This window comes from Oncorhynchus masou, chromosome 30, assembly GCF_036934945.1.
Source record: "Oncorhynchus masou masou isolate Uvic2021 chromosome 30, UVic_Omas_1.1, whole genome shotgun sequence".
Taxonomy (NCBI): Eukaryota; Metazoa; Chordata; class Actinopteri; order Salmoniformes; family Salmonidae; genus Oncorhynchus; species Oncorhynchus masou.
The window spans coordinates 29,632,727-29,693,288 of NC_088241.1; the positions used below are offsets into that span (position 1 = coordinate 29,632,727).

A 60,562-nucleotide genomic window follows, 5' to 3' on the forward strand; every position below is an offset into this window, starting at 1 on the left:
TAACTGCCTGTTCAGGGGCAGAACGACAGATTTCTACCTTGTCAGCTTGGGGATTCGAACTTGCAACCTTTCGGTTACTAGTCCAACACTCTAACCACTAGGCTACCCTAGTGCAAATACACATGCAGAATGCATTTGCGCATGTGCGTGCGAGGGCTCTTAAGCCTGTACAGTACTTTGAGCCAGTCTGATGTTCTGTGTAATAGAATGAGTATGAGGAGATTTAGGGGAGGGTGTGTATGCATGCCAATCCTTCACACATGCCAGGGGCCATGAGAAATATGTGTGTGTGTGTGTGTGTGTGTGTGTGTGTGTGTGTGTGTGTGTGTGTGTGTGTGTGTGTGTGTGTGTGTGTGTGTGTGTGTGTGTGTGTGTGTGTGTGTGTGTGTGTGTGTGTGTGTGTGTGTGTGAGAAGTGGTTGAGAACGATCCTGTTGTTTTCCATGTCTGAAACCTCACACCAGTAATGTCTGCTATTACCTACCCTGTCTGAGCGTGCTCTTGTCACACACACACACACACACACACACACACACACACACACACACACACACACACACACACACACACACACACATCACAACTATAAACAATGGACTGCAACCATATACTACATGGGTTTGGGAGAGTACCTGTACCACACATTCTGACAATAATCCATGCTGAGTACACACAAACACATGCATGGGGGAGTTTATGATACTACAACTCACATCCTTATCCTCTCTTGAGAGAACTGAAACTAACTTAAAACGTGTGTTTTGTTCTGTTGTATATTTTCACTGCGCCTAGTCTGAAGATTTTCTGACGTTCAGACATCTAAAGTACAGGCTTGCTGAAGGTTGTAATACCATCCTTCAAATGAGAGGTATCTTTAGGGCCCTTTTGATATGACTGCTCAGGTAAATATCTGGGAGCTGTACGCTATGAGAGAGAAAAACAACATAAATGATGTTTAATCATGGCCATAATCATCAGAAAACAAAGAAGAAGAGCACGGAGATATCTGGACAGCGAACTGGAAGTGTTGTCTTGGATCTCCCCAGTGACAGTCAATTCATCAAATAAAATCCAAAACAGGAAGGTGAATATTCTGCCACTGAAAAAGCAATGAGGAAAACTAGAATTTGGAAATGCCACTTCCTGAATGAATTTATATCGAATTGACTACAATAATGTCTGCTATGCTGTATGATACAGTATTGAAGAGTGCGCCCAGAAAGTAAAGAGACCTATAGTGCATTGTTGTAAAATGTATCATGTCAAAAATGCTGTCTCTGTTTTTACCTTTTTGCTTTCTTTTTATTCCTTCCCAGTCGAAATGAATATGTCAAGCCAGCACAATACAATACACAGAAACCTGATGACGTTCTCCTAGGTGCGCTACTAAATCAAAGAGACCACCAATATGTTGAGTGCTAGCATCAGTAGACATTTGATTCCCATTCCGTTCATACGATATTACCACTGGAATGCCAGAAGCAGATCTCATAATCCTCCAAAGCCCGCCGTGCTGTCAAACTTTTCATTTCACTTCAATGTTTTCAAAAATATCACAGTCAACTGTGAAGTGCCCGTCTTGATATACAATGTCGTATGCATGCAATGAGCAAATCACCGGTGACACAATTAAATTGGATTTGACTTAACAAAGGGATTTAATGGCATTGACATTTAGCATCAGCCTGTGGCGACAGGTAAAACAGGCCAGTCAGCAGATTGGAGGAGCTACAGGAACCTGACATGGTTGGCTTGGCGTTCCTCTTCTGCTGAGACCAAAGTTGCTGAGACTATACTATACACAAAAAGAGAGAGAAAGAGAGAGAGTGAGGTGATTCGAGACCGATCCCACTCTCATTAATACCTGAGAAGAGATGCTACATTTACACGTGTGTCTGTGTGTCTCTGTGTGTGTGCATGTATGCTTGTGTGAGTGTGAGTGTGAGTGTGAGTGTGTGTGTGTGTGTGTGTGTGTGTGTGTGTGTGTGTGTGTGTGTGTGTGTGTGTGTGTGTGTGTGTGTGTGTGTGTGTGTGTGTGTGTGTGTATGAGTTCAAGATGGAGGGGCACTGTCCAATAACTCCTGATGAAAGTCAACTCAATGTATTATTCATGGCCCGGGCTACGGTTGCAAAGGGTTGGAAAGTTTCCGGTAAATTTTCAGGAATTTTTCCATGGGAAGTCAAGCCTGGGAATTTGGGGAATTTAGCATAAATTAGTTAGCTTAAAACAGTGACCCTTTTTTGTGGGACACATAAGGCAATTCTATTTTGGTTAAACTGTCCCCAATTCAATGGAATTGCAACCCTCTGCATGCACAGTGCATTCTTACTTCACATGTGCAGTGCACTCTTCCATCACATGTACAGCTGATTCTCAAGATCTTGCACAATAATGAGATGCTATTGAGCCCCTACTTCTACACTGCCTGAGCCAAGGACTACATGCTTTCTGGTAAGTTTTGATTACAATACTGGTGGGGGAATATATTTTATATGACATACATGACTTTTTGATAACTAGTAAATAGTAGCCTACAGCAAAGTGTGTTAAATAATTTCTAACTTGTTAACACTTTCTGCTAGTTAGTTACCGTGTGGCTTTTAGCTTTGAGCTTGCTAACTGAGGAGTATTAATTCACCTGTTTCCATACATGCTTCATTTAAAAATGTATAACTTACAAAGGAGTTGTTTAATCTAACTGCTTAACTATTTATCTGTACATGGAATTGTATTTGTTTTTTTTAACATTTTTTTTCTAATCTTTGTAGGAAAATGCCACGGGCACTATGATGTGTGGAGACATTTCACTGCAACTAATGTAGACGGAAAAGCAGTGTACATTTGCAAATATTATGCCAAATCATATGTGATGAATGCAACAAAGATGCAGAATCATCTGGCCAAGTGCATAAAGTTCCCTCAGCGCTCACAACAAGCAACCTCTGACAAAAGTCCCTCTACTTCTAATCAATGTGAAAATGATGAATCAGACACCTTATCGATAGCAACAGCTCATGGTCCTCCTAGAATCAGAGGTTTTTGTTGACGCAATAGAGGAACGTAGTCAGAAAAATGCTGATGAATGTTTTGCTCGAGCTGTGTATGCAACTGGTTCACCGCTGATGCTCACAGGCAATGTGTATTGGAAGAGATTTCTGAATGTTCTTCGCCCAGCATACACCCCTCCAACCAGACATACTTGATCTACTAATTTGCTGGATGCAGAGTTCAACAGAGTTCAAGTGAAGGTCAAGAAAATCATAGAGAGAGCAGACTGTATTGCAATCAGCTCTGATGGGTGGTCGAATGTTTGTGGGCAAGGAATAATTAACTACATCATCTTCACCCCTCAACCAGTATTCTGCAAGAGTACAGACACAAGGGACAACAGACACACCAGTCTCTGCACTGCAGATGACTTGAAGGCAGTCATCAATGACCTTGGACCACAGATGGTATTTGCACTGGTGACAGACAATGCTGCGAACATGAAGGCTGCATGGTCTAAAGTGGAGGAGTTCTACCCTCACATCAAACCCATTGGCTGTGCTACTCATGCACTGAATGTGCTCCTCAAGGACATCATGGCACTGAAAACAATGGATACACTCTTCAAGAGAGCCAAGGAAATGGTTAGGTATGTGAAGGGTAATCAAGTTATAGCAGTAATCTACCTCACCAAGCAAAGTGAGAAGAATAAGAGCACCACAAAGAAGCTGCCCAGCAACACCCGTTAGGGTGGTGTTGTCATCATGTTTGACAGTCTCCTTGAGCGGATCTAGTATCTCCAATAAATGGCCATATCACAATCTGTCGATATGTACAGCCCCATCAAGAAGATCCTCCTGGATGATGTATTTTGAGAGAGAGTGGTAAGCAGCCTGAAACTCCTGAAACCAATAGCAGTAGCCATTGCTCAGATTGAGGGAGACAATGCCACCCTGTCTGATGTTCAGACTCTGCTGCAGATGTACGAGAAGAAAGCCTTACTGTCCTGCCCACTTCACTGCTGCTCCTAGCAGAGGAAACTTCAGTTCTGAAATACATCAAAAAGCGTGAAGACTTCTGCCTGAAGCCCATACACGCCGCAGTGTACACGTTGGACCCCAAGTATGTTGGCAGAGCATCCTGTCTGGTGCAGAGATCAGCAAGGCCTATGGGGTCATCACTACGGTGTCTCGCCACCTTGCCCAGGATGAGGGCAAGATTCTTGGCAGTCTGGCGAAGTACACTTCCAAGCAAGGGCTTTGGGATGGAGATGTAATATGGCAGTTGAGCCAACATATCTCATCAGACACCTGGTGGAAGGGACTTTGTGGCTCTGAGGCTCTTTACCCTGTTGCCTCCATCATCCTCCGAATCCCAGCAACATCAGCCGCCTCAGAGCGCAACTGGTCCTTGTTTGGGAACACACACCAAAGCATGCAACAGGCTGACCAATACAAGGGTTGAAACACTGGTGGACATCAGGGCAAATTTGAGGCGTTTTGAGTCTGACAAGGAGCCATCCTTAACAAGGTTGGAAAGTGACAGTGAAGATGAGGCCTCAGAGTCTGATGTTCAAGAGGTGGACATTGAGAAGACATGGAAGCCTGAGAGGAAGTTTATAGACTATCATTTTACAGATATTTGTTGAAAATGTTGGGGATCATTCAATATTCCCCTTCTTGTGTTGTTCAGTGAAATCATCCCATGTGAAGAGTCAACTCATTTAATTAAAGTTAAATTCGTAACTAAATTGTTTGTTTTTTTATATTGGAAGGATTTAATAATTTGCAATTATGTCTGCTAATGATAAGGTAAAAGTTTCATGTTTCTGTCTCTATATATGGTAAATATATCCAATGCAAAAAAATATACATTTAAATGGTATTAATATTAATTTGCATATATTTCCGTTAATTCCCATATATTCCCGTTAATTCCCACGGAAAGTTTCCACCTCTGAATATTCCCCAAAATGTGCAACCCTAGTCCAGGCAGCAGCGGGCAGAGCCAAGGCTGAAATGTGCTTACGTCCTCAGGGTGAACATTAGGGAGTCGACCACCAGGGCAAAGGACACATCCCTGATCACTTATCAATAACCTCACACTCGCTCACCCTCTCCTTCAATAGTTTGACCAGGCAAAACAGGAACTGGGAAACACAATATACCGCATGACACTAACACTGTTCCTCGAACTACAAAAAACGGAATATCTTGGCGCAATTGACATACAGAACCTACTATGCCACACAATTACAAACCTTGACTCAAACTCATGTCCCCTAAACATCGATTACATCAGCTACACAAACACCCTGAATAGGCCTAGTCGCTTTACAAAAGACTGTACTGATATGGTACGAATCAGCCATACAGACAGATGGACAGACGAGAAGACAATAGATAAAATGGAAGCCAATAGGCCTAATGATTTCTAAAGACAACTAGATTTCTTATATCAAATTTTAGTATAGGATTCCAAGGTTGGCCAGTGACGATAGGTAAGAGTGAAAGTGAGTGTGTGTGTGTGTGCGCGTGTGTGTGTGGGTGAGAGGGGGACTTTGATCAGATATGAAATATTCAGAAAGCCCGCTGTAATTTGATGAAAGCCAGATATCCTCAAATGGAAATGGAAGTCAGCACTTTCACACATCTCCCGACAAAAAGCCCCTCAGTAAAACTGATTTAAAGAATGAAAATTGCGGGTCCATAAGATGAAGTAATAAAGGCAGGTTTTAAATATGCACTGACCTGTGATATGAACTGTAGTCCGTGCTGCTCGGCCAGGGCTCGTGCATCTGTGGCGCCTCTGTCAATCTCCACAGCATAGAAGAAGTGGGGCTTGGTGCCGGGCTGCCCCCCTGTGGTCGCTAGAGGCCACTGCAGCAGGCAGCATACAGTCAGCAGCACAACCACCGCCCTGTCCTTCCAAGGCCCTGAAACACAGAAATATGGTTTAACTCATGCCAAGTTAAAGCCTGAGGCTAGTTACTGTGAGGGAGCGACAACAGAATTTTAACTTACATTTCTAAATCCTCAATTACAAATCAATTGTGTTTACAAGTTACACTTCATTATGGTTTGTTAACCAGCACCATGCATTACCATTTTAACTAGCTTTGAAACTGCATAGCCAAAGAATAACAAAATGTTGTTACAAAATCAAAAGGTCAAAGGGTACAACAGTAGGTAAAGTTTGACAGGAAAAATGTCTAGGTCAATTCCAAATTACATGATCATTTATGTATCAAAATTCAACAATCACTTTCGAGCATCATGAAATAGATGAATATGGGAACCACTGCATGATAATGCCCGCTTTCAGAGTGTGTGACTGGAGAAATGCAGGCCTGAGGGCCATCCAGCTACAGACAAGCAAAAGAAGGTGCCCGCCTGAGCCTGACCTGCTCATCTAAATGAGTTATGAGGTGAGAATAACATTTTAATGCATTGAAAGACTTCCCATGAGCAAGACCCCTTTATAATGTCTTATAATCATCTCGGGCTAAAGAACAGCCCATTTGAGACCGTTAAAAATGTTATGCATAGAGAGACCTAACACATAAGTGTTGTTATAAGACATAATCATGTAGATTTAAATATTCCACCAGCCAAATTATTGCTGTAAATGTACTGAAACAACCCAATCTAATTCAAGCATGAGCATATAGTGTAGATGTTAGTTCCCCTTCAGCAGAGTACCACAGGGCACAAGTTGTCATATCATATGACAATAACTATGGCTTTGTAACAATGCTAGAGCACAGTTAGTAACAGGATCCAGCAACCTCTCCCTAGGCCTATAACATTATACTGGAACATTTAATAATAGCAAACCTTCAGCATAGACCCTAATACTTCCCATGTGAGCCACTGTATCAAATTCACATGCAAAGAGTGGATGTAGCCTATAGCGTACAGTATATATACCACCCACCCACCTGCAGCAGCAGAATGTGTCCGAGTCTGATCCTTCACTGGTCTCTCCCTGTATGCTGCAACTGGGTTAGAACTCTGGCATAAGAGCCCAGAGCATGAAAACACACACTTTCACACACACACACTTCCCACACATTTAATCTATTGGCCTTAATGCGAATGTATCGAATGCAGAAACACAGCACTCTCCTTCTGTGGACTTTCATCTTCATGCAAAACCATCTCTTTATATCTGCCTTTATTTATGCCATCCCTCTATCTATCCTGTTTTATTTGCGCCACCATTTGTGCGGGGCTCATGTTATTACATTGAGTTACTGCTATAACCTACTCATACCTGTTTGCCCCGAGCCTAAAAGTTCCAATGGAGTCATTTGTATTTCAATATCGCATCCTTCAAAAATGAACAAAACTAGCTTTTTAGCAAAGAGAAATTTCTCAAGCAAGAATTTCACTAGGACTGTCTGAGAGTGGTATGAGTGAGAGGAAAACTGAAAACTAGCTTTTATTGGCAGAGAGGTTAAGAACTCTCTTTGTTATCGGTCTGTTTACTAATTTGTCACCAGACAGGCCAAAACTCCATCCCACCAAAACAGGTTGAAATTTCAGGTGGTCTTTTCAAACAGCTCTTACTAGAAGGGCATTATAATAATTTTCACAATTTCACAGTATTATTCCAACCTCATAGAGTGGAAATGTATATAAAACATGGGAAAATCACGTTTTTTAACTGCACTAGGCCTTTAAAGGAGACTTTAGATATATCAACTGCAGGGAAGCCATAATGTTTTCCCAGGGAATAATGATAAATTATATACAGTAGTATGTGGACACCCCTTCAAATGAGTGGATTCGGCTATTTCAGCCACACCTATGGCTTACAGGTGTATAAAATCAAGCACACAGCCATGCAATCTCCATAGACAACCATTGGCAGTAGAATGGCCTTACTGAAGATCTCAGTGACTTTCAACGTGGCTCACTCATAGGATGCCACCTTTCCAACAAGTCAATTCGTCAAATGTCTGCCCTGCTAGAGCTGCCCAGTTCCAGTATAAGTGCCGTTATTGTGGAAACGTCTAAGAGCAATAATGGCTCAGCCACGAGGTTGTAGGCCACACAAGCTCACAGAATGGGACCGCCAATTGCTGAAGTGCGCAAAAATTGTCTGTCCTTGGTTGCAACACACACTACCAAGTTCCAAACTGCCTCTGGAAGCAACGTCACCACAATAACTGTTCGTCGGGAGATTCATGAAATGGGCTTCAATGGCCGAAGCCTAAGATAACCATGCGCAATGCCAAGATTCAGCTGGAGTGGTGTAAAGCTCGCCGCCATTGGACTCTGGAGTAGTGGAAATGCCTTCTAAGAATCACGCTTCAGCATCTGGCAGTTCAACAGACAAATCCCCAATGCATAGCCCCAATGCATAGTGTGGTGCCAACTGTAAAGTTTGGTGGAGGACGAATAATGGTCTGGGGCTTTTTTTCATGGTTCGGGCTAGACCCCTTAGTTCCAGAAAAGGGAAATCTTAACGCTACAGCATACAATGACATTCTTCTGACGTTGTGACAACAGTTTGGGGAAGGCCCTTTCCTGTTTCAGCATGACAATTCCCCCGTGCACAAAACGAGGTCTATACAGAAATGGTTTGTCGAGAGCCCTGACCTCAACCCCACCGAACACCTTCGGGATGAATTTGAAAGCTGACTGTGAGCCAAGCCTAATCGCCCAAACATCAGTGCCCGACCACACGAATGCTCTTATTGCTAAATGGAAGCAAGTCCCTGCAGCAATATTCTAACATCTAGTGGAAAGCCTTTAAAAAATGACATGATCAGTTATGTATCGAAATTCAACAATCACTTTCTAGTATCATGAAATAGATAAATAGGGGAACCACTGCATGATAACACCCACTTTCAGAGTGTGTGAAAAGTGGGGGGGACCAACTCCATATTAATATGTGATTTTGTGATGAGATGACCACATACTTTTGGTCATGTAGTGTATCTATGAAGGACTGAATATGATATACGGACAGCAAAACAGCTGTTACATTTTTTGAGGAAACGATACTTCCAAGTTACAAAATTACATATTGGTTTCCTTACACTGTAAGCAGTCTAAGGAGACGGTACAGATGTAGGATCTTAATTTGATCAATCTTTTTTGGCTGACAATTGTATTTACTTGCACAGCCGTAACTGCATACTTGTAGTGTATTCAACGTTTTAAAAGGCTTCTAAAGTAAGTCATTTGTCCCCTACAAAATCCTACAAAAAAAATAATTATTAATTATAAATCACATGATAATTCACATTTCCTGTTGCTGCAGGATTATTTTCCTGCTGTTGAAAACTGGCTGAAATTAAGATTCTACGTCTTCTATGTCTGTTTACCTGGCTACTGTTTCCAAATGCTAAATTTTTAGCACTTGTGGAAAAAATCTAAGTCAAGCCACATCACACATTTCCCTCTATTTCTCCCCACACAAACGGGATGATTGTTTGATTAATAATAACACATGTTTAATGATGCAGTTGTTTTCAACAGGTTTACTATTGGTCAGAGTAATGTGAATTTCGCAATCAAATTGCCATTAAAGTGTATTAGCCCTATCCCTGTTCATTGAGAATTTACCTGGAAAGGCATGAATGGTTTATGCCAGGTTAGATAGGTCCTTTTAGGATACCCATTCTCCTCATTTTGGAAGAGCTGCTTGTCAGGTAAAATGCTGTTATGAACTCAGCAAAAAAATAAACATCCTTTTTTCAGGACCCTGTCTTTCAATGATAATTCGTAGAAATCCAAATAACTTCACAGATCTTCATTGTAAAGGGTTTAAACACTGTGTCCCATGCTTGATCAATTAACCATAAACAATTAATGAACATGCACCTGTGGAACGGTCGTTAAGACACTAACAGCTTACAGACGGTAGGCAATTAAGGTCACAGTTAAAATTAGGACACTAAAGAGGGCTTTCTACTGACTCTGAAAAACACCAAAAGAAAGATGCCCAGGGTCCCTGAGGCATGAGGACTGCAGATGTGGCCAGGGCAATAAATTGCAATTGCCGTACTGTGAGACGTCTAAGACAGTGCTATAGGGAGACAGGACGGACATCCTCGCAGTGGCAGACCACGTGTAATAACACCTGCACAGCATCGGTACATTCGAACATCACACCCGTGCGAAGGTACAGGAGGGCAAGAACAACTGCCCGAGTGACACCAGGAATGCACAATCCCTCCATCAGTGCTCAGACTGTCCACAATAGGTTGAGAGAGGCTGGGCTGAGGGCTTGTAGGCATGTTGTAAGGCAGGTCCTCACCAGACATCACCGGCAAAAACGATGCCTATGTGCACAAACCCACCGTCGCTGGACCAGACAGGACTGAGAAAAAGTGCTCTTCACTGACGAGTCACAGTTCTGTCTCACCTGTGGTGATGTTCGGATTCGCATTTATCGTCAAAGGAATGAGCGTTACACTGAGGCCTGTACTCTGTAGCGGGATCAATTTGAAGGTGGAGGATCCGTCATGGTCTGGGGCGGTGTGTCACAGCATCATCAGACTGAGCTTGTTGTCATTGCAGGCAATCGCAACACTGTGCGTTACAGCGAAGACATCCTCCTCCCTCATGTGGTACCCTTCCTGCAGGCTCATCCTGACATGACCCTCCAGCATGACAATGCCTCCAGCCATACTGCTCATTCTGTGGGTGATTTTCTGCAAGACAGGAATGTCAGTGTTCTGCCATGGCCACATCAACAAAAAAATCTTTGAAAAAAAATTGTTACCTAAATTAATAATTTAGCTTTACATTTCCTTAAAAAGTAGCTTAACATAGACTATATTTTTTTTCATGTTTGTTCTTTATCGCTGCCATTTCAATTTATCCCTCTACATTCACTGAACAATGATGAACACATCGCTCGGGTTATGCTCTTTCTCCTTCACTTCCTCTTTCACATCACCTCCCTTCAAAACACTCAACAGTCAGCCATATGAAAACGGCTACCCACACTGCTCCCCAAACTACCCCATCAATAGGATCATCGTGGTTCAAATCTACACCATCACTCAGGCCCAATCTACAGTAGGAATACCCTTGCTGAAATCAATAACATCGCCAGGGGACTTAGCCCTAGTCAATCCCTGTGTGGAGCTGGAGGAGCCGGGTCTGCAGGGCAGGGCTGTACAGTACGCCCCCTATGTAAGCAGGCCCCAGGCAAAGGCAGGCTGAACAAGGGGCCAGATGGGTCGTGGAGCGAATGGCGTAACGGCAGCAGCAAACTGAATGCAGAGTCGGCCTGGGGGCCTACCGTGACGCTGATAAAGCACCTGTACATTTTTATAGACAAACTACTTATTTCCGTCTTGCATATCAGCTTGGAAAGACTGATAACTTTCTATTCCTCCCATGCGGAAGGATGAAAGGGCCAGGGGAGAGACCTTTCAGGAGTTTAATTGATCAAGCAGAGGCCACAGGGCTTTACCGGAGATAAAAGTGACTACCACTATGCTCAGCACAATGAGGAGATCTATTTTGGAGGAGACCCAATGAAGAAGGAGAATGTAGCTCATTATGCAAAGTCATTATGAGGCACTAACTATATGGGACTCATTTTTTAAAAGAGTTTTTAAAGAGAGTTTGTGGTAGAATTGAACATGAGTTCCAGAGGTCAGGCTATAGGTCACGCAACACTGCCAGGGTGTTAACTTGTAGACCAGACTTGTTACTGTACTCAGTACAATTAAAATATATATATTTTTTAAATGCTGCTCATTCCTTGAAAAAAAAAACGGACATATCTGTCGATCCCCTGTTTAGCATGTTTACAATTTATTTCCTAAATTATCTCTTAAATGGATTGTGTTGCTCAACGACTTAGTATACAATTATTTTGAGATGATAGGGCATGACGTTTAAAACATGGTAAACGGGCGAGAATTCTTACATTGTTTATTGCTCTGAAAATACTAGCATGGAGCCTATGCATTAACAAAACATTAGCATTTTTTGTACCGTTTCAGAACCAGTGGGTATGTTTAAAAACACTGAATCCTACATACTTAATGGTAAATAGGGTTGGAGAACCTTAACTCATGGAACTGTGGTTTGATTAATACCGAAAGTGCCACATTCAGTTCTTCAATCCATGGAAGGGTTGCCCACATATTCCTTAAAATAATTTTCATAGTAAAATGTTGAGTTCCGTAAACCTCTAAGGAGTGCCATTTGTTCCTTATTTTCCTTGTAACATGATCAGCAAGCTTCTGCAATTACGAATAGCGAACGTTCAGAAATATTACTAGGTTGTTACCCCGTATGACATATCTGGGTTTCACTTTACTGAGAGCCAGTCGACCGGTCAGCTTGCCTTACTGCAAGAAATGGAACAACTTAACCCCTCCACCTCTAATGCCACCTTCTGGGGTCTGGCTCCTGGCATGGCCTTGTCTCTGTACTGCCTGCTTGGTATTCCTGGTAACATTGCAGTTATAGTCGTCCTCCGTCAGAACCAAGATCTATCCAGTTTGAGCAGGAGACTGATGTTGAACTTGGCTGCATCGGACCTACTCTGCATCCTTACCCTACCTTTGCGTATCTACAACCTAGTCTTCAGCTGGAGCCTGGGTCTAGTGCTCTGTCAGCTCAACATGTACTTTTTCTACTGCAGTATCTGTACCGGTCTGCTGACTGTCACACTTCTGAGCATCCAGCGCTACCTCCAGGTGGTGCATTCTCACAGCTGGGCCAGACCGGGAGTGGCAAAGGAGAGGGTGCTACTGGTTGTCCTGTGGGGGGTAGCTGGGGTCCTGTCCATTCCTTATGGGGTGACGGTGCGGGATGTGGATGAGAATGGATGGGTCCGGTGCCAGTATGATTTTGCATCAGATGCTGAGCTGGTGGCTGTGTTGCTCCTGCAGACTCTCCTGTCGTTTGTAGTTCCTTTCTTCATCATGGCCACAGCCTATATGCGCCTCCAGCGAAGGGTGAACCAAACAGCTTTCTTCAGGAGCCACAGGACGACCAGTTTAGTGAGCCTTATCGTTGGGACCTTCATCGTTCTATGGACTCCTCACCATGTCATGAATGTGCTGGGAGTGACGGCCATCTTGGCAAAGAATAAGGCTCTGAGAGTGTTCTGGAAGGACAATTGGAGGATTGCTGGATCTCTGGTCTTCATCAACAGCAGCTTGGATCCATTCCTCTATGCCTTTGCCTCCAGAAACACCCAGAGAGCACAGAGCAGCGACGGTCAGGTAGTGACCACGAGTAGTCACAATCTGTAAGATTTAAAGTCACTTATTGGTAATTGGTAATATTCCCCTTGATACAGGCAAGTACGACATACAAATACCGTATTGAGATTAGAACACCTGTCCTAACTTATAATAACCACCCCGAAAAACAAAGGACCTGTATGCATTGTTTAAATTTATTGTAAACCTTTAAATTATGTTTAAATAAAGTAATATTCTTTTCATGATCAAAAATATGTTTGAGAGGATTTAGGCATGATATTTCCCTTGCAAACACTTCCTTCTCCAATAAAAGTAGAAGAGAGTGTATTTGGCAGGGTGTTGTGTTGTTTGACATAACTGTTTGGTAAGATGAGGAGTAAAGCCAATATTATGGTGGGTGGATTTTCTCTTTTATGCTTATCACATAAATGACTGTGGATATTGGGATTCACATTCACACCCACACAGTTCTAGCTATAGCATGAGGTTATTTTGGTAGCCTGTATAACGTGTGTCACCCAGACAAACAGGGTTATATTAGGACGTACTCATCAGTTGCCCCAACTCATTTCTCCATCAACATGCATTTTCGTCCACGTCTCCCATGCTGATTACAGGAGGACATCTTTTCATTAACAAGTGAAAACGTACTTTATTTCCAAGAAACTGTTACTGTTTCCCTTAAACATGATACATTTCCAGGTTAATTGATCAAGCAGAGTCCACAGGGCCTTACCAGAGATAAAAGTGACTACCACTATGCTCAGCACAATGAGGAGATATTCTTATGGAGGCCCAATGAAAGAGAATGTAGCTCATTATGCTAAATCAATATGAGGTACTAACTATATGGCTCTTGTTTGTAAAGAATGTTTAAAAAAGAAGAGAGTTCGTGGTAGAATTGGACATGATTTCCAGAGGTCAGGCTATAGGTCGCACAGCACTGCCACGGTGTTAACTTGTAGACCAGACTTGTTACTGTAAAAAACAATGACGCTCATGGAGCATGACAAACAGTATCTGTAGATCCCACGAGCCCAGTATGGGGCAGTCGGACAACGGCGGTTGCTATGCTTTTAGCAGCCCGCTGAACCCCGTTACGGTGGCCCGGATCGACAGTTGGCCTCAGCTCAACGGTCGGGGTTTATCGCCGTCTAGCGAGTTTAGAAGGGGTGAGTGTAACGGAGTTAAGAACGTACCGTAAAGCTCCCTCCACAGCTATCTTGAAATGTCGCCAATGAAGCCACGCAAGAGGTCCCTTTTGTATGTCTCAATCGGTTTGCACAGTGTCAAGGAGGGCGGTCACGTGTGTTGTGAAACAGGATAATTGGTTTGAGCCCAGCATAGGGCAGTCGGACAGTGGAGCAGCATGCTGAGCCCTGTTAAAGCGCTGTAACGGGAGACAGCGTGCTGCTAACAGCTTAGATTCCTCCACTCAGGACACACTCTTATCAGTTGCCCCAACTCATTTCCCCTTCAACATGCATTTTCAAGAGTTTGGGACTAGTGTATAAGGTTCCATCTGCATTTTTGTCAAAATGTTGTTATTGTTCAATGTTCTCTACCTATATAGTACCTCAAAGTACCCCAATTAATGTTGTTAAGTTCAAAAGAATACTTGAAAGAAACAATTTGCTGACACCATTCAAACTAATGAGGGTTCGGTAAAGCCAATTATTTCAGAATGATCTTTTTTTTGCGGATAAAACCTTATAGTCCCAAACTCTCGGCATGTCTGACATGCTGATTACACATGCGGCTTATATTCACAAGTAAAAACTAATACTGAAACAGTTGCTGTTTCACTGCAACATACATTACACAATTCTGGGTTACACCAATGGGGAAAAACTGTAGCCCAATATAATAAATTGCACTAAATGATGCAATAATAATAATAAAATATGTGCCGTTTCCAGGCCAATATGGGTTAATAAGAGGCAGCTAGGGAGAAGTTATGTCAGTCACTGTCGCTCAATTAGTACATGTCAGCTAACATTTGATCGATTGCTAGGTAAATTAATCTAGCCAGCTATCTAAACTTTGTAGTAATCATGACAGAATTACAGGCTGGGCACGCATGTGCCCAGGGGCCCTGACCTCGAGGAGGCCCCCCATTGGTTGTGTTAGTTATTCTCACTCAGATGTCATATGAACATGGCATAAGTCATGGCAAAATATGTCAAAACTGCAGGAAATTAGCTTTAAAACGGCAACATCTTTTCTCCATCCCATGGAACAATGTGTAGAATTGCAGGAAATTAGTTTTAAAACTGCAACATTTTCTCTCTGCCCCATGTCAAAAAAAGAGGTCGAATTGCATACATTTACTTTAAAACTGTAAAATGTTCCTTAAGCTGCCAAATGTTTTTCCGGGAAAAGTCTCGCTTTTCGGTACCCCCAAAAGCTAGAAACGCCCCCGAATAAAACGTCAGAATTGATCTCACAATTGAGCATCTCACAGCACAATGGACCATTTGGGAAAGAGTTAAATTACACACTAAGTTACACACTCGCTTGTAGGAAGGAGATGTATTAATAGACACAGGTTGAAATTGCCCTCCCCTCTCTCAAAAGAAAGGTTAGCAGAAATGATGGAACCTACCATTTTATATCCAAGACGACTCGTGCTTGCTTTGGGTCTGGATCTCTTGATGTTATGAAAAACATATACGTTGCCTCGCAAAACAAACGAATCCAATTCAATGTCTCTCGGTCCTCTTTATTGTCTCTATCGGTGGTGTGTAGGGGGATATTCATAAACATTCGCCCAGTGGTATAAACACGCGGTTGTAGGTGGACTTATCTAGCCTATATATTCCCTAGTTCTCGAGCATGTATGCAAAGGAAAGCGAATTAAATCCCGTCATAAACTACTCCAGCAAACGACAACATTCTGATGCTGTCGAAAATGATTTAGGAAAATATGTGAATATGCATTTGAATGCAAGCATGGTGAGATGGCGAGATACTGTTCTGCAGAGACAGATCTGCATATGGAAATTAGGGTTAGCATGTGTCCAATTTTACTTCACTGTTGTACTGTTTTTAATGAGACGAGAACACCAATGAGACGAGAACACCAAGAGACCGACTGTCGGGGAAGAGCATAAGGACGTTACTTTCATACAAGGCTACAAATTACATACAAATATAATGCATTTCATCTACTATACCAGGGATGGCCAACTTTGACGGAGGTGGGGGCCAGAAATTGTTTTACTTTTAATGAGGGGCCGCAGTTGCTCTCGGGTGTGCGTATCCACGTGTGTATAACCCCGACCTCACCACACCACACCACATTGAGAGCAAAAAAAAAATAGCATCCCCTGTTGTTTTTTAAGTCTTAGCTAATTTCGTGCAATTCTACACATTTTGCGATGGGGCATATACGTTTTTGAAATTTTACAGTCATCTCTGCAATTCTACACATTTTGCCAAAGGGTGGAGAGAAATGTTTGCTGTTTTTAATATGATATCTGAGTGAGATTGACTAACAAAATAAATGGGGGTCCGGATGTCATGTAAACATACATGTACACAGTGCCTTGCGAAAGTATTCGGCCCCCTTGAACTTTGCGACCTTTTGCCACATTTCAGTCTTCAAACACAAAGATATAAAACTGTATTTTTTTGTGAAGAATCAACAACAAGTGGGACACAATCATGAAGTGGAATGACATTTATTGGATATTTCAAACTTTTTTAACAAATCAAAAACTGAAAAATTGGGCGTGCAAAATTATTCAGCCCCCTTAAGTTAATACTTTGTAGCGCCACCTTTTGCTGCGATTACAGCTGTAAGTCACTTGGGGTATGTCTCTATCAGTTTTGCACATCGAGAGACTGAATTTTTTTCCCATTCCTCCTTGCAAAACAGCTCGAGCTCAGTGAGGTTGGATGGAGAGCATTTGTGAACAGCAGTTTTCAGTTCTTTCCACAGATTCTCGATTGGAATCAGGTCTGGACTTTGACTTGGCCATTCTAACACCTGGATATGTTTATTTTTGAACCATTCCATTGTAGATTTTGCTTTTTGTTTTGGATCATTGTCTTGTTGGAAGACAAATCTCCGTCCCAGTCTCAGGTCTTTTGCAGACTCCATCATTCTTCCAGAATGGTCCTGTATTTGGCTCCATCCATCTTCCCATCAATTTTAACCATCTTCCCTGTCCCTGCTGAAGAAAAGCAGGCCCAAACCATGATGCTGCCACCACCATGTTTGACAGTGGGTATGGTGTGTTCAGGGTGATGAGCTGTGTTGTTTTTACACCAAACATAACATTTTGCATTGTTGCCAAAAAGTTCAATTTTGGTTTCATCTGACCAGAGCACCTTCTTCCACATGTTTGGTGTGTCTCCCAGGTGGCTTGTGGCAAACTTTAAATGACACTTTTTATGGATATCTTTAAGAAATGGCTTTCTTCTTGCCACTCTTCCATAAAGGCCAGATTTGTGCAATATACGACTGATTGTTGTCCTATGGACAGAGTCTCCCACCTCAGCTGTAGATCTCTGCAGTTCATCCAGAGTGATCATGGGCCTCTTGGCTGCATCTCTGATCAGTCTTCTCCTTGTATGAGCTGAAAGTTTAGAGGGACGGCCAGGTCTTGGTAGATTTGCAGTGGTCTGATACTCCTTCCATTTCAATATTATCGCTTGCACAGTGCTCCTTGGGATGTTTAAAGCTTGGGAAATCTTTTTGTATCCAAATCAGGCTTTAAACTTCTTCACAACAGTATCTCGGACCTGCCTGGTGTGTTCCTTGTCCTTCATGATGCTCTCTGCGCTTTTAACGGACCTCTGAGACTATCACAGTGCAGGTGCATTTATACGTAGACTTGATTACACACAGGTGGATTGTATTTATCATCATTAGTCATTTAGGTCAACATTGCATCATTCAGAGATCCTCACTAAACTTCTGGAGTAAAGGGGCTGAATAATTTTGCACGCCCAATTTTTCAGTTTTTGATTTCTTAAAAAAGTTTGAAATATCCAATAAATGTCGTTCCACTTCATGATTGTGTCCCACTTGTTGTTGATTCTTCACAAAAAAATACAGTTTTATATCTTTATGTTTGAAGCCTGAAATGTGGCAAAAGGTCGCAAAGTTCAAGGGGGCCGCATACTTTCGCAAGGCACTGTAGTTAGCCAAGTTAGCCTAACTATGAATTTGACACTTCCACCAGCCCCATGCCTCATCTTCCCAACCAAAGTGCCATGGCCAGACTGTTGAAATGACAGATTGTGTCTTTAATGTCGCTTCTCTAAAGTGAACACAGTGGAAGAGGATGCTGGTGTCACCCTTCGCAGGGGAAAGCCAGTGTGAGCTGACCCCATCCCTGCCACCCTGTTTCTCCTGTGCATCTGACTCGGGTCGGGAAGACACCCGGCCACTGTCATCTGACAGCTATATTGGCAGGGGCTCCCTGAAACAGTAACGTCTCTATGAGCACACAGCTGAGGCATATCTTAGCAGGCTAATATTAAACTGAACAAAAATATGAACACAACATGCAACAATATCAAAGATTATACTGAGTACCAGTTCATATAAGGAAATCAGTCAATTTAAATAAATTATTACTGACAGAAATACTCCTCAGTACTCCTTTGATCAGTGTATAATCTTCTGTTTAAGAGTACAAAGACATTACATTAGGCATTTGCCATGACACATGACAAAACAACTCTCCTCATGGTAAATACAGTATGAAAGTCCCGCCTTCTTCATGGATCATGTCCCACAGTGTTTATGAATGGCCTTCAAGAATATATAATCAAATTAATAAAAAAGCAATCATTTATGATTTTTAAGATTATATTTGTATTTGTGGATTAATTTACTCAGACAATCAGAAATCTTCATAAAATACATCAGGTAGAAGTCAATTAATCCATGAATACTAATATATTTTACATATCTTAATTGACTGTGTTTTCACGAATTTGACAATAAAATCTTGAAGGCCATTCAATAACAGCGTGGGACATGATCCAGGAAGTAGGTGGGACTTTCATATCGTATGTAACTAAAAAAAAAACTCAAAAGATTGTTAGATTGGACAGCTGACAAAAGTGGACAGAAATAATACACATTATGTTGACCTTGTTACAATACAACAGAATCATTACTGACAATATTGTTTGAGGAAAACTCCCTGCCTTCAGTGTCTTTTAGGCTGCAGCAGATCTAAGTTGCTATTCTCTTCCAAAGGCTGCTGTTGCGTCTGGCCCCAGCCCCATGCAAACTCTGAGGAGGACATGGTGGATATCTTTGGCTTCCCATGAGTGACAGAGACTTCTCTGGTGGAATCTACCAAGCTTTTGTTCGGCCTGTTCAGGTGGGAATACAGACAGATCATGTGAAGCTTCAGAGATGGCCTGCCACTCCTGGCAGGCACACACACACACACAGACACGTCAAGATCAAGGCTAATCAAGATAATGTCCTTCATTTTTTCCCAGACTGTGTATAGGTCAGTAAATGTCACAATTTGTTGTCACCTTTCAGGCAAAAGATTCTTAAACTAGAGACCCTGGTGCAGTCCAGCTCTCATGACTTTGGTAAGCTAACTTAATGTATAGCTTCCTGCTCATGGTTTTGTGAGAGGTTTTGTGAGAGTTCATAAGTTGACATTTGATTAAGGTTTGTGGTAATAACCAAGTGTGAAGTGATTTGGTATGGTGGTGGTTAGATCTTTTTGTAGGTTGTTGTGATGGGGAAATATTGTACAGTTTTTGATGTACTGAATGTACTTGACAATGTTATGTTTCAGGCCAAGCCAGCAGCCTCCATTATGAGGCAGAAGACCTTAGGCAACAATATGTCAAAGTCAATATGTTTCTCCAATATGTCAAAGTCTTCCTATACAGGTAATGCCTGCTGGTCAGTTATTACTGATTCTCACTGACTGTGTTCCTGGCCTAGGCCATAGGCTATCTTTACTAGGCATATACAGTTGAAGTCGGAAGTTAACATACACCTTAGCCAAATACATGTCTTGAGATGTTTCTTCAAAATATCCACATATTTTCCTTCCTCATGATGCCATCTATTTTGTGAAGTGCACCAGACCCTCCTGCAGCAAAGCACCCCCACAACATGATGCTACCACCCCCGTGCTTCATGGTTGGGATTGTGTTCTTCAGCTTGCAAGCCTCCCCCTTTTTCTTCTCAACATAATGATAATCATTATGACCAAACAGTTATATTTTTGTTTCATCAGACCAGAGGACATTTCTCCAAAAAAAGTATAATCTTTGTCCCCATGTGTAGTTGCAAACTGTAGTCTGGCTTTTTATGGCGGTTTTGGAGCAGTGGCTTCTTCCTTGCTGAGCGGCCTATGGGTTATGTCGATATAGGACTCGTTTGACTGTGGATATAGATAATTTTGTACCTTTCCTCCAGCATCTTCACAAGGTCCTTTGCTCTTGTTCTGGGATTGATTTGAACTTTCGCACCAGAGTACGTTCATCTCTAGGAGACAGAACGCGTCTCCTTCCTTAGCGGTATGACGGCTGTGTGGTCCCATGGTGTTAATACTTGCGTGCTATTGTTTGTACAGATGAACGTGGTACCTTCAGGCATTTGGAAACTATAGTTTGTTAACAAGAAATTTGTGGAGTGGTTGAAAAATGAGTTTTAATGACTCCAACCTAAGTGTATGTAAAATTCCGACTTCAACTGTTAGCTAGTTCCAGTAAAACACTGTAAGGATTTGTTTTTGTTTAAAAGGTCAAAGGATCAGCATTCAGGTCTGACACCTGACTTTTTTGTGATTCCCTGTTTGACCTCTGCACCCTGCAGGTACCTGGAGCCCACCTCTCCCTTGGAGGAGAGCCCCTGTCAACCATATGAGGAGCTGGAGGCTCAGCTACCCTATGCTCTGCGAGAGGAGCTATTTGGGGTCACTCTCCTCATAGTGCGCCTCAAAGACCTGCCGGCCAACATCCAGAGTGCCCTCACCATACAGCGCCAGGGCAAGGTAGCCCCACTCCACACACACACAAAGTATGAATATTGTGAGTGAATACCAGACCTGGGTTCAAATATATGTGTATTTGAGTATCTGGTATTTAATATACTTTTGCCCAAAACAAGTATTTTTATTTGAGTATTTGAATGATAAACCAAATTGTATTTGACAGTATGCTCAAATACTTATTTCAAATGCTATTTTCAAATACCTGGGTTAAATGCATGGAAGTGTATTTGAGTCAGTGGATTTAAATTGATCAAATACTTTGCAAGTGTATTTGCAAATACATCAAAATATTAAACTACTTGTCTTTTCAAAGAAAATATATCTTAGTACTTACTTCTGTTGTGGAATTTCTATGCAGGGACACTCTAAGTCAATCTTAAATGAATCATTCTTTATTATCAGCATGCTGGAGAGGTTCCAACCAACTCAATGCACCAAGTACACATGTCGATCAGGAGCTCTACCCGTTAGTTAGTCCCGTTAGTTCTCTTATATACTGCAGACAAGTTACATTTGCAAGATTTAGCTTAATCATCATTCATCATTAACGTTAACTTCATGTGAATGACCAATACTGGGTCATGAATGTGACAGACCAATACCTCACAAGGCTTCTTCTCTAAGCTGAGACCTTGGAACTGAGATGTCTTTCTGTCACGCCTTGGTCTTAGTATTTTGTGTTTTTAGTTAATTAGTTGGTCAGGCCAGGGTGTGACATGGGTTTATGTTATTGTGTTGTTGTATTGTTTTTTTTGTAGGCATTGGGATTGTGGTTGATTAGGGGTGTGTTTAGTTTAGGTTTGGCTGCCTGAGGCTGTTCTCAATCAGAGTCAGGTGATTCTTGTTGTCTCTGATGGGGAACCGTATTTAGGTAGCCTGGGTTTCACTGTGTATTTCGTGGGTGATTGTTCCTGTCTCTGTGTAGTTTCACCAGATAGGCTGTAGTTAGGTTTCACATTCCGTTTTGTTGTTTTGTATTTGTCTCAGTTATTTTCATGTATTCGTCATTTGTTTCATTAAAAAACATGAGTAACCAACATGCTGCATTTCGGTCCGACTCTTTCGACAAACGATGAACGTCGTTAAAGAATCACCCACCACACACGGACCGAGCTGCGTGTAAACAGGCAGGAGCCACAGGAGAGGCAACAGAAGCAGCTTCAGTGGGAGAGGCTGCACCACTTGGAGAATTGGACATGGGAGGAAGAACTGGACGGAAAAGGACCCTGGGCTCAGCCTGGTGAATATCGCCGCCCCAAGGAAGAACTAGAGGCGGCTAAAGCGGAGAGGCGCTGGTATGAGGAGGCAGCACGGCGACGTGGATGGAAGCCCGGGAATCAGCCCCAAAAGTTTCTGGGGGGTGGGCTTTCAGGGAGTATGGCTACGCCAGGTAGGAGACCTGCGCAAACTCCCTGTGCTTACCGGGGGGCTAGAGAGACCGGGCAGGCACCGTGTTATGCAGTGGTGCGCACGGTGTCCCCAGTGCGGGTGCATAGCCCGGTGCGGTATATTTCAGCTCCGCGTATCGGCCGGGCTAGATTGAGCGTCGAGCCAAATGCCATGAAGCCGGCTCTACGCATCTGGTCCCCAGTGCGTCTCCTTGGGCCGGCTTACATGGCACCAGCCTTGCGCTCGGTGTCTCCGGTTCGCCTACATAGCCCAGTGCGGGCTATTCCACCTCGCCGCACTGGCAGGGCGACCGAGTATTCAACCGGGTAAGGTTGGGAAGGCTCGGTGCTCAAGAGCTCCAGTGCGCATGCACGGTCCGGTCTATCCAGTACCACCTCCACACCCCAGCCCTCCGGTAGCAGCTCCCCGCACCAGGCTTCCTGTGCGTGTCTTCAGCCCAATACCACCAGTGCCAGCACCACGCATCAGGCGTACAGTGCGCCTCGCCTCTCCTGCGCTGTCGGAGCCTTTCTTCTCTCCTGCGCTGTCGGAGTCTCCCGCCTGTTCAGCGCTTCTAGAGCCTTCCTCCTCTACAGCGCTGCTGGAGTCTCCTGTCTGTTCAGCGCTATCAGAGCCTTTCTCCTCTCCAGCGCTGCCGGAGCCTCCTGCCTGTTCGGAGCAGCCTGAGCTGCCAGTCTGCATGGAGCAGCCAGAGCTGCCAATCTGCATGGAGCAGCTAGAGCTGCCAGTCTGCATGGAGCAGCTAGAGCTGCTAGACTGCATGGAGCAGCTAGAGCTGCCAGTCTGCAAGGAGCTGCCAGTCTGCAAGGAGCTGCCAGTCTGCATGGAGCTGCCAGTCTGCAAGGAGCTGCCAGTCTGCAAGGAGCTGCCAGTCTGCATGGAGCAGCTAGAGCTGCTAGTCTGCATGGAGCAGCTAGAGCTGCCAGTCTGCATGGAGCAGCTAGAGCTGCCAGTATGCATGGAGCAGCCAGAGCTGTCAGTCTGCTTGGAGCAGCCAGAGTTGCCAGTCTGCAAGGAGCTGCCAGTCTGCAAGGAGCTGCCAGTCTGCATGGAGTTGCCAGTCTGCATGGAGTTGCCAGTCTGCATGGAGTTGCCAGTCTGCAAGGAGCTGCCAGTCTGCAAGGAGCTGCCAGTCTGCAAGGAGCTGCCAGTCGGCAAGGAGCTGCCAAAGCTGTTAGTCTGCATGGAACAGTCAGAGCTGTCAGTCAGCATGGAGCAGCCAGAGCCGTCAGTCAGCATGAAGCAGCCAGAGCCGTCAGTCTGCCAGGATCCGCCAGTCAGCCAGACTCTTCCAGATCTGCCAGTCAGCCAGACTCTTCCAGATCTGCCAGTCAGCCAGACTCTTCCAGATCTGCCAGTCAGCCAGACTCTTCCAGATCTGCCAGTCAGCCAGACTCTTCCAGATCTGCTAGTCGACCAGACTCTTCCAGATCTGCTAGTCAACCAGATCAGACTCTTCCAGATCCGCGAGTCAACCAGACTCTTCCAGATCCGCCAGTCAGCCAGGATCTGCCAGAACTGCCAGCCAGCCAGGATCTGCCGGATTCAACTGCCTGGCTGGGCTTCCTCTCAGTGCTGGGCTTCCTTTCAGTGCTGGGCTTCCTCTCAGTGCTGGGCCTCCTCTGTTCCAAGCTGCCCCTCTGTCCCGAGCTGCCCCTCTGTCCCGAGCTGCCCCTCTGTCTCGAGCTGCCCTTCTGTCCCGAGCCGCCCCTCTGTCTCAAGCTACCCCTCAGTCCAGTGGGGTTCTGGGTGAGGACTACTAGGCCATGGTCGGTGGCGAGGGTGGATTATCCCAGGACGGGTAGGGGAGGAACTATGACATTAATGGAGTGGGGTCCACGTCCCGAGCCGGAACCGCCATCATGGACAGATGCCCACCCGAACCCTCCCTATGGTTTTGAGGTGCGTCCGGGAGTCCGCACCTTAGGGGGGGGGGTTCTGTCACGCCTTGGTCTTAGTATTTTGTGTTTTTAGTTAATTAGTTGGTCAGGCCAGGGTGTGACATGGGTTTATGTTATTGTGTTGTCGTATTGTTTTTTTTGTAGGCATTGGGATTGTGGTTGATTAGGGGTGTGTTTAGTTTAGGTTTGGCTGCCTGAGGCTGTTCTCAATCAGAGTCAGGTGATTCTTGTTGTCTCTGATGGGGAACCGTATTTAGGTAGCCTGGGTTTCACTGTGTATTTCGTGGGTGATTGTTCCTGTCTCTGTGTAGTTTCACCAGATAGGCTGTAATTAGGTTTCACGTTCCGTTTTGTTGTTTTGTATTTGTCTCAGTTATTTTCATGTATTCGTCATTTGTTTCATTAAAAAACATGAGTAACCAACATGCTGCATTTCGGTCCGACTCTTTCGACAAACGATGAACGTCGTTAAAGAATCACCCACCACACACGGACCGAGCTGCGTGTAAACAGGCAGGAGCCACAGGAGAGGCAACAGAAGCAGCTTCAGTGGGAGAGGCTGCACCACTTGGAGAATTGGACATGGGAGGAAGAACTGGACGGAAAAGGACCCTGGGCTCAGCCTGGTGAATATCGCCGCCCCAAGGAAGAACTAGAGGCGGCTAAAGCGGAGAGGCGCTGGTATGAGGAGGCAGCACGGCGACGTGGATGGAAGCCCGGGAATCAGCCCCAAAAGTTTCTGGGGGGTGGGCTTTCAGGGAGTATGGCTACGCCAGGTAGGAGACCTGCGCAAACTCCCTGTGCTTACCGGGGGGCTAGAGAGACCGGGCAGGCACCGTGTTATGCAGTGGTGCGCACGGTGTCCCCAGTGCGGGTGCATAGCCCGGTGCGGTATATTTCAGCTCCGCGTATCGGCCGGGCTAGATTGAGCGTCGAGCCAAATGCCATGAAGCCGGCTCTACGCATCTGGTCCCCAGTGCGTCTCCTTGGGCCGGCTTACATGGCACCAGCCTTGCGCTCGGTGTCTCCGGTTCGCCTACATAGCCCAGTGCGGGCTATTCCACCTCGCCGCACTGGCAGGGCGACCGAGAGTATTCAACCGGGTAAGGTTGGGAAGGCTCGGTGCTCAAGAGCTCCAGTGCGCATGCACGGTCCGGTCTATCCAGTACCACCTCCACACCCCAGCCCTCCGGTAGCAGCTCCCCGCACCAGGCTTCCTGTGCGTGTCTTCAGCCCAATACCACCAGTGCCAGCACCACGCATCAGGCGTACAGTGCGCCTCGCCTCTCCTGCGCTGTCGGAGCCTTTCTTCTCTCCTGCGCTGTCGGAGTCTCCCGCCTGTTCAGCGCTTCTAGAGCCTTCCTCCTCTACAGCGCTGCTGGAGTCTCCTGTCTGTTCAGCGCTATCAGAGCCTTTCTCCTCTCCAGCGCTGCCGGAGCCTCCTGCCTATTCGGAGCAGCCTGAGCTGCCAGTCTGCATGGAGCAGCCAGAGCTGCCAATCTGCATGGAGCAGCTAGAGCTGCCAGTCTGCATGGAGCAGCTAGAGCTGCTAGACTGCATGGAGCAGCTAGAGCTGCCAGTCTGCAAGGAGCTGCCAGTCTGCAAGGAGCTGCCAGTCTGCATGGAGCTGCCAGTCTGCAAGGAGCTGCCAGTCTGCAAGGAGCTGCCAGTCTGCATGGAGCAGCCAGAGCTGCCAGTCTGCATGGAGCAGCTAGAGCTGCCAGTCTGCATGGAGCAGCTAGAGCTGCCAGTATGCATGGAGCAGCCAGAGCTGTCAGTCTGCTTGGAGCAGCCAGAGCTGCCAGTCTGCAAGGAGCTGCCAGTCTGCAAGGAGCTGCCAGTCTGCAAGGAGTTGCCAGTCTGCATGGAGTTGCCAGTCTGCATGGAGTTGCCAGTCTGCAAGGAGCTGCCAGTCTGCAAGGAGCTGCCAGTCTGCAAGGAGCTGCCAGTCGGCAAGGAGCTGCCAAAGCTGTTAGTCTGCATGGAACAGTCAGAGCTGTCAGTCAGCATGGAGCAGCCAGAGCCGTCAGTCAGCATGAAGCAGCCAGAGCCGTCAGTCTGCCAGGATCCGCCAGTCAGCCAGACTCTTCCAGATCTGCCAGTCAGCCAGACTCTTCCAGATCTGCCAGTCAGCCAGACTCTTCCAGATCTGCCAGTCAGCCAGACTCTTCCAGATCTGCCAGTCAGCCAGACTCTTCCAGATCTGCTAGTCGACCAGACTCTTCCAGATCTGCTAGTCAACCAGATCAGACTCTTCCAGATCCGCGAGTCAACCAGACTCTTCCAGATCCGCCAGTCAGCCAGGATCTGCCAGAACTGCCAGCCAGCCAGGATCTGCCGGATTCAACTGCCTGGCTGGGCTTCCTCTCAGTGCTGGGCTTCCTTTCAGTGCTGGGCTTCCTCTCAGTGCTGGGCCTCCTCTGTTCCAAGCTGCCCCTCTGTCCCGAGCTGCCCCTCTGTCCCGAGCTGCCCCTCTGTCTCGAGCTGCCCTTCTGTCCCGAGCCGCCCCTCTGTCTCAAGCTACCCCTCAGTCCAGTGGGGTTCTGGGTGAGGACTACTAGGCCATGGTCGGTGGCGAGGGTGGATTATCCCAGGACGGGTAGGGGAGGAACTATGACATTAATGGAGTGGGGTCCACGTCCCGAGCCGGAACCGCCATCATGGACAGATGCCCACCCGAACCCTCCCTATGGTTTTGAGGTGCGTCCGGGAGTCCGCACCTTAGGGGGGTTCTGTCACGCCTTGGTCTTAGTATTTTGTGTTTTTAGTTAATTAGTTGGTCAGGCCAGGGTGTGACATGGGTTTATGTTATTGTGTTGTCGTATTGTTTTTTTTGTAGGCATTGGGATTGTGGTTGATTAGGGGTGTGTTTAGTTTAGGTTTGGCTGCCTGAGGCTGTTCTCAATCAGAGTCAGGTGATTCTTGTTGTCTCTGATGGGGAACCGTATTTAGGTAGCCTGGGTTTCACTGTGTATTTCGTGGGTGATTGTTCCTGTCTCTGTGTAGTTTCACCAGATAGGCTGTAATTAGGTTTCACGTTCCGTTTTGTTGTTTTGTATTTGTCTCAGTTATTTTCATGTATTCGTCATTTGTTTCATTAAAAAACATGAGTAACCAACACGCTGCATTTCAGTCCGACTCTCTTTCGACAAACGAAGAACGTTGTTACACTTTCATTCTCAAAACAAGGGTCTGGGCGTACTGCCAAATTGCAGCTACTGATAGTGAGGATTCCTTCAATCAGTCACATTATTAGAAAAGCACAAACATAAAATGTTCCATCACATTTCGTAAGTATGTGAAAGTATTTTATTAGGATCTAAATTGATCAAATACTAGGATACTGATTACAGTACACAGATTATTAGGATACTAATTACAGTACTCTGCCTGGGGTCCACACAGAATATGAAACATTACATAATACAGAACAGTAATAGACAATAACAGAACTACATACATTTTTTATAAAGGCACACGTAGCCAACATATCAATGCATACACACAAACTATCTAGGTAAAATAGGGGAGAGGCGTTGTGCCGTGAGGTGTTGCTTCATCTGTTTTTTGAAACCAGGTTTGCTGTTTAATTGATCAATATGAGATGAAACGGAGTCCCATGCAATAATGGCTCTATATAATACTGTACACCTTTTAAATTTGTTCTGGATTTGGGACTGTGAAAAGACCCCAGGTGGCATGTCTGGTGGGGTAAGTGTGTGTGTCAGAGCTGTGTATAAGTTAACCTTGCAAACAATTTGGGATTTTCTACATATTAATGTTACTTATAAATGGAAGAAGTGATATAGCCAGTCTCTCCTAAACTCTTAGCTAAGAGAAAGTATTTATGTTAGCCCTCTGATTACAATAAAGAGCAATACGTGCTGCTCTGTTCTGGGCCAGCTGCAGCTTAACTATGTCTTTCCTTGGACCACATGACTGGACCACATGACTGGACAATAAATCAAGATTAGACAAAACTAGAGCCTGCAGAACTTGCTTTTTGGAGTGTGGTGTTAAAAAAGCAGACCTCTCTGTCACGCGGGACTAGGTGGGTGAAGGAATCAGGCGCAGAGAGTTCCACTGGGGAAAAGTGCTCTTTAATACGGCACACAAAAATGACAAGCCCAACAACACAGGGCGCGGACATCAAGTGACTACCCAAAAACACAGGGTGCCAAGTCCAGAAAATATAACCACCTCTACCTAAAACACACACACGTAACATAAAGACAATCCAACACAAAACAAGGGCGGGTACACGTACTTAAAATAGGGAAGCTCACTAAACCATACAACAGAACACAAGTGAAACTAATAAGACAAAACAAACAGACAAACGAAAAAGGGATCGGTGGTGGCTAGTAGGACGGTGACGACGACCGCCGAGCACCGCCCGAACAGGCAGGGGAGCCAACTTCGGCGGAAGTCATGACACTCTCCCCATCTTTACAACCATTTAATCTATATGTTTTGACCATGACAGTTTACAATCTAAGGTAACGCCAAGTAATTTAGTCTCCTCAACTTGTTCAACAACCACACCATTCATTACCAGATTCAGCTGAGGTCTAGAACTTAGGGAATTATTTTTTACCAAATACAATGCTCTTAATTTTAGAGATGTTCAGGACCAGTTTATTACGAGCCACCTATTCCAAAACAGACTGCAACTCTTTGTTAATGGTTTCAGTGACTTCATTAGCTGGGGTTGCTGATGCATATATGGTTGAATCATCAGCATACATGGACACACCTGCTTTGTTTAATGCCAGTGGCCGGTCATTGGTAAAAATAGAAAAGAGTAGAGGGCCTAGAGAGCTGCCCTGTGGTACATCACACTTTACATGTTTGACATTACAGAAGCTTCCATTTGAGTTCTATTAGATAGATAGCTCTGAATCCACAATATAACAGAGGTTGAAAAGCCATAGCACAAGTGTTTTTCACCAACTGGTTATGGTCAATAATATCAAAGGCTGCAATGAAATCTAACAGTACAGCTCCCACAAGCTTCTTATTATCATTTCTTTCAACCAATCATCAGTCATTTGTGTCAGTGCAGTACATGTTGTGTTCCCTTCTCTATAAGCATGCTGAAAGTCTGTTGTTAATTTGTTAAAAGAGAAATAGCATTGTATTTGGTCAAACAATTTTTTCCAACAGTTTGCTAAGAGCTGGCAACAAGCGTATAGGTCTGCTGTTAGAACCAGTAAAGGCCGCTTGGGTAGCGGAATTACTTTGGCATGCAGCCACGCCTGAGGACAAAGACTTTCCTCTAGGCTCAGATTAAAGATATGACATAAAGGAGTGGCCATAGAGTCAGCTACGATCCTCAGTAGCTTTCCAAGCTGTCAATGCCAGGAGGTTTGTCATTATTAACTTTACAAAATTAAAACTTGCAATGCTTTTCTTTCATTATTTATTTGTTTGTTTGGCTCCCTGTTCGTTGGTGTAATTTCCTGCCTAAGTTTGTCCACTTTGCCAATGAAGTAGGGTTAGAGTACTGTACAGCCAGAAATGTAATGTACAGCCAGACTTATTAGCCACTCCTTTTGACAGTTCTAACAGTTCTAACAGTCAGTTTTTTAACATGTGCATGTTTATCAATAACTGGAAGAAGCAATTTCATACATTCATCAAGTGCAGGGTCTGGATGTTCCTTATTAATCACATTGGACCAACAAATATTTTTAACATCATCCACATAAGGGTCACAGCAAAATCTTTTGTATGATCTCTTATACACTGTTTTAGGCCCAGCTGTTGGAACTTTGGCTTTCCTGGACACAGCTACTATATTGTGATCACTGCATCGAACTGATACAGATACAGCTTTAGAACAAAGTTCTACAGTATTAGTAAAAATGTGATCGATACATGTGGATGATCTTGTTCCTGTAGTGTTTGTAAACACCCTGGTAGGTTGATTAATAACCTGAACCAGATTACATGCGCTAGTTACAGTAAGAAGCTTCCTCTTGAGCTGACAACTTGATGAAAACCAGTCAATATTCAGGTCCCCAAGAAAGTAGACTTCTCTGTTTACATCACATACACTATCAAGCATTTCACACATATTATTTAGATATTGACTGTTCGCACTTGGTGGACTCTAGCAACACCCCAAAAGAAAAGGCTTTAGATGTGCCAAGTGAACCTGCAACCACAACACTTCAATAACACTTGACATAAGATCTTCTCTAAGCATTACAGGGATATGGCTCTGAATATATATATATACAGCCCACATAAGCATTTCTGTCTCTTCTATAGATTTTGTATCCTTGAACTGCTACTGCCGTATCATCAAATGAATTATCCAAGTGACTCTCAGATATGGCTAATATACGAATGTTATCTGATGTGAGCAAGTTATTGATTTCATGAACCTTATTTCTAAGGCTACATATATTTGGGCTAATTTAGCCTTTTCCTGGGTAGCTTATCAGAGATAGACATAATACTGAAAAGAGCAAACAAGCAAGATAAAAAAATATATACATTCAGCAGTCCATTAATCAATTGGTGTGTGTGTGTGTGTGTGTGTGTGTGTGTGTGTGTGTGTGTGTGTGTGTGTGTGTGTGTGTGTGTGTGTGTGTGTGTGTGTGTGTGTGTGTGTGTTGCGGGGTTGAAGCTACGAACCCATAGGCTTGGTTCACTCATCCTCATCCCTTCCAGGCTTCTGGGAAGTAGGGTGGACAATGAGCCTGTCATGGCAGATGTAAGCAATGTGGTTGTGTCTAAGAGTTGGGGGAGAAGAACAACAAAAAATGAATTCCTAATAACCTTTTTGTATGGTTATAATACTGCCTGGAACGGGTGTAATCGATAGGTAATTTCAAACCTACACGCAACATTTACAACTCCATAAGAGTTAGTAGCCTCTTCCGAGGCTGAGGCTTTGGGGGTAAAGGGTATTCCTAACTCTGTCCTCTGTTCTAGGTAAGGCCTACTGAGGCCCTGACCAGCCATCACTACCACGGCACCTGCACCAAAGAGCTGTGGATACTACTTATACACTTACTGGAACACAGGAGCAAAGTGTTACACACATAGGTGAACACACACACACATTCACACTTGATGTAACTATGATTTGGTGACCATTGGATTTGTATCTGTAATTAATCAAATTTGACATAGTGTTTGTATTTACAACTGTGTGTGTGTGTGTGTGTGTGTGTGTGTGTGTGTGTGTGTGTGTGTGTGTGTGTGTGTGTGTGTGTGTGTGTGTGTGTGTGTGTGTGTGTGTGTGTGTGTGTGTGTGTGTGTGTGTGTGCGCACTTGTGTGTGATTCCCCGTAGTCTTTCTGGAACTACATGGACACACTGCTGTGGTCTCTGATCAGTGGCCAGCCTGTAGCAGAGGAGTATGGTGTGCTCCCTACACACTGTAAAGACCCTCTGGGCTTCACCTGATGGCTTGTCACTCACTTGGCTGAGCTGGGACAATACTGTAGAAACGGGGCCTTCCAAAACGAGGTAATCTACCTGAGATTAGGGGGTATAAGGAGGGATATAAGGGTGTGATCTTTCCTGATTAATCAGATATGGCTGAATTTGTGAAATGTGTCCTCCATTTATAGTTTAAACAGTCAAAATCCTGTTTTGTCCCGATTGCATCCCCTGTTAAGATGAAAGTCACAGGCTGCAATTTTGACTTCTTGCCAAGCTTATTAGACTGTATGTTTTGTTGGTAATATAAGGTATGCTCTGGTCTCACAGGAACCGCTGGAGGACAACTGGAGTTTTGTGGGTGAGCTGCTCAAGTCCACCTGTAACCCTAAGGTAGGCTCTCGCTCAAAGAGGATATGGGTTATGGATGGGAGCATGGTTTCCGTGTACAGTTAAAATTAGTTTGTTAATTGATCTGTGTGTGTTGCAGAGAACGCTACAGGAGGATTAGATCAGAATGCACATGCTCTGCTGCCTGAATCTGTCTCTGCTATGGAAACCTAACCATAGCACTGTCACCACACTCTGGGAGTATTACAGCAAAAACCTGGTAAGGAACACCTCTAACACACCACTCTAAAACATGGACAATATGTAATTTATCCCTCGAAATATCCCACTTACATTCTCCCCACACTCCAAAGCGGTTCGTTCACAGTGCCCTGGTTAGGGATGTCAGGGCTCTGCAGCGTGAGCAGAACCCCCCTGGCCCTGTTGGACCAGGCCCGGATCTACTGCTCCCCTTCCCCCCTCCTTTCTCCCAGCCGCACCCAGCTGTACCGCTCAGCCAACTCCTTTCACATCTTCCTCAGAGTGCTGGCTCTCTACCTGGCCCAGGAGAACGCAGGCGGCGCCCCCTGGAGGAAGATCAAGGGCACGTGAGGTGTGTGTGTGTGTATGTAGGGATGGGTAACATGGAGGGGTACATAAAAGGAGGCCAGTTAAACCCCTAAGGTACTCTTTAAATGGAGCTAAATTAGTTTTGTTCAATATTATGTTGATATGAAATACTGACCCAAGGGGGACAGGTGAGTCCACACTCACAGACACGACTCTCTGTGCCTTTGTCTTGATGTGTCTGTGCGTGTGTGTGTGTGCCTGCCAGGTGTGGCACAGCCCCTCTCTGAGGCTTTGCTATTTGCTTAGACTCCCAGGGAGAGCAGGTGTCTCAGGAGGAACCTCCACCTGCCTCTCCACTCCTCCCAGAGGAGACCAGCCGAGTCCCACTGAGCCCCACATCAAACCCACAGCTGCTTCCCAAACTCCCCCAGCCATGGCTCCTCTTTCTGGGGGAGACCAAAGACGATAAGCCCATGGATCCCAACATCAGAACGTGGCCTGGGACGGGCCCGGCTGGGCGCCAGCGAGAAGGATAAATCCGCCTAATGACTTCCCTCTGTCTGGAACGTGCTCAGCCGCTCCACAGACATGAAGGCTAATTAGCTAACGAGCATGGCGGTTAATTCCCCTTAACGAAGCCGTGTTGGTTTCCAGCACGGATGGGGGTGGGCAGCGGTAGGGAGGTTGCTGGCAGGGACGGGGCTGGGCTGGGCCAGGTCCAGATTAGAACACCCCCTCTCCCTCTGTCTCTGCTCCAGTTCCCTTGAGAAGAGCAGGGCGTGCTTATGGCGTTCCGGCAACGTTCCGGCAGCGTTCTCGCTGGCTGGACCGGTTCCATGGGAGGCCTGTGGTGGCTGCATTAATGGGATCGACTGGGAGAGCGCTGATCTCTTATGCCGGGAGTCGTGAGCATCTGCTTGCCTCCGGAAAAAGCTGCCCAGGATAAACAAACACACTGTCTGTCTGACAGACAGAAAACACGGGAAAAAGCCTCCCAACCTGTTACAGACAAACTGTAAATCCATTTCCCACTGCTGTTTTTCTCTAAATGGATCCCCTATCTACCTTCTCTCTTTTTCTCATCTTTCCCTTCTTCTAACTCTCTCTTCCTGCCTTAGGTTATTTTTCTACATGCATACCATCCATACACCTTGTCTCTTTTTCTCACCCTTTCACCTTCTCCTCCTCTCACTCTCTCTCCCTGTAACATGTAGCAGTCATGGTTAGGGCTGTTACAGTGACCATATTACCGCAACACCGCAGTCATGAGTCATGACCGCAGTCAAATTCCACGTGACCGCTTAGTCACGGTAACTAAGCTTTCTCCAAACTTTCTCCAAGCTCTGATGGTCATTAGTAGCATATTAAACTTGCTAACTGCCTGGTACTCAGCACTTTATTGTCCCTCTAATCACTCTGGCATAAATGCAAATGAGATTGAAAATCAAATCGAACACTTAATGAGAGCTCATGTTGCGCAACATTTCTATAGGCTATACAATTGTGCGAGTAAAAGAGGATCCCATCAGCTTTCTATAGGCTAGGCCTCTATTTATTTCTCAATTTATCCTAATTTTTAGCATATTGCTTCGCTTTACAACAGGAATATAGCCTATCTGGCTGGCATGAAAATGAACCATGGGAAAAGCATCCTCCATTCACTATTTAAGTGCATAGATTACATGTATTTTTTCCCCCTGACCCTGTTCCGAGACAGGTGCATGATAAGGGTCCATTCTAAATCAAAACTAATGTCACACACAAATCATACACAGTACCAGTCAAAAGCTTGGACACACCTACTCATTCAAGGGTTTTCTTTAATTTATTAAAATTATTTTCTACATTGTAGAATAATAGTGAAGACATCAAAACTATAGAATAACACATATGGAGTCATGTAGTAACTAAAAAAGTGTTTAAACAAATGATTTTTTTTGTTGTTGATATTTTTCAAAGTAGCCACCAGTACCAGTCAAAATAGTTCAAATACAGAAAAACCCTGGAATGAGTAAGTGTGTCCAAACTTTTGACTGGTACTGTATATGATTTAATATATGTAAAGACAAGATTAAATTAAGAATGGTCTGATGGGTGACAATATCAGCCTTTCACTTGTGAATTATGTATTATCAATTGCTTGTGAATGATGCCTAGTGTGTGCAGTAAGGCAAGAAAACAGCGCATGTCTTCTTTTTGCGACTTTTTCAAATCATAGTCACACACCTCATGTAGCCTGTTGATAAGGTTTGTATCACAACTAAAGTGGCCAAATATCTTCTTAAAATTAAGCACATTAATCTGCTTTACAATCAGTGTAAAGCCTAACTGCCAAAGGTGGGACCAAGTCGTTGTTTTACAAGTCACAAGTAAGTCTCAAGTCTTAACACTCAAGTCCCAAGGCAAGTCCCAAGTCAAGACAGGCAAGTCCGAGTCAAGTCTCAAGTCAGATCATCAAGTATCAAGTCAAGTCTCAAGTCCTAAACTTTGAGTTTTGAGTTCTAAACAACTCATAATGTGCTATTCACCAAATGTTTAAAGGTATTACACGAGTAATAGTATATTACATTTACGCAAATTATGAATGCTTTTAAAAATATCTGTATATTTATTACTTTCCAAATAAACATTATATTTCCATGGAGAAAGACACACCCCCCCAATAGTGATCGACTATCGAGGATTGCTATGGGGTGCAATCGGGCGATGTAGGCTTGTACACAAATCGCCCAACCTTAACACACACTCTCTCACTGTGTGGTTACAGTAGGCTAACGTATGTCAATGGTTTTAGGAACAGCAGTAACATTAGGCAGGATTTAGGCAACCAACTGCCTAGCCAGTTGTAGCTCAATCGTGGGTGCAATGATCACGTTCCCGCACTGACTGACTGTGTGGAGGCTCATTGATTTAACGTTACATTAGCCTACATGATACATCAGTAAAGTAATAAAATATATAGCTGTCGGCTGTATTAGGCACGACTTACCGTTCTTCGTACAGCTTCAAATGTCGAACAAAGTTGTAAATTGTTGCGCCTCCGTCTGTAATTTTTCTCCGTGCGTGTTTTGCAATTTGTTTTTTGTTGATACAGCGGCGTTTTTATTTCCGAAAAATAATAATTTGGGGTATCATCTTTCCAATGGCTCCATCTGAATTTCACCCGCCAATGTTCCTCTGCACTGCCACACACACATTTTTCTCAGCTGGCACATTTTGATTGGCTCCTGCCTGAATCAAACTGTAATCTGTTAAATGAAAGTTTGATGCGCTGCACACTTTTTTTAATAGCATAATTTTTCATATTTGGGCTTGGGCAGGGTATCAAGTCAGATCGAGTCATAAGGCTCAAGTCCAAGTCAAGTCACGAGTCATTTGTGTTGAAGTCGGGGCGGCAGGGTAGCCTAGTGGTTAGAGCGTTGGACTAGTAACCGAAAGGTTGCAAGTTCAAATCTGACAAGGTACAAATCTGTCATTCTGCCCCTGAACAGGCAGTTTAACCTAGGCCATCATTTAAAATAAGAAGTTGTTCTTAACTGACTTGCCTAGTAAAATAAAGGTAAAAAAAAAATCAAAGTTGAGTTGCAAGTAATCATATTTGTCATGACTTGAGTCCACACCTCTGCTAACTGCCATACATAGGCAGCATGTAAGTTTGAGGAAGATATTTTTCACCATGAAAATGCACCTTTATAATAATGCATATTCGCATTTGTGGTGTCATGACTCTCGCTCCTGGGTGAGGATCAGAGAGGAGGGGGGGTTGGGCTTAAGTATAAAAATACTTTTGTGAAGATGAAATGTGATTAAAGTATAATTATTTTTCATATAAACTTTTGCCAAGTCAGTAACCACGCCCACATAAGCACTGATATTGTGTCAACATGGTGGAACCAGCCTCCAAGGCGAGTGCCTTAAAGAACTTGCTGAAGAATTAACATATTAGACCAAAACATGCTGGGTTGCTGCCATTAAGACCAGTCTACGAGCAGCGCAAGCTGAATAGGTGACAAATGGTTTAAAACTACAATACCAGAAAATAGTGGGACCCTATGGAACTCTTTAGTGAAGAAGATAGGGACTATACCGGAGCATTCAGTCTGCAGCTTTTTAAATACCGGTAGCCTAGTACACTCGACTGAGGACCACCTCGTGTTTACCTCTGAAGGATCAAGTCTAATGAACACTACAACTACTAAGTACATTGTGACCTCTGGTGGACAACCAGAGACTTGCATCAAACTACTTGCCATAGACGGATCGAGTGGTTTCAACAGAGAGCGACGACAAAGATATACAAACATAAATATAGACATTGCACTTCTTTTCGAATGTGCTGTTGTTCATGTGCTATGTATTCACATCCCATGGGCATAGTTTTTCAACTGAATGTACGATGGGTCCCCTCTCTGTCTTTCCCGCTCTTTATCTGTCCCCACCCCCTCTCCATTGTGTAACAAGCCATCATATCGAGTTAGACCACTAGGTACTTTTCATTGCATTATGTTAGTAATCAATTCAACCTATACTGTGTGTGTTTAAGTATTTCTGTGTGATCATTTAGTTAGTTAGTAAATAAATAATTAAGAACATTTGTGTAGGCTGAGTCATCATGTAGACTAGGGTTCGTGCAGATTTAAAGAATATTACGATGTTCAGAATGAGACTGATATGAGGAAATGATTGATGGGTAGGATATGATGGGTAGGATATGGAGATATGCTGATATATTCTTGAGTTAATTAGGGAAACGGTAACTCATTAAATAAACTTTTCCTGTGGTTCCCCAGATTACTAATTCATTAATTTTTGCATGGTTAATTTAATTGCGTAATAATTAAACGTGGTATGTTATTTTTCGATGAATAGTCAACATCACATAAATGATAGTCACATCACTTTTGAGAATGATGTTATCCCGCTAATTGATATCATTTTGGTACATTTGCGCTTATGGCCTACTGCCGTGTGCGCATTGCTGCGCTTATAAGTAAAGAAATAGCCTAATAGTTTGCTATTTTACATTTTTGTATTTTACCCCCTTTTTCTCCCCAATTTCGTGATATCCAATTGCGAACTTGTCTCGTCACTGCAACTCCCCAACAGGCTCAGAAGAGGCAAAGGTCGAGTCATGCGTCCTCCGAAACATGACCTGCCAAACCATGATTCTTAACACCCGTACGCTTAACCTGGAAACCAGCTGCACCAATGTGTCAGAGGAAACACCATTCAACTGACAACCATTGTCAGCCTGCAGGCGACAGGCCTACCACAAGGATTCGCTAGAGCGTAATGAGCCAAGTTAAGCTCCCCAACCAAACCTTCCTCTTACACGGACAACGCTGGGCCAATTGTGTGCCACCCTATGGGACTCCCAGTCACGGCCGGTTGTGCGATGCAGTGCCTTAGACCGCCGCACCACTCGGGAGGCCCAGCCTCATTGTTTTTAAAAGTTTTTTTGATGTGAATGGTTGTATTAATTTGGGATCTATCACATCCAACAACTGTCCCAGAGTATGTTTGGAATATTTAGTTCTCGCATAAAAGGACTAGTTGCCCAATAGAATAGGTTAACTTTTGTACTATGGGCGATAGTAGATTGACATAGGCTAGTGCTTTTGTTGTTCGTTAGGCATGCTCATCTTGTTGGCTGACGAAAAGTAAATGTGACAGTTCTTCTAACATCTTCAATATGCGCCTTGGAATTCGATAAGGACACGCGCCGTTGTGTCCCTGATGTGTCAGTCTTCACTTGTAGCCTACTTTGGAGCTGAGATGCCTGTGAGAAGGACCCAATCATGTGATGGGCATTGGCTAATAAGAATTGATTGGCAGCCAGGAGAAGGGAATTATGATTATTATATTCATCCCACAACGGCCACTTTGGCTGCAAAAGGCATGGCATTTCTTAGGGGCTATGGCGGCCACACAAGAGGGATGCCGCACAGAAATTCGAGGCCTGGTGAGAATATTATCAAGTGCTTGTCAAATCATGAATGAGAGACTGATGAAATGTGTACAGCCTGCAGAAATAAACAAAGCAGAGCTCATGTGACCTTTTTCAAATCATCATTAGAATCGCATCATGCAGCCTTAGAATGTTTTAAAAATCTAAACACAGTGCATCCGGAAAGTTTTCACACCTGTCTATATAAGGTCCCACAGTTGACAGTGCATGTCAGAGGAAAAACAAACATTAGGTCAAAGGAATTGTCCATAGAGCTCAGAGGCAGGATTGTGTTGAGGTTCAGTTCTGGGGAAGGGTACCAAAACATCCTTCTTAAATGGAAGAAGTTTGGAACCACCAAGACTCTTCCTAGAGGTGGCCGGCCAGCCAAACTGAGCAATCGGGAGTAGAAGGGCCTTGGTCAGGGTGGTGACCAAGAACCCAATGGTCACTGGGACAAAGCTCCAGAGTTCCTCTGTGGAGATGGGAGAACCTTCGAGAAGGACAACCATCTCTGCAGCACTCCACCAATCAGGCCTTTATGGTAGTTTGGCCAGGCGGAAGCCACTCCTCAGTAAAAGGCACATGACAGCCCACTTGGAGTTTGCCAAAAGGCACCTAAAGCACTCTCAGACCACGAGAAAGAAGATTATCTGGTCTGATGAAGCCAAGATTGAACTCTTTGGCCTGCATGTACAAAAACCTGTTTTGCTTTGTCATTATGGAGTATTGTGTTTAGATTGATGAGGGGGAAAACTATTTAGTCCATTTTAGAATAAGGCTGTAACATAACAAAAGGAGGAAAAAGTCAAGGGGTCTGAATACCTTCCGAATGCACTTCATAGCCCAACATTTTTATCACAAATAAAGTTGCATAATTAACTCTAAATTAAGCATATAGGAAGACATTTTTCTTTGTTAACCGATCAACACAGAATATATCCTTTCTATTTCATTCAGCTATGTTACATTTTATTCTTCATACTATAAAATAATATAAAATAATGCCACGGAATACAAAACAAATCTTGTCTGCTAAATAACCTAGTGTAGCCCACAGCAATATTAGGGTCTAACATAAGGACAACTCAGAGTATGCTATTCTGTTCTGAAATAGACTACATTTTCTTCATAGCATGTTTCTTCAGACCTGTCTAAAATAAATAATGGATTTATTGTGATGGTGTATGCTATATTAAATGGATTTATTTGACTTTTTTTAATGTACAGTACCAATCAAAAGTTTGGACACACCTACTCATTCAAGCGTTTTTCTTTATTTTTTACTATTTTATACATTGTAGAATAATAGTGAAGACATCAAAACTATGAAATAACACATGGAATCATGTAGTTACCAAAAAGTGTTAAACAAATCAACATATATTTGAGATTCTTCAACATATATTTGAGATTCTTCAAAGTAGCCACCCTTTGTCTTGATGACAGCTTTGCACACTCTTGGCATTCTCTCAACCAACTTCATGAGGAATGCTTTTCCAACAGTCTTGAAGGAGTTCCCACATATGCTGAGCATTTGTTGGCTGCTTTTCCTTCACTCTGCGGTTCAACTCATCCCAAACAATCTCAATTGGGTTGAGGTCGGGTGATTGTGGAGGCCAGGTCATCTGATGCAGCACTCCATCACTCTCCTTCTTGGTCAAATAGCCCTTACACAGCCTGGAGGTGTGTTGGGTCATTGTCCTGTTGAAAAACAAATGATAGTTCCACTGAGCGTAAACCAGATGGGATAGCCATGCTGGTTAAGTGTGCTTTGAATTCTACATAAATCACAACAGTGTCACCAGCAAAGCGCCATCACACCACCTCCTCCATGCTTTGCGGTAGGAACTACACATGCGGAGCCAGTTTATTCGTAGTGCTTGATGGTTTTTGTGACTGCACTTGAAGAAACTTTCTTTATAAAGTAATTATGGACTGTCGTTTCTCTTTGCTTATTTGAGCAATTCTTGCCATAATATAGACTTGGTCTTTTACCAAATAGGGCTATTTTCTGTATACCATACCTACCTTGTCAGAACAGAACTGATTGGCTCAAACACATTTAGAAGGAAAGAAATTCCACAAATGAACTTTTAACAAGACACCTGGTAATTGAAATGCATTCCAGGTGACTACCTCATGAAGCTGGTTGAGAGAATGCCAAAAGTGTGCAGAGCTGTCATCAAGGCAAAGGGTGGCTACTTTGAAACATCTAAAATTTAAAATACATTTTGATTTGTTTAACTCTTTTTTGGTTACTACATGATTCCATATGTGTTATTTCATAGTTTTGATGTTTTCATAATTATTCTACTATGTAGAAATGAATGAGTAGGTGTGTCCAAACTTTTGACTGGTACTGTAGATGTTCCAAAGGTCTGCATCAGTGGCTTGTAGGCTATGCATGAAAGCCAGGAGATGCTAAATGTGTTTATTTTAATTAATGGTCAATTACCGTGAGACCGGCAGTTATTTGCTTGACAATCACCGGCTGCAAAAAATGAATGACCACCACAGCCCTAGTCATGGTAATGCTCATAATTTGTAAGTTTCAGTCCCTGTTCCTCAATATGTGCTGTGGGAACTATGGAGCCCTCTGTGGCTGTGTGTGTGTGTGTGTGTGTGTGTGTGTGTGTGTGTGTGTGTGTGTGTGTGTGTGTGTGTGTGTGTGTGTGTGTGTGTGTGTGTGTGTGTGTGTGTGTGTGTGTGTGTGTGTGTTGTAGTAGTTATTGATCTCTAACTGGTGTTGCAGTAGATTGGTTTGACTGCAGAGAGGGCGACTGTGTGCCTACCGCTGTGTGGCTGAGTGTCTGACATTTAACATGATCTCTAAAGGCATTTGTTCACGGTACCCGCAGGATCTTACAGCGTTGCGCTGGGTGTTTTTCTCATACACACAGACACATCACGCATGCCTGGCATGCCTCTCATCAGCACCATAGAAGGAGTGATGGAGCGTTGTGATGGAGGAAGGTGCGGGTGGGGAGATCTACCAATACATATGCACTCTGATCTTGACTAGAGCAATGCAAAGTCTCAGTGAAAGATGAGTAATATGAATGTCACACACTCAACTTGAACTGTGACACTACTATCTCTTCATCTTACTATGGCCAATGGAAACTCATGTCCCTTATTTCTCATCCATCTCTCTCTCTCTCTCGCTCTCTCCTCTCCAGGGCGTACTACGAGTTCCACCAGCGGCGGGGCTGATGAACTTCTGCTGTTGTTCGTTGTGGTGGCCCTGAAGGCCTAGCTGGAGGACATGGCCGGCCAGGCCTGTGAGCTGCTGGGCCTGCTCCCTCTGGACACCACCCAACAGATGTCAGGATTTGGCCAGGGTTGTTCCGGGTTTTGGTCACTAGATGCCCCCATTGTGCTTTTTGACCTTATGTTTTTTCCCTTGTTCCCCATTATTATTTGCACCTGTACCTCGTTTCCCCTGATTGTATTTAAACCCTTAGTTTCCCTCAGTTCTGTGCTCTGTGTTTGTATGTTAGCACCCAGCCCTAGTGTTCTGTGGTTTCTTGTCGATTCCGGTGGATGCTCTTGTGGAATTCTGTTTTTGTTTTTGATTTTGAGTATCTCTTGAGGCTTTTTTGTGCTATTCCTACCACCTTTTGGATTTGCCATTTTTGTATTTAAGGACTTCTCCTTTTTACTTAATTAAATACACGGTCTTAAGTACTGCTGTGTCTGCCTCATCTTCTGGGTTCTGCTGACTATTCGTGGCTCAGTTGGTTAAGTGACTGTTTCTCACTCCGGAGACCCAGGTTCGTAACCGGGTCCTGACAACAGAGCCTGGTGTAGAGGGGCCTGCTGGCTCTCTTACTACTCTTCCAGGAGAGGGGCCTTGATGTGGGGGCCCAAGCTAGCTGGCTGGTCTCCTCCTTCTCTCAGACTGCCAGGGAGTTCTACCCGAAGATCACAGGACCGTCTCGCCTCCTGGCCCTCTGGGGCCCTACCTAGAGGGTGTGGCTGAGGTGTTTGAGACGAGTGTGTGCTAGTGTCTCGGTCTGTCAGAGGAGAAGCTACTCAATGAGGGGTTCGGTCTGCTGCTGCCCGCCTGCCGCCAGTCGGAGCTGAGCTCTGCCCTGGGCTTTCTGCAGATCGTGCTGAGGGTGCTATGGTGAGGGAGGGGGGACAAACACTCAGCAACTCACTGAGACACAGTTAATACAAATGCCCACACACACACACTCTACACATTAATGGACAGAGAGACATGCTTTCAGGCATTGGCCTTAGACCCTACAACTAGATCCTCGAGTTTTTGCTGTCATGATCACGTGAAAAAAACTCCTGGCCCTACCTAAAATGCTGGGATCTAGAAGCCGTAAAGGGGTCAGTCAGGCCCCAGTACTGACATCTACAAAGGCAGGATTGTGCTGTCCTCTGTCCCCCCTCCATCCCTTCGATAAATCCAGCCCATCCATTGTGTCCGGAGGCCCCTCTCTGCCTCTTGGGGCCCCGTGGCCCCCAGGTCCCCTTCAGCAGGTGCTGGCAGAGGCCTGAGTATAGATACGGCCTCTAGAGGCCCCAGTGCGGTCACCATGGGTATAGCGGCTGGTCGTGAGTATGTGGAGTGACTGTGTGGTGGAGACGGCGTCAGGGTGAGTTCACCGGCAGGCCACGAGTGTGTGTTACACGGACGACCCGATCAGAGGTCAAGGGTTTAGAGAGAAAGGCACAGGTGAAACAGGTGTCTGTTTTGGTGAGAGAAGAAGTAAAAGGGTAGGACAGAGGTGTCAGGAGGGAGAGGATGTCTGGTTGTTCAGTTTGGATTACCCTGAGTTAGCGCTAATGAAGCAGTAAGCTGCCAGCCTGCAACAATCCTCACTCACGACTTATATGAGCGTGTGCTTGCTTTGGCTCTCCTGTGTATACATGCCAACACTCCCACATACACACATATCTCCAAGGTGAAACACTAAGTGTGCTAGTGCTGGGAATTCCCAGGGACCTCACAATACGATATCACAATACTTAAGTGCCGATACAATATAAAAATATTGCGATATTGTCAATACAATATATCGCTAAAAAAAATCCTGATATGTAACTGTAGATTATTCCACCATCACTAAAGTGTGCTCTTCTCTTATTTCAGTCCAGGCTCTCGTAACGCGGCATATCTCGTTAGCTTCGCTAATTCTAAAAAAGTCCCCATCTCATATCTCGGGGTTGGAGGGCACTCATTTGCACAAACTCCCAAAGGGGACAGTGTTATGGCCGAGATCACGCTGACCCATTTAATTAAATAAAAAAAGCGCTCTCTCAAATTCGTCCCGCCAAATTATGCTTAATTCTCCATCCTGGCAGTACTTGGTATCTCTGTGATTAATGCGTTTTCAGTGACACAATTAACAGGTAATTATGTAGTCCTGCAAATTGTGCCTCGCCGTCATTATGTTTATTAAGAGCAGAGAGGAATCTGCACACATCAAGAGAATTATCCCACCAGAGGCTGCGACCAAGAGGTGTGTGTGCGTGTGTGACAACCACTGACTCGTATGGTCGTCGCCAAGGCCGGCCGCCCGCCTAACAGCCAACCAGTAGACTAATTCCTCACATTGCATTCCTTCCCATGATCCTGTGCATGAGGGCTTGAGACCCCTGTGTCGCCAGAGGGTGTATGTTAGGTCTCAGTATTATATTGGGGGACGGGTGGTGGACAATTAGCTGAGATCTTAATTAAGTGCTCTCCTCCGTATCTAGACCCTACGCCCCTACACCTTGGCCCTCCATTGGACCCTGAGTCTCTCTCTAAAGAGCAGTGGATGGACATTATAGAGGTGGAGGAACGCAATAGTTGTCCCCCTGTCATTATTTAAGGCACAGTGCAATTATAAACATCATTTTCCACACTGAGGTTGGATAATACTGTGTAATTGTGAAAATTATGATGATACCCGTTTTGTGTAAGCGCTGTTTGAAAATACCGCCTGAAATTTCAGCCTGTTTTAGTGGGATGGAGTTTTGGCCTGCCTGGTTACATTAGTTAATAGACCATTAAGAAAGAGAGTTCCAAACCTTTCAGGCAATAGCTGCTAGTTTTCAGTTTCTCTCTCTTCACTCCCAGACAGTCCAAGCAAAAGTGTTGCTTGAGAAATTGCTCTTTGCTGAGACGTTATTTTTGTTTATTTTTATGATTGGCTATTTTAAATATGTTTCACTATTAGAATAATATCATGACATTTTATCAGTTGTCCGGAAAGTCGAAATACATGTGTTAAAAAACTTGGGAACGGGGCCTCCCGAGTGGTGCAGTGGTCTAAGGCACTGTGCCACTAGAGATCCTGGTTCGAGTCCAGACTCTGTCGCAGCTGGCCGTGACCGGGAGACCCATGGGGCGGTGCACAATTGGCCCAGCGCCGTCCGGGTTAGGGGAGGGTTTGGCCGGCAGGGATGTTCTTGTCCCACCGCGCACTAGCGACTCCTGTGGCGGACTGGTAGCAATGCAATTTGACACGGTTGCCCAGTGTAAGGTGTTTCCTCCGACACATTTGTGCGACTGGCTTCCTGGTTAAGCGGGCATTGTGTCACAAAGCATGGCTGGGTTGTGTTTCGGAGAACACACAGCTATCGACCTCCGCCTCTTCCGAGTCCGTACGGGAGTTGACTGGGACAAGACTGTAACTACCAACTGGATACCACGAAATTGGGGAGAAAAAGGGTAAAAAATAAATAAAACCAACTTGGGAACTGGCTTGCTGCGCATCCTGCACGACTAAAGGAGAGAGGTGCTACTCTGCTTGCTTGAGTTTGACCCGGGAAGGAGAAAAAGAGAGAGAGTAGTGCCTGTCTTGACCGTATCAAATCAATGTAAAGAAGCGAGCTACTTAGGCTAATTGAGGCTATTTTGCTGTGCTTCCCGTCCTTGTCTACAACTAATTTTAGATTAAACAACAGCCTACCTGATGGTTGGTCGTTGTAGCCTACTCCTTATCATTTAAATAACTTAATTCCGTAATTTTAATTCAACTTTGCATTGATTTAAAGATCTACGTTGTTTGCTTCACATGGAGCCACTGTAGACAGTGCCACTTTGATTAGCCGACAATAACAACAAACGCATTAAGCCGGTGTAGGCTACAGTATGTCTTAACTACACTGAACAAAATATAAAAACATAAACATGCAACAATTTAAAAAGATTTTACTGAGTTACAGTTCATATAAGGAAATCAGTCAATTTCAATAAATTCATTAGACCCTAATCTAGCGATTTCACATGACTGGGAATACAGATATGCATCTGTTTCTCACAGATAGCTTTAAAAAAAAGAAGAAGGTAGGGTGTGGATCAGAAAACCAGTCACTATCTGGTGTGACCCCCATTTGCCTCATGCAGTGCAACACATCCTCTTAAAGTTGATCAGGCTGTAAAATGGTGTCCTACTCTTCTTCAATGGCTGTGCAAAATTGCTGGATATTGTCGGGAACTGGAATACGCTGTCATACACATTGATCCAGAGCATCCCAAACATGTTCAATGGGTGATATGTCTGGCGAGTATGCAGACCATGGAAGAACTGGGACATTTACAGCTTCCAGGAATTGTGTACAGATCCTTGCAATATGGGGTATGCCTGCATTTATCATGCTGAAATATGAGGGATTGGCAGGAGGATATATGGCACAACAATGGGCCTCAGGATCTCGACATGGTATCTCTGGGCATTCAAATTGCCATTGATAAAATGCAATTGTATTCGTTGTCCATAGCTTATGCCTGTCCATACCATAACCCCATCATGGGGCACTCCGTTTACAACGTTGACATCAGCAAACCGCTTGCCCGCACGACGCCCTACAAGCTGTCTGCCATTTGCCCGGGTACAGTTGAAACCGGGATTCATCCATGAAGAGCACACATCTCCAGCGTGCCAGGGGCCATCGAAGGTGAGCAGTTGCCCACTGAAGTTGGTTACGACGCCAAAATGCAGTCAAGTCAAGACCCTGGTGAGGACGACGAGCATGCAGATGAGCTTCCATGAGACTGTTTCTGTCAGTTTGTGCAGAAATTCATCGGTTGTGCAAACCCACAGTTTCCTCAGCTGTCTCGGCTGTAAGTCGGTCTGTGTGTGTGTGTTAGTGGCTGCATTTGGGGGAGGGGTTAAGTGGGGTCTCTAATGGTGTGTGTGTGTACAGCTATAAGAACCGGCAGTGGGGAGGATTAAGTGGGGTCTCTGACTATGTCTTGTACAATGAGCCTTGATGGGTGTGAAAGGCCCATTCCGCTGTAGTAACGAGGCTAATGAATTCAGACTCTAATCGATTGTCTCAGCTCTCTCTGGATTAGATGCAACCTTGCTGGAAGGCGCAGGCAGAGGTGTAGGTGTGTGTGTGTGTGTGTGTGTGTGTGTGTGTGTGTGTGTGTGTGTGTGTGTGTGTGTGTGTGTGTGTGTGTGTGTGTGTGTGTGTGTGTGTGTGTGTGTGTGTGTGTGTGTGTGTGTGTGTGAGACACGAGTTGGGAGTGCAAGGGGAGCTGAGGGTGCCAGTACTCACCCCTGCCTCCCTCCCCTCCATCCCTTTCTCCCTCGCTCCATCCGGGCGAATGAGGGGACAGGAGGATCATCTCCAGTCTAAATGAGATTACAGCTCCTTCAGCTGCTTATCTGGGCTAATGCCAGCCTCCGTGGGGCCAGGCAGACCCAGCAGCCAGAGCCCAGTCTGTGTACAGGGGATCAGCCCCGCGCTACCCTCTCCTGCTCCTCTCTACCCTGCACCGCACCGCATGACCTAATCCCCCCAGAGATGGGAAGAGTGAGAGAGCGCTGAAGAAGGATGGAGAGAATGTGAAAGAGAGGAATGAAGCGGAATATAAGAAAGGGACGGAGGTGGAGAGGCGGTGTAAAGGAGAGGGAGAAACTGTGTCTCTGTTGAATACGGATGTTATTGGTGTGTGTGTGTCTCCTACAGGAGGGTACATCAGTGCAATGTCCAGCCTGGCCACTCAGCATGCACCCCCCCCCCCCTGGTGCCTGGCTGCCCCCTCCCAATGTCAGCGTGGGTAAAGACCGCCACCTGGCGGTTGCAGCAGCTCTCTGGGCTAACTTTTTCCCCTTCCTCCGCAGCCTGTGTCTTTCCAACACCCCTCCTGCCCAGCTGGCTGATGCTGCCGCAGGTCAGAGGCACACACAGAGGGAGAGAGGGAGAGAGTAGGAGGAATGGGGGAGGAGGATAAATGTTTACTGTATACAACAATTTCACACTGTGGGTTGCACAAACTAACAATTGTCTTTCTCATAAGATTATATGCACTGTCTGCCTTTGTCTCACTGTTTCTCTCTTTCTCGCTCTATTTTTTCTCTCTCGTCAGTTCTTTTACTCTCAACATCTTGCATCTGTGCTTTGTGTTGAGCATGCAGTAATACATCTTTCCATTATAGAATGACTCTCTCAAACTTATTTTCCATGGTAGTTACCGTAAGGTAACACGGTATGAATGTTGACTCTCATTTCCAGGATTTACTCTGCTGGCCTTTGACCTTCCCAGCTCTGCCCCCCAAGACCTCCACCCAAACCCCATCCAGTCCATCATGCAGTGCTTCAGCTGGGATGACATGCTGCACCCTCTGCTAGTGACTCACTCCCTACCCCACCTGCTCCAGAACAGGTAACATTACTCAAGTACATTACCCTAGTAAGCAGGGTCTGAACTTGTCCAATAAGAAACGGTTGTTTTTGGTTTTTATTGCAAAACACTGCTACAGAGTGCACTAATGAATACAAACCATGTGTGGTGGCAGACATCCGAAAGGATCATTCTAAGCAAGGTACTGCACAAAATCACTGATCTACAAATCACCTTTGCATTCTAAACTACTATCCATCATGTGAGCCTCCCTTATGCAGATTAGCACATCTGTGCAGCGCCTTGCTCCGGTGGAACATAGAGATTGAGATCCACTACATTGCGGTCAGACCGCACAGAATCACGGATCTACAAATCACCTCGCATCCCAAACAATAACTAATTGATTGATCAAGATGATCAATTCTGCACCTCACCTTACTCTAACTTGTGATTCCCTTAAGCACATTTGTTGTCTGTTCTATGTCAAACTGACCTCTCAGCGAGCTGGTGTATTCAGTGAGCTCCGGCTGTGGAGGTTCCGTGTCGGGCTCAGCCCAGAACCTTTCTGTGAGAGCCTGGTTCCACTGTGTTCTGCAGCAGCACATCCACAAGAACCCAGATGGCATCGACAGCAGAGCAGGTACAGAACCTCAACCTAGAACCCTGGACATGCGACCATTTAGCAAACGCTTTTATCCAAAGGTACTTACAGTCTTGCGTGTACACACTGGCCAAGCCTCACTGGTCTCCGTTCAGCAATGGAACGACATCCTCAGACAGCTATTTAAAACACTTGCAACCTGCACTTCTTGTCTATTACAATATTGGATGATTTCCCATTAGTTTCTGTTTTTAAGTATGTGTATTGCTGTATGTTTATTTCAGTGTTTTGTTGTGGAGATGTAAGTGTGTATGTGTGTGACTCAGTTTGGAAAGAGTGTGGCACTAGAAACACTTAAGGTCGTGGGTTCAGGTCCCATAAGGAGCTAATACACATCCTAAACATGGCCAGCATTTACACAGGCAGCCCAATTTTGAAATTTTGCCCAATTATTGGTCTTTTGACCAATCAGATCAGATATTTTGCCAATAATTGGGCAAAAGATCAGAATTGGGATACATGTGTAAATGCAGTCTTTGGATAAAAGTGTCTGCTAAGTGGCATATATGATTATTTATGATGCGTTACTGACTTTTTCCCAGGCAGGGCTCTGGAGGAGCAGTTGTCAGAGCTCACTGGGCTCGTATTAAGGCTCCCTGAGGTGGACTCCCTAATGCAGAGGGCCGGGCTGCAGCCTAGAGCCGGCAGCAAGCTAGTGCCCAGGTCTGCTCTGGAGATGTTCATCAAGGTACTACACACACACACTGTAATAGGGTAGCACCTTGTCACACACACGGTGTAACAGGGTAGCTTGTCATCTCACACACGCATGTGAGCAAGGATATTTGCAGCATGCAAGACACATACAGGTAACCGCCAAAAGAAAGGAAACACTTGAGTAAATGAGGGATACAAAGTATATTGAAAGCAGGTGCTTCCACACAGGTGTGATTCCTGAGTTATTTAAGCAATTCATCCCATCATGCTTAGGGGTGCCCAGTTGTCTATTATTTTGGCTACCATGTCTAGAAGAAAAGATCTCAGTGACTTTGAAAGAAGGCTCTCAAAGTAGTATAGGGGGTTTTGAGGGTGTGTGTGTGTGTCTCAAACAACATATCTCAACCCAATTAAAAACCCTTATGGGAGATTCATGGAGCGACGCATGACACAGCGTTTTCCAAAATGTCATTTCTCGTGAAAGAATGGTGTTGCATCCTTGCAATAGAGTTCCAGACACTTGTAGAATCTATGCCAAGAATTATTGAAGCTGTTCTGGCGTCTCATGGTGACCCGACGCCCTATTAAGACACTTTATGTTGGTGTTTCCTTTATTTTGGCATTAACAAGTATATCAACAGCATACGCTGAAAGGCAAGTCTGCATTTCCATACCAATGCAGCTTAAATGCATTATGTTGCTTTTGTGGGGTGTGTGTACAGTGGGCTGCCGGTGTTGTCTGAGCTGGTCGCCCGTACTCTGGACTACACAGGGGGGACATCATGAAGTATATCAAACAATACCTGGTCAATACGAGTCCTCAGGAGGGGCTGCTGCTGGCCTACTGGGCTGTGGGTGGGTGTATGCATCACGGAGGTCTGCCCCTATCCCCGTAGGCTGTTGTGTGAATCTCTAAGGACTGGACAGGTGTAAGGTGGAGCTATAACCTTATTGCTTATACCTATCCAATCATTTCAGATCTCTACAAGTGCATAGATAAGATATTGGCTAGAGGTCAATTTGGTGTTGGGCGAAAACGAATCGGTGTGTGTGAGAGGATCAGGATATGATCAGGATTAGCATTTCTGCCCAGCGATTTGCTTCGAGCCTATCTCCTCAAACACGTTGAATGTGTCTCATCCAAATCAAATCAAATCAAATTTTATTTGTCACATACACATGGTTAGCAGATGTTAATGCGAGTGTAGCGAAATGCTTGTGCTTCTAGTTCCGACAATGCAGTAATAACCAACAAGTAATCTAACTAACAATTCCTAAACACAGTGTAAGGGGATAAAGAATATGTAGATAAGGATATATGAATGAGTGATGGTACAGAGCAGCATAGGCAAGATACAGTAGATGGTATCGAGTACAGTATATACATATGAGATGAGTATGTAAACAAAGTGGCATAGTTAAAGTGGCTAGTGATACATGTATTACATAAGGATGCAGTCGATGATATAGAGTACAGTATATACGTATGCATATGAGATGAATAATGTAGGGTAAGTAACATTATATAAGGTAGCATTGTTTAAAGTGGCTAGTGATATATTTACATCATTTCCCATCAATTCCCATTATTAAAGTGGCTGGAGTTGAGTCAGTGTCAGTGTGTTGGCAGCAGCCACTCAATGTTAGTGGTGGCTGTTTAACAGTCTGATGGCCTTGAGATAGAAGCTGTTTTTCAGTCTCTCGGTCCCAGCTTTGATGCACCTGTACTGACCTCGCCTTCTGGATGATAGCGGGGTGAACAGGCAGTGGCTCGGGTGGTTGATGTCCTTGATGATCTTTATGTCCTTCCTGTAACATCGGGTGGTGTAGGTGTCCTGGAGGGCAGGTAGTTTGCCCCCGATGATGCGTTGTGCAGACCTCACTACCCTCTGGAGAGCCTTACGGTTGAGGGCGGAGCAGTTGCCGTACCAGGCGGTGATACAGCCCGCCAGGATGCTCTCGATTGTGCATCTGTAGAAGTTTGTGAGTGCTTTTGGTGACAAGCCGAATTTCTTCAGCCTCCTGAGGTTGAAGAGGCGCTGCTGTGCCTTCTTCACGATGCTGTCTGTGTGAGTGGACCAATTCAGTTTGTCTGTGATGTGTATGCCGAGGAACTTAAAACTTGCTACTCTCTCCACTACTGTTCCATCAATGTGGATAGGGGGGTGTTCCCTCTGCTGTTTCCTGAAGTCCACAATCATCTCCTTAGTTTTGTTGACGTTGAGTGTGAGGTTATTTTCCTGACACCACACCGTGAGGGCCCTCACCTCCTCCCTGTAGGCCGTCTCGTCGTTGTTGGTAATCAAGCCTACCACTGTTGTGTCGTCCGCAAACTTGATGATTGAGTTGGAGGCGTGCGTGGCCACGCAGTCGTCGGTGAACAGGGAGTAGAGGAGAGGGCTCAGAACGCACCCTTGTGGGGCCCCAGTGTTGAGGATCAGCGGGGAGGAGATGTTGTTACCTACCCTCACCACCTGGGGGCGGCCCGTCAGGAAGTCCAGTACCCAGTTGCACAGGGCGGGGTCGAGACCCAGGGTCTCGAGCTTGATGACGAGCTTGGAGGGTACTATGGTGTTGAATGCCGAGCTGTAGTCGATGAACAGCATTCTCACATAGGTATTCCTCTTGTCCAGATGGGTTAGGGCAGTGTGCAGTGTGGTTGAGATTGCATCGTCTGTGGACCTATTTGAGCGGTAAGCAAATTGGAGTTGGTCTAGGGTGTCGGGTAGGGTGGAGGTGATATGGTCCTTGACTAGTCTCTCAAAGCACTTCATGATGACGGAAGTAAGTGCTACGGGGCGGTAGTCGTTTAGCTCAGTTACCTTAGCTTTCTTGGGAACAGGAACGATGGTGGCCCTCTTGAAGCATGTGGGAACAGCAGACTGGTATAGGGATTGATTGAATATGTCCGTAAACACACCAGCCAGCTGGTCTGCGCATGCTCTGAGGGCGCGGCTGGGGATGCCGTCTGGGCCTGCAGCCTTGCGAGGGTTAACACGTTTAAATGTTTTACTCACCTCGGCTGCAGTGAAGGAGAGACCGCATTTTTCCGTTGCAGGCAGTGTCAGTGGCACTGTATTGTCCTCAAAGCGGGCAAAAAAGTTATTTAGTCTGCCTGGGAGCAAGACATCCTGGTCCGTGACTGGGCTGGATTTCTTCCTGTAGTCCGTGATTGACTGTAGACCCTGCCACATGCCTCTTGTGTCTGAGCCATTGAATTGGGATTCTACTTTGTCTCTGTACTGACGCTTAGCTTGTTTGATAGCCTTACGGAGGGAATAGCTGCATTGTTTGTATTCAGTCATGTTATCAGACACCTTGCCCTGATTGAAAGCAGTGGTTCGCGCTTTCAGTTTCACGCGAATGCTGCCATCAATCCAAGGTTACTGGTAAGGGAATGTTTTAATCGTTGCTATGGGAACGACATCTTCAACGCACGTTCTAATGAACTCGCACACCGAATCAGCGTATTCGTCAATGTTGTTATTTGACGCAATACGAAACATGTCCCAGTCCACGTGATGGAAGCAGTCTTGGAGTGTGGAGTCAGCTTGGTCGGACCAGCGTTGGACAGACCTCAGCGTGGGAGCTTCTTTTTTTAGCTTTTGTCTGTAGGCAGGTATCAGCAAAATGGAGTCGTGGTCAGCTTTTCCGAAAGGGGGGCGGGGCAGGGCCTTATATGCGTCGCGGAAGTTAGAGTAACAGTGATCCAAGGTTTTTCCGCCCCTGGTTGCGCAATCGATATGCTGATAAAATTTAGGGAGTCTTGTTTTCAGATTAGCCTTGTTAAAATCCCCAACAACGATGAATGCAGCCTCCAGATAAATGGTTTCCAAAGAGTTAAATAAAGTTCGTTCAGAGCCATCGATGTGTCTGCTTGGGGGGGGATATATACGGCTGTGATTATAATCGAAGAGAATTCTCTTGGTAGATAATGCGGTCTACATTTGATTGTGAGGAATTCTAAATCGGGTGAACAGAAGGATTTGAGTTCCTGTATGTTTCTTTCATCGCACCATGCCTCGTTAGCCATAAGGCATACACCCCCACCCCTCTTCTTACCAGAAAGGTGTTTGTTTCTGTCGGCACGATGCGTGGAGAAACCCGTTGGCTGCACCGCTTCGGATAGCGTCTCTCCAGTGAGCCATGTTTCCGTGAAGCACAGAACATTACAGTCTCTGATGTCCCTCTGGAATGCTACCCTGGCTCGGATTTCATCAACCTTGTTGTCAAGAGACTGGACATTGGCAAGAAGAATGCTAGGAAGTGGGGCACGATGTGCCCGTCTCCGTAGTCTGACCAGAAGACCGCTACGTTTCCCTCTTTTTCAGAGTCGTTTTTGGGGTCGCTGCATGCGATCCATTCCGTTGTCCTGTTTGTAAGGCAGAACACAGGATCCGCGTCGCGAAAAACATATTCTTGGTCGTACTGATGGTGAGTTGACGCTGATCTTATATACAGTAGTTCTTCTCGGCTGTATGTAATGAAACCTAGGATGACCTGGGGTACTAATGTAAGAAATAACACGTAAAAAACAAAAAACTGCATAGTTTCCTAGGAACGCGAAGCGAGGCGGCCATCTCTGTCGGCGCCGGAACCTGGTGTTGACTGTGTGTGTGTGTGTTCAGGGTGCGTGGTGAAGCACTGGAGTCCCCTGCTGGCCACCTCCAAGGCCCAGCAGCTGCTGTTCAATGTTGTCAACGGGCTGCACCTCCCTAACTCTCTGTCTGGGTTGGACAAGACCTTGAGGGACTCCTCTACCTGCAGGTGGGACGCATGAACAGACACACGCACGCACACACACTCCCTATACCTAAACATTATGTTACTTACTACCCCAGTTTGGATACTTTCAGGGGAACAAAGCACTGAGGAGGAGCGTCCTGCAGGTGATCAGGTAGGATTCTGACACTCTGGGTAGAGAATGCTCTTAGGCACAGATCCAGGATGAGTAAACCCTGCCCAAATCCTCACCTTAATAATTAGGTAAGAGAAAGCGAAGCCAAACTGACCTTTGGAGCAGCGTCTCAGGACAACTTCATCCTAATCCACCTTGACAGCCTCCTAAGAGAATCTACTAAATGTCCAGACATTACTAGCTCTGTGTCATACTTCTTCTGTGTCTGTCTCCATAGTGAGAACTTCCTGCATTTCAAAGGCAACGCCCCTCCTCCCCGCCTGGTCACGGTCCTGGCCTCCCTATTGGAGCTGCTGAGACGGAACAATGACTGTGACCCCACCCTGCTCCCCATGCCCCTTCCCTTCTCTGCTCCGCTGCCTGAAGCTGGCCACCGAGCTTCACGGTGAGAGTACACACACATAAAGACACAGTCATCATATTTGTGAACAATGTGTCGAACAAGCTTGCTTTTATGGGTAGGTGTTTCTCTAGGTTTTTGTTGTGTGCAATGTGCGTCCGCGTGTGGTAACTAGTCTGAAAGCAGCTGTGCGTTCACAGTGAGGAGGACCAATACAGAGGCCCTGCAGCTGGTGGAGGAGAGACGTTCAGCCGCCGCAGGGGATGCGCCAGACTGTGACCAGACTGCCCCTGTTCTACAGTGAGTGACACCAACTGCTATAACCTTTACTCTTCCTCTCTCTGCACTCAGCACTTGGGTCGTGTCAATTATTGTACACCGCAGCAAAATGTTTTCAAATGTTGGACATAACCTAATCTAGTAGTCATAAAACCATAAAGCCAGTGTGTGACATGCCAGATATCAAACCACATCACTAATAAAAACACACAACCCCAAATACAGACAGACAGACAGACAGACAGACAGACAGACAGACAGACAGACAGACAGACAGACAGACAGACAGACAGACAGACAGACCCCTCCCTTTTTCCACATTTTAGAATATGCCTCATTCTAAAATGTATTAAATAATTTTTTTCCCCCTCATCAATCTACAATCTATCAATCTTGCCCCATAATGACAAAGCAAAAACAGGTTTTTATAAATGGTTTCAAATGTATTCAAAAATACTAAAACAGATACCTTATTTACTCCTGAGTGGCGCAGCGGTCTAAGGCACTGCATCTCAGTGTCATTTCAGACACCCTGGTTCGATTCCAGGCTGTAGCACAACCAGCCGTGATTGGGAGTTCCATAGGGCGTCCGGGTTTGGCCAGTGTAGGCCGTCATTGTAAATAATAATTTGTTCTTAACTGAATTACCTAGTTAAAGAAAGGTGAAATAAAAAGTATTCAGACCCTTTGCTATGAGACTCGAAATTACGGTGTGGGTCATGTTTCCATTGATCATCCTTGAGATGTTTCTACAACTTGATTGGAGTCCACCTGTGGTAAATTCTATTGATTGGACATGATTTGGAAAAGCACACAAGTTTGAAACCAACAAGACTCTTCCTAGAGCTGGCCGGCCAAACTGAGCGAAAGGGAGAGAAGGGCCTTGGTCAGGGAGGTGGCCAAGAACCCGATGGTCACTTTGACAGAGTTCCTTTGTGGAGATGGGAGAACCTTCCAAAAGGACAACCATCTCTGCAGCACTCCACCAATCAGGTCTTTATGGTAAAGTGGCCAGACGGAAGGCACCAAAAGGTACCCAAAGGACTCTCAGACCATGAGAAACAAGATTCTCTAGTCTGATGAAACCAAAATTGAACTGAATGCCAAGCGTCACATCTGGAGGACACCTGGCAGCATCCTTACAGTAATGCGTGGTGGCAGCATCATGCTGTGGCAATGTTTTTCAGCAGCAGTAACTGGGAGACTAGTCAGGATCGAGGGAAAGATGAACAGAGCAAAGTACAGTGCTCCAGAGCGCTTAGGACCTCAGACGGGGGCGAAGGTTCACCTTCCAACCGGACAACGACCCTAAGCATACAGCCAAGACAACGCAGGAGTGGCTTTGGGACAAGTCTCGGAATGTCCTTGAGTGGCCCAGCCAGAGCCCGGACTTGAATCCAATCTCTGGAGAGACCTGAAAATAGTTGTGCAGCGACGCTCCCCGTCCAACCTGACAGAGCTTGAGAGGATCTGATGAGAAGAATGGGAGAAACTCCCCAAGTACAGGTGTGCCAAGCTTGTAGCGTCATACCCAACAAGACTCAAGGCTGTAATAGCTGAGAGAGAGAGAGAGCGAGTGCAAGACAGAGAGAGAGAGAGAGAGAGCGCGTGCGAGACAGAGAGAGAGAGAGAAAGCATGTGTGAGACAGAGAGAGAGCGTGCAAGAGAGAGAGAGCGTGCATATGCGAGACAGAGAGAGAGCGTGCACGTGCGAGAGAGAGTGCGCATATGCGAGAAAGAGAGAGCACATGCGAGAGAGAGCGCGTGCGAGACAGAGAGAGAGAGAGAAAGAGAGAAAGAGAGAGAAAGAGAGAGAAAGAGAGAGAGAGAGCATTTTTGTTTTGACATTATGGGGTATTGTGTGTAGATGAATGCACTGTAGATATACAGTGAACACTGATGCAGTGTTCAGTGACAGTCCACTCTCTGTATGAAATATACTGGGCCTTGTGCTGTGACACCTTTGTGAGTCATTTTGTGACCCCTCTCTTACTCACTCACTCACTCTCTGCATGTGTGACAGGAATCCAGACAGGAATTTGCTGACATTGTATGGGGACTGTGGTCAGGCGGAGATCACCAGCCTGGAGGAGGACTGACCCTTGACCCCAGGACCAGGTTACCATGCTGTTGACCTTAACACCACTGGGCTTGAAATTCATGTATGTACATGTACATAATGTATAGAAATTGTCTTGTTGGAGTTACAGATCATAATTTATGATCAAGTTTCCATCTTCACATTGAAATATTTTTCAAAAAGGTGTTACGAAATAAAGTAACTAATGTGATGAAAAAAAGATAATGTGGAAGTGCATGTGTTGTATTTCAGTTTCCTAATTGTACAGGCATGGAACGAGGGAAGAGTGTGTGACGCATATAGATAAATGTATAATATTTTGTTTTTCTAACTGTTTCTATGGTGTGACAGTAACTACTGATAGTAGACAAATAGGATCTCTGTGTGATAATGCACTCTTTTGTTGGCCCAACTTTACAGGCAGAACCGCCTCCTTTCCTGAGACTGTGTCCCTCATTAGATACAACCAGAGAGTCCGAAAGATTACTTCTGCTCTTTCCATTCCCTTTTTCCTTTGAAATCTTCATGCAAATCAGGCTTCATTTCGTCAGTCATAATTTCACATCTGAGGAACTTGCGGTGTCATTAAATAAAATGCACACAAAAAAATACTTTCACATGATCCTCCCCTTTGTACTGTAGTTTTTTGTTGTTGCTTAGAATTAACTCAAAATAATATTTGCAACCACAAATAAAATTCAAACATAGCAACCCTGTGTTTATAAATGTGGATATTGACTTTTTCCACATCAGCATGCTTTTGTGTCACAGTTGATGCCACTCAGTGCCACGGGACACAAGGTTGAGGGTTCACCAACCACCACAAACGAGCTCCTTCTCCCTGTCAGTTTTATTACTCTACGATTAGAGCCGTCTGCAGACAATGATCAGCTGGGGGAAGTCAGATTTATTTATTCATTTATTTTTTACACCTTTTTGTCCAATTGGTAGTTACTGTCTTGTCCCCTCACTCTAACTCCCGGTCACAGTCGGCTGTGACACATCCTGGGATCGAACCCGGGTCTGTTGTGACATTCGAGAGGCCAGGAAATCTGATTAAAAATCTGATTATATAAAATATATGCAATGAATGATCCACCAGCAGGTCTCTATGCCAATGTACCACACAATCAATAAGTGAAGCATACCGACTTCAGGCGCTTCAATATCATGGTTTGCTTTTTAAACACCACAGTCAAAGACTGTCATCTGGACAAACATAAAATAGGCCTACATACCTTCTTAACTTGTAGGTCTACCCAGTATCGAACGCTTGGCTTGACAGTCTCTGAATGTCATTAAACTTTTGTGTTTTGTAACGTGTCTTTCCATTCATCAAATGGACACCGCACAGTTTGGATGCTGGAATTATATTTTGGAGGAAAGTGTGCAGGTAGCCTACAGGAGACTTTTGAAGTAATCAGATTAAAACATTAAAATCAAATGTCATTAGCGCACCGAATACATCAGGTGTAGACCTTACAGTGAAATACAACAGGTGTAGACCTTACAGTGAAATACAACAGGTGTAGACCTTACAGTGAAATACAACAGGTGTAGACCTTGTGAAATGCTTACTGTTAATGTAATTTCATAATTCCTATAATTGTACATTAATTAAATCACTCAGTATTTTATAAGAATTTGTAAGATTCCTATTTGCATAAAATAGAAGGAGACCAGTCTAATCAAAATTAGATAATAGTATTTATTCTTGGAGCGCGCTGCCATGAAACCACGAACAACAGTTTATATACAAAATATGACGTCATAGGTTATAAAATGTCCTTCCCCCTATCGACCAGGACAGAACAGTTCAAAAGTTTATTCCCACCCCCTCCCTCGCTCGCTCACTCCAGACACACCGTTAAAACAAGATTAAACTTCTGAAGTCTTCATCTATCACTATTCAGCAGACAGTTCCAGATAATGGAAAACCCAGGAAAACACTTGCTGCCTTATCTAAACATCCCAGAGCTAAGTTGAGTCGGTTCAACCACAGGTTAACGATCCTTTCTGCTTACTTAAAACCCACAATCCAGCCCTCCCCAACCTAGCTGGAATGGTATTTATTTAATTTAATTACCCCGTTTCATGCTCCACAATCCCTTAATATTATTAATAAGACATAATAAAACAGAGTATACGTTTTAATTAGTTATAGTTCTATTTAAAATGTAGATATTGTTTAGTCATTATTCATAAAATTCCTAACACTTACTTACGAGCCCCTAACCAACAATGCAGTTTACAAAAATAGGAGTAAGTATAAGAAATAAAAGTAACAAGTAATTAAAAAGCAGCAGTAAAATAACAATAGCGAGACTATACACAGGGGGGTACAGGGGGGCACTGGTTAGTTGAAGTAATATGAGGTAATATGTACATGTAGGTAGAGTTATTAAAGTGACTATGCATAAATGATAACAACAGAGAGTAGCAGCGGTGTAAAATAGGGGGGGATGCAAATAGTCTGGGTAGCCATTTTTGATGAGATGTTCAGGAGTCTTATGGCTTGGGGTAGAAGCTGTTTTAGAAGCCTCTTGGACCTAGACTTGGCGCTCCGGATACCGCTTGCCGTGCAGTAGCAGAGAGAACAGTCTATGACTAGGGTGGCTGGAGTCTGACAATTTTTAGGGCCTTCCTTTGACACCGCCTGGTGTAGAGGTTCTGGATGGTAGGAAGATGGGCCCCAGTGATGTACTGGGCCGCACGCACTACCCTGTAGTGCCTTGCGGTCTGAGGCCGAGCAGTAGCCATACCAGGCAGTGAAAAAACATTGTGACCGGTTGTGTGTTTATGCCACATGTAAAAGGTAATTAATACATTTTAAAAGTAAAATGACAAATATTTGGGCTATATTGAACCTTTAGATTCTAGATGAGCGAAGAATAGCTGCTCAGATCGGAGGAGGCGGAGCATGTGTTGAGCTTTCCTGAATAACTGGGCCTGCTGAGATTATTATTATTATTATTATAGGACGACATGCGAGAATGATGATCCGCAACAAGACCGCGCATCTCAGTATCAGAAGTAGAAATACAGCCAGACAGGCCTGCCATGGTGCCTTTCAAGACCTTGTAAACTGTCCAGAGTAGACCCACAACTGGAATGAAACGTTCTATTCACAGGGCTTTTGCACCGTCATTCAAATGACATTTTCACTGCGGCCTAGAGTAGAATTTTGTGCTCCCTTGAAAACAATAATGCAATTATTCATTGCACTGTGGCGTTGTATGCTAGTCTTGGTAGAATAATTGTATTGTCCCTAAAGATCAATAGGGGAGCTTTTTGAGCTGCGTGCCTCGTCTT

General features: G+C 44.8%; 1 protein-coding gene and 1 pseudogene across 1 annotated transcript; both read left to right on the top strand.

Moving 5' to 3' along the window:
- The first annotated feature begins 12,305 nt into the window (after positions 1-12,305).
- Positions 12,306-13,231, top strand: LOC135521625 (leukotriene B4 receptor 1-like). The gene has a single exon (XM_064947329.1). It carries the CDS (start codon positions 12,329-12,331, stop codon positions 13,229-13,231), a length of 903 nt encoding a protein of 300 aa, XP_064803401.1. The 5' UTR covers positions 12,306-12,328.
- A 958-nt stretch (positions 13,232-14,189) lies between these two features.
- On the top strand, positions 14,190-57,294 carry LOC135521626 (protein MMS22-like; annotated as a pseudogene).
- Positions 57,295-60,562: the final 3,268 nt, after the last annotated feature.

Coding starts and splice junctions, on each gene's coding strand:
- LOC135521625 (XM_064947329.1), top strand. CDS start 12,329: ATGGAACAACTTAACCCCTCCACCTCTAATGCCACCTTCTGGGGTCTG.